At 44.3% G+C, this 60,948-nt stretch overlaps 1 long non-coding RNA gene across 1 annotated transcript; it reads left to right on the forward strand.

Moving 5' to 3' along the window:
• The first annotated feature begins 14,725 nt into the window (after nucleotides 1-14,725).
• Nucleotides 14,726-55,107, forward strand: LOC137149315 (uncharacterized). Its single transcript, XR_010918742.1, has 3 exons — nucleotides 14,726-15,018; nucleotides 50,724-50,977; nucleotides 52,150-55,107. It is a non-coding gene; the product is annotated as an uncharacterized lncRNA (long non-coding RNA).
• The last annotated feature ends 5,841 nt before the right edge of the window (nucleotides 55,108-60,948 follow it).

Below are 60,948 nucleotides of genomic sequence, written 5' to 3' on the forward strand. Positions count from 1 at the left end.
AAATCTGCTGTCTACGACGTTTGGTTAGTGACTGGATCAGCCTATTTTGACTCTGCTCTGGAGAGCTAGGATGGGGGAGGGAAGATGATTTTGTCATTAAGACACTGGCCTGGGACTTGGGAGGTCCAAACTAGAACTTGGAGGTTTAAATTAGTGTAAATGGTGGATTCTCTGTAACTTGAAGGCTTTAAATCGTTATTTGAAGACTTCAGTAACTCAGCCAGAGGTTCTGGGTCTATTCCAGGTATGGGTAGGTGAGGTTCTGTAGCCTGCAATGTGCAGGAGGTCAGACTAGATGATCATAATGGTCTCTTCTGGCCTTAAAGTCTCTGAGTCTTCATTCAGTTCCTGGCTTTGGACAAGGTACTTAGGGCCATAAGTGCAAAACTGCTTAGCAACCACAATTGGGGTCAGGGTTTCAAGAGAGGCCAGCATGCTGGTCGCTGAGCACTTTTGAAAATCTGGCCCTGCATCTCTCTGTGCCTCAGCTCCCCATCTGTGAAATGGGTGAATCATTCTTCCCCACCTTGCATGGGTGTTGGGAGGGTAAATCCATTAGAGTCCGAGGTGTTCGGATATTATGGTGATGGAACAGGTTGTTATAGCAAAAGTTATCATCAGGCTATGAAGGTAGGAAGGTGGGTCATTCAAAAAGTTGAAGAAAGAAAGAATGAAATCCTGATTGGGCTACATACTGTTCCTTTACAGCAGCAACTCTGGAGACCCGACAATTAGAATACCACTAATATAGGGCTTTTAGGAAGCTCCTGAAAATGGCAAATGGGTGAGACTTGCCTTGGCTTCCAGGAAGCTGGTGGAGAGTCTAATTAAGGATAGAATAGCTGGAAAAGTATAATGTGATAGAGTCAAGCCACCTTGGCTTCTGTTAGGGGAAAATCCTGTCTCTCTTATTTGTCATTGTATAAGTGAAGGAAACAGTAAAATGCCTGCGTGGCAAATATTTTCCTTGGGTTTCCCATAGTCTTTTATTCATCATCGTTATTACTGAGATGTTGACAAGTTTGGGGTGGGGGGTTTTGAAGAAAATTCAGAAAAATTGGAAAAATAAATATGCATAATAACTGCAGAAAAATAACAGAACCATAATATGAGTGAAATTAAGGACAGATTGGCCCTGCCCAAAGTACACTGACCTTTCCCACTTTGCCCCTTCTGCCTGCCACGGAAAGTCCCTGCTGGCTGCTGAGTTTTCTGAGCTAATAAAAGCACAGACATTTCACTCATCACTCAGTCCCTCCTCATTCTGCAGTGCTAGAAATCAACACACTTGCATTGAACAGTAGGCTGCCTACATCTGGCATGTTCAGAAAACCTCTCATCCTGGGCCTGATCCTGTTCCGTTACAATCAGTGATAAAAATCTCCTTGAAGTCAGTAGTGTGTGAATCTTCAGTCACTCATCCACATGCTAATAGTGGCAAGACCACAGGCTGCCTAGCTACCTGCTGAGACAAAGGGTGGGGGGGAAGGAATAGCTTTTATGGGACCAACTTCTGTTAGTGAGAGAGAGAAGCTTTCAAGCCACACAGAGATCTCCTTCTAAGACAAGTTAAAGTGTTTCTCTTTTCATTGTTTCTTTTGGGTTGGGTTTTATTGTTGTTTATGTTGCAATAATGCCTAGAATCAAGCCCTGTCATGCTAGACACTTTGCAAACTAGTAAAAGCCAGACAGTCCCTGCCTCAGTGAGTTTACAATCCGGGACCATGACAAAAAGCAGCAGGTGGACAGACAGAGAGTTGGGAATGTGGTGTGTCTTTGAAGAAGAGCTCTGTGTGGCTCGAAATCTTGTCTATCTCACCAACAGAAGTTGGTCCCATAAAAGCTATTCCCTCACTCACCTTGTCTCTCTAATTTCCAGGGACTGACACAGCTACAACTGCACTAGCTACTTGGTAGCAGTTAGTTTGTAAAATACATTCTTCTTCGAGTGCTTGCTTGTGTCCATTCTACTATAGGTGTGTGCACGCCTCTGTGCATGGCTACCCGTATCCCTGTGACATTTGAACTGATTTTGCACTTACAGCATGATGTCTCAGCATAGGGATCGCAAACCTCCTGGGCATCTCAGTGCAACAGGACTGGACTAGAAGGAAATGGGCGTGGTCCCAAAACTTTAATCTGCTGTACCATGAGGTTGTGCTACGAAAAGGTTGAGACTCAATGACTTAGAATATAGTACACAGCAGATGGATAAATGGAGCGAGTGTCTTGAATGATTTGCAGTCTCTCTTTTTAAAATGGTAATTACATCAGAGAAAATAAATGCTAGGTTTATTATGCATAATAAACAACATCAGAATGAAGCTGTCTCCAGCACAGAGGGTCTGCACATGACGCTTTGTACCCTCTGCACTTGGGTGAATCTCATCCCAATTAATAATACATTCAGACTGAGTGCATTAAGACATACGTGAGTCCAGACGAAGATGGATGCAACCCAGGGTTCTCAGCAGCTACTTGAATTTTGAAGACTGACTCCATTGGGGCCTTCTCTCTTAGACTTCTGTATCTAAAAGCCTGATCCAAAGTCAGCTGAGCCAATGGTAATCTTTTCATTAACTTCAGTGGGCTTTGGATGAGGTCCTGTGTATGTATGTGTCTGTTTCATTAACTTATCTAGTTATGCATCTGTCTTATGTAGCTAATCTATTTTCTATAGCACCCATTGCTGTAGTAACTAGCATGGGCATCAGGAGGAAGAGTCCCATTTCTTCTGGCTTCTTTTCTGTGCTTGTTCTACGTCTGCTTTTGTGCCTTTACTGGAAAGGTATGATGGGATCTTCAGCAGTGTTCAGGTATTAGCTGCGCTCCGCTCCCATTGAAGTCAGCGGAAGTGAATTAGGCCAATGCTGAGTGCTTTTAAGAATCTCACCTCAAAGATGCAGTGTATTCCTGCAGACTCTACAGTTCTGGGAGAAGCAGAAGACAGTGTATTGGAATGAAGAATATCCTGGAGTCTCTGGAGGCTTTAAAATGACTACTTTAACTTGTCTCCCCTGAGCTATACAGTACTGTAAATACACACTAAGGAAAAGCTTCTTGAAGGACGCTATGCAGTTCCTCTGTTCAGGATCACCCCCATGGCCCCAGATTCCCCTATATATTAGTGTGTACTGGGGACTGAATAACTCTGTATTCACGGTTTCCTCACTGAGAGGCAGTTTGGCATTTCAGCCCTCCCATGGAAGTAGCTGTGAGTTTGGCACCCTGAAACCTGAGGAACCCCCAAGACTTGCACAAATCTAGCCTTCCCGCAGCCCCTTGCCAGCAAGGTTCCCATGACTGGAATGGCTTCGACAGAGTGATAGGGGAAACCACACAAGTTGATGCTCGCTTGGGCTCTGATACAAAAAGCTTTGTTGTGAATGGGGATCTTTCCATTTATTTACTTGAACTTTGGATCAGCCTTAGGTCAATGTTAATTTGTACTGATTTGCCACTCAGGTTTGGGGAGGGGATAATCTGAGGGAGGGAGGCCTGAACCTTGACTTGCATGCTTACTCTCCCCGTCTGGTGTTGCCTGGCCTTCGAAGAGCACTGGCTGAGGTGGGGAATATGCTGTAGAGCTTCTGTTCTATCTTTGCACGCTTCCTAGATGGGATCCATTAATTTAGATGCCCCTCATACTGGGTAAAGACAGGGGAGTATTTGGCCTTTTGGATTTAAACCTGCACCTCTTTTAACCCGTACTTGTTTTTTTTTTTAAGTACCCAAGACTTGTTAATATATTGGAAGCTGAAGGAGCCAGTTATTGTTTTGCATGGACAGTTTTATGCCAGACATAAGTATTGGTTGGCACAGGTCCTTCTTTAATTGCATTATACAAACATAACAGAAAATTGACCAGCGAGAAACACAATTTTATCCTTAGAACTCTCTTCTGACTAAGTACAGAACTGTTAGTTAAATTCCCTAAATAAAGTGAAACTCTCTCTGTCTCTTTTTGAGCCTAACTGATATCAAAGCCATCCTCAAAACAGATATTTTTCTACAAAAAAAGATCAAATGCCCTGTCAACCCCAACAGAATTCAACAGATAATGTTATAGTATTTGACTTTTAACTGTAAACCTTGTCTCACTTGAGAAGAATGTAAAGTGAAACCCGTCAACGGACCCCACCGGCATTCCTGGTGACTCACAAATCGTTGGTCATAGTTGCTCTTCACCTAGAGTAGCTCCATTTATTTAGTGAAACGTTCTGAGCCAGACATGAATTCAAAGTTTTCATGTGGGAACACATTTATGCATGAGATTAAAACCCACTCAACTGATTTTATTTTATTCTTCTATTATTTATTATCCATCTATTATTAGTACAATAATTGGATGCAATTAGAAATGATTTGATTTTTATTACAATCCTCAATACGGCTGTGGAGGCCCATTCCATTAGGAGCTGTGCAAACACAGAATAGAAGATAGTCCCTGCCCCCAAAGAGCTCACAGTCTAAAATGCTGATACTGTAAACACTCACACACATGCTTTACTTCAGTGCTGGAAGTGGGATTCCGCACTCTGCCTAAAATGAAACATCTGCACAGGTCTTTGCAGGACTGGGGCCCGACCAGGTAAGATGGCCTAAGAAAGAGAGACAGCACACAAGCAAAACATTAAAGGTGCCAGTCTTGTTAGTTAGATTTTCTTTTGAAATAAACTCCTTCTTTATCTCCTTTCAGCGCACTGTCCAAAGACCTCAGTCAGTCTGTCCCACCATTGCTGGCCAACATAAAGGGGCAAAAAACAAGGCTACAAAGATGATACCTGTACCAAACACTTTTTAAAAAACTATTCAACCAGCTTTAGTTAAGACTTGAGCCAAATTCTGGCGTTGGCCCCTTGCCCAATCCATAGACACACATTAAACATAACCCAAAATAGTGTCACCATGTGTGTGTTTAAGATCAACCCCACCCATAGCCCCCTTGCACAATCTCTTCCTAATAAGAGTAGGGATAGTCTCTGCAGAGGTTGTGGGACGGCTGTGTGTAGAGACTAGCAGTTTAGGGAGCATGAATCTGTGAATCACAGCCTTGACACCCTTAGCTTATGCTCTCTGATGTCCCTCTGTTGCTCTTGTCTGTTCTTCCTGTAGACAGGATTTTCCCTTAAGTGGCTGTGGTAGTAGGTCCATTTTTATTGTCTCTATTTGGTCCTACCAGGTAAGATTCAATGGGAAATGATTCGTTATTGCAGCTTTACTTTTTAAGAAATGTAACTTTAATGTTCAGCTACTTTTCCCAGGTCTGTCAGTGCTAGTGACACTTGTTCCTGTGCCTTCTGGTCTATGAGGCTGATGAAACCTCTTCTGTGATCATATCATGGACCGCTGTTGATTAGCATACAGAGAAACATACATCTGTTTCATTGGAATGATGACGTATTCACTCTTTGGACAGATACATTAAGGTCTTCGACTTTGCAACACTCTTTCCCCCTAGCCTGACAGTCTACGACCACAGATTTCTAGGCAAACTACAAAGCCTAACTTTGTTTCCTGAGATTTCAAGAAAAGGAGAGGAGAGGCTAGGGATGGAATAGGGGAATGCAAAAAAGATGGCATTAACACAGGAACATACCACTCAACTGAACCTTATTTCAAGGAAATTCGTTCATTTTAGCCCCGATAGTTACTGTGAGAGGGTATACACCCCACACTGGCTCTGAGAGGGCTGAATTAGGCCAGGCAGGCCCAATCAGACAATTAAGTGGCAAACAGGGGACAGAGTTAGGCTAGGAGGTGGCCACTAATTGGAAGCAAGCTCACCTGTGTGGGAACAGGTGGGGCTTACGTAAAGCCAAGAGACTGGCAACAAAAAAGGGTTGCAGGCTGGGTCACTCTCCCTGAGGGAAGGAGGGATAGGAATCCCCAAGACACAGTAGATCCTAGGCGAGAGGGGTCTGACTAGAATGAGTGGAAGCAAGGTAGGAAGTATTCCAGGGGCAAGAATAGTAAGGTTAAGGAAGCTGCAGACCTTGGCTGCCTGGTAAAGGGCCCTGGACTGGACCACAGAGTAGAGGGTGGGCCTTGGTTCCCTTCCCAACCACTGCAGAATGGACTGCTTGGGACAGTGAAGGCTGCCCAGATCACCTCAGGGCTGACAGGGTCAGGCTGGTGGGTGTGGGGACTGCCTGACATCACTTGGGCAGAAAGACTTTGAAGGATTCTACCCTGGAAGGGGAAAACTGCTTAGTGACCTGGCCAGAGGGCTGAGTCATGAAGAGGAAATTGCAGCTCCTCTAATGAGAGAGGGGCCGCAGAGAGAGAAAGAGACAGCGAGTGACGGATTGCAGCCACAGGAAGGGGTGTCGGCCTGGCAAAGCCTCCCCAGAATGGCCAAGCGAAGGAGCCACCTAGCGGTGAGTAGAGCACCCCATCACAGTTACCTACATTCCAGGCCAATTTTCTGTCCACTTCACCTTCACTGTTTGAAATGATCTCCCCACAGAAATAAAGGATGATGATGTTCATAGAAAGACATTTACACTAAAGGAAACATCCCACAGCATTTTACATTTCCAGCATGAATCTTTTGTGCGTGCGTGTGTGTGTGTCCCACTCATTTTGGGTCTTCATCACGTATTATGTGTCACCTTTGTCAGGCTGAGACAGGCTGTGGAGAAGTTGTTGAGGAGGGGAGAAAGTTCATGATGGGGTTTTGGTTTCTTTATGTGATTTTTCCATGTGTTTCATGTGCATGCTCTCAGAGCACTGCATGAGCACATTTTTAGGCATCCGAGTAACACTATGAAATTAAATGCCAACAAGTACTGTGGCTCTGCTGAACAAACTAAACACTTCTCATTTCAACACAAGAAGGACTTTGTGTAAGCTATTTGTTCAAATATGCCACCATTTCTTATTTAACATGAATTTGTTTCAACTATGTGGAAAGCAAATAAAATATTTAGCACAGGATGGTCATACATCTAAATGCCAGGGAAGTGTTAGAAGGATTAGAATGAAATATTGACATGATGGTGACAAGAACCAGAGTAAGTCAGGTATACATGAAACCATTTATATGGTCTGCTACATGCTCAGAGCTAGAATCTACTCAGTTGCATCTGAGATCAGTACATCTGGGATAACTCCACTGAAATCAATAGAATTGTGACGTAATTAATGAGATTTTTCAGAGCCAGCTAACAGGTTAGGATGTCCACTTCCCATTAACTTTTATCCAAATTGTTTTGGAGTCTTTGAAAAATCTCACCCTAAGCTACTGTCACAATAAGGAGGGTTTTGAAATTAAAAGCTGCACATTTTTTTCATAAATCATTTTTATCAGGTCCAATCCTGCAAGCCCAACATGTGCAGAACTCCCATTAAGACCAGCCCACCACCACCAAAAAATAAAATAAAATAAAAATAAAAGAGAGAGAGAGAAGAAGAATATATAACAAATGGAAGATAGGGGAAGTTAATAGTAATGCATATCAATCAGAAGCTAGGAATTGTAGAAAATTGATAAGGGAACCCAAGGGACACAAGAAATCTATGACTAGTTGAGTTAAGGACAATAAGAAGTATTTTTTTAAATATATTAGGAACAAAAAGAATCCTCACAATGGTACTAGTCCATTACTAGGTGGAAATGGTAGAATTATCAATAATAATGTGAAAAGGCAGAAATGTGATATAGTCTTATCATATGGTGATAATAACACTCTTTCCATTCCACTAGTATCTCTGGAGGATGTTAAACAGAAGCCAATAAAGTCAGACATTTTTAATTCACCAGGTCCAGATAACTTGCATCCAAGAGTTTTAAAAGAGCTGTCTGAGAAGCTCACTGGATCATTAATGTTGATTTTCAACAAGTCTTGGAGCACTGGGGAAGTTCCAGAAGACTGTAAATGGCTAACATTGTGTCAATTTTTAAAAAGGGTAAATGGGATGACCCAGGTAATTATTGGCCTGTCAGTCTGATATCGATCCTGGGCTAGATAATGAAGCAGCTGATACGAGATTCAACAAATAAAAAATTAAAGGAAGATAATATAATTAATGCAAACGAATATGGGTTTATGGGAAAAAGATCCTGTCAAACAAACTTGATATTTTTTTGATGAAAGAACAGGTTTGGTTAATATTGTAAATGTAATAGGCTTTGACTTTTTTAAGGCATTTGATTTGGTACTGCATGATATTTTAATTAAAAAACTAAAACGATATAAAATTCAAATTAAAATATAAAATTAAAAGCTGTATAATTTATAGAACTCAAAATGTAACTAAATGAGGAAATATCATCAAGCAGGTATGTTTCCAATGGAGTCCCACAGGATCGCTTGTCAGCCTTATGCTATTTAACATATTTATCAATGGCCTGGAAGAAACATAAAATCATCATAATAAAGAGTGCACTTGACCCAAAAATTGGGGGTGTGGTAAATAATAAAGAGGGCAGGTTACTGATTCAGAGTGATCTGGATCGCTTTGTAAACTGAGCGTAAGTAAATAATATGCATTTTACTATGGCTAAATGGAAAATGTATACATCCAGGAACAAAGAATGTAGGCCATACTTACACAACATGTGACTTTATCCTGGGAAGCAATGACTTTGAAAAATATTTGGGGGTCTTGGTGGATAATCAGCTGAACATGAGCTCCCAGTGTGATGCTGTGGCCAAGAGAGCTAATGCGATCCTTGGATGCAAAAACAGGGGACTCTCGAGTAGAAGTAGAGAGGTTATTTACCCTTGCATTTGCATTGTGTGACTGCTGCTGGAATACTCTCAAGAAGATGTTGATAAACTAGAGAGAGTTCAGAGAAGAGCCAAAATAATTATTAGAGGATTAGAAAATATAAGATATGGTGACAGAGTCAAGAAGCTCAATCTATTTAGTTTAACAAACAGAAGGTCAAGGGGTGACTTGATTAGTCTATAAGTACCTACATGGGAAATAAATATTTAATAATTAGCTCTACCATCTAGCAGAGAAAGATATAACATGATCCAATGGCTGGAATTTGAAGCTAGAGAAATTCAGACTGGAAATAAGGCATAACATTTTTAATAGTAGGAATAATTTAACCAATGGAACAATTTACCAAGGGTTGTGGTAGATCTTCTGGCACTGACCATCTTTAAATCAAGATTGGATTTTTTCTAAAAGATATGTGGTAGTGTGTTTTGCATGCCACCAGATTGGAGGCAAGCAGTGCAGGTGTTCCAAGCACCAGATTCCACTGATGTTAGCGTTGGCTGGGTCACCAGTATAAACCTCAAACAGTCTAATAAGTAAAAGGAGATTCTTTCCTGCCAGCCCTAAGGAAGAAAGGGGGTAAATGCACCAGGATCAAGTCTGACAGGTTCCAGTAGAAGACACATACAGCAGTTCCCAATCCCTGCCCAACTGGAACAGTCTAATAGAAGGTTACCAGGGATTACAAGAGACCTATAGGGTTCCTACAGCTTAATACCAAGGGTGCACCTTCTAGTCCATTTTCCTCTTGGAAAGGTAATTCAATGTAGTCTTATAAGCCATATGTCAGTTGTGGTCTGGTGATGTAGATACTTTGTGTTGTCTTCCATTTGTCTTTCTGTAATGGTTGCCTCACATCTCCCATTTGCAGGCTGCTCTTCCTGTTTCTCCTGCTGTCGATGACTCTATGCCACAGCTTGTATAGCTGCTCAGCTTCTTAGCCAGCCTTCTTGTCCCAGCTCTCAGGCTGCCTGTTACCCACCTTCCTTCTACAGACACCCCCAAGTCAGCTACTCACACTCATGCTCTCTGCCCCTGGATGTCACTTTGGATAACACATTGCCCTCTAGTGGCTAAATGCTGACAAACAACAAAGTAAGTCGTTGCCTAGTCCTTTTCTTCCCCCTTGTTCTGGAGACAAAAGTGTGTACTCAGTCGTGAGACAGCAGATTCATTATGGTATCTTCCATATCAAAGCCTTCCCTTCCTCAACCCACCTCTTTAAACTAAAAGATGATTTTTAAGCACAAATGTTTGTCTTAATGTTGCAGCTATTTTTAAAATGAGGCACAGGGAAAGAATTTGAGTAATAATGAATCCCAGTTGCTCCATGTCCATGAATACTTTAATTGGTTTCCGAGTTAGGAAAGCATTAATAAAGCGGATTGCTGTGATTCCACGCATCTGGATTTCAATGTTTTTAACTTGCTTAATCCTGCTAAAGCCTTAAGATTTATTTGTATGTTTAGAAGATGCTGCTTTTCTTATTATATGTACATTATATTCATCATTAAAAAAATACAAACAAAAGCTAAAACAGAATGGACTTGCAAATAACTGATGATAATTAATTATGGAAAACGTTTGAAAGGGTGGCTTTAGTTGACTAAGAAATTATTTTTGCTGCCAGATACATGGGCTTTTTTTTATAAGCTACAGTCTATCTGCCATGGGGGGGGGGGGGAAATGCATAATGAACTAAGCCATTTAAGCTAATTTTCAGTTTCAAAAAACCAAAAAAACTTCAGAGTATAAAGTACTCGCTTCTTTTAATGTCAGTAAATAAGTTGATCTGTTTATATAGTTTTCAATACAAGTAAACTGCTTGCCCTTTAAACAAGTTCAATCAGCTGTGAAAATTGACATTTTTAACCATAAAATCAGACTTCATCCTACCATGATATTAAATATTAAGGAGTCAGTTAAAGGACAGTATACATTTCAGAAACCTGCCTGGGGAGATGAATGCCAATTTCTGCTGTTCACAAATACATACAAAGAACTAGCCTGTTGGCTAGGGGGTCTGCTGTTCTGCAAAAGCTACTTTACGCATTTATTCCAACATGGTAAATCACTGTTGCTCTGAGGAGACCTGTAAGCTTTGCATTCATCCTGAGTGCAGCAAAATATTTCCTTCAAAAACAAATCTGTACAAGAACAAGGCTGACAACTGGGGCAGCTAAAATGGGGGATATAACACACTTATCCTCTCTGCCACCCCAGCGGCGCTTCTGACTAAGGCACTGATCTTGTGATCAGTAGAGGTGGAAGCACACAGCACTTTGCTGGAGCTGTTCAGCTCCTTGCAGCATCAGCAGCTCAGGGCTTGTTTAATCTAGGCTGGGAAATAAGGTACTGGGGAACGACAACTCCTGGCGGACAGCTGCTCCAGTGCAACCCCGAGTGTAGCCGAGCACAGGCTGTTTCCCCATTGCAACACACCCCTGTGTTAAATCAGAGTAAGTTCAGTCAGCAGAATTAATGGCTTTCATTGTCTGCCCCGCTACACCAGGGTCTGATTGATTGCTGGAGATGGGACATATTCCCACTTCACACAGCACCTTAGCGAGGCCATGGACAAAGTCCTGCGAGACTCCAGAGCTACCCTAGGCACAGAGGCACATGTTATTGTTCTCTGTCTCCTATCCAGTTGTTGTGCAAAATCTTGCGCTTCTCTAACCCATACTTACACCTGGCACTTTTCTTCACACATCAGCACCCATGCAATTATCCCTGAGCTTGTTCATTGTAGAAGAGGTTTCCTTCTGAATAGGCGATGGCAAAACAGTGCAACAGCAGGGTTACCAGGCTGCTTAGGAGAGACAATAGGGAAACAAAACTCAGCCAGAGAGAGAGTTATTTTTGGAGGGGCTTATTTGCCCTTACACAATGTCTTTTAAAGGTCTATCAAGCTTCTCTAAGACAACCCAGCCCTGGATGCAGGCAGAATTCCAGCATTAAGAGCTTTTATTGCCATCATTAATTTTAAAACTATGGCCTGATATAATATTGTAAAATGTAGTAATATCAAGGTGTATGAAGAGCATCTACCATCAGGTTTCCATATTTAACCCCCTTGGGGTTTAGAGAGCCTCAAGGCAGAGGAAATGCTGGTTGTTCCAAGGAGGGGAGGGTAGAAAGAGGGAGAGCGACAGGAAGGACCCACAGCAAGTAGCCTTCATATAGTGAAATAGAGAGAACCGGTCTGAGGCCTGGGAGGGACAGAGTGGCTGACAAAGGACATCCCAGGACGGGAGCCAGGAGGAGCACCCTGAGAAGGACAAACCAGGGCTGGACCCAGGATCTCTGTCACTTCACTGTGCATTGAAAATAAGGGGAGGGGCTGTAGCTAGTTAAGTAGGGAGATTGTCACTTTGCGTGTTTGCAGAGAGCGGCAGACGAGGGCACTGGAGGGGGTTGCTGGGGAAAGTTTCCTCGTGCCAAAGATGATCAAGAGCACCCAAGACTCCCTGATTGACTGGAACTCTGCCCCAGATTCCTGAACGCTGAATCTAGATGCAGTACTCCACCTCTAGTCTTTATACTGTGGTACTGCTGGGCTCATGGGTCTGTTGTTTGCTCTAGCTCTTTTTCACCACTCCCCCATTTTCTCCCCATTATTTTTTTCTCCGTTCATCCCTCTATAAATAAATATTTCCCTTTTCTATGTTCATTGTATTATTTGTGTGTGTGTGTGTGTGTGTGTGTGTGTGTGTCTACTCCAAGGGTTTGGCACAGGTGTCCCTGGAGTGGAAGGAAGTTTTCCTGCTGTGTTTCTGCATGTGCCTTTATTTTGGCTGGAGCCACCTGCAGTGTGGACTCCATCTTGGCCACAAGAGCTTTATAATTACAGGTGATGGCCCATACTGGGACCAACGGTACACACACTCCTACATCGCGTACCCTGTGTGCTGCTTTGCACAGAATGATTTTCCTCTAAGTCAAAAAAAAAAGGGGGGGGGGATTACTCGAAGACCTGTTTGAGGGGTATGGATGTCAATAACCAAGGCTGGGCTGGGCTGGGGATCCTGGAAGAGATAGAACCCAGGGAAACTGAGGTGAGGCTAGATGCAGTGGGAGTACTGGCAAGAGTAGAGGCCCATGAACTTCAAGGAACTACGGTCATTTCCGGAATTCTGCAGCGATTATTGCAGGTTGATAAAGAATTTTGCACAGATCATGCATGTGCCCACAGAGCTCACCAGGGGATACCCCACACAAATAAGAAGTGGAACTCACAGCGGGATCAATATTTTAATGTGAGCACACTTTTTGGAGAGTGGACCACCGAGGGCAAAGAAGCTTTCTGGAAAATCATTCGATAACTGAATCAAACGCCTGTCTCAGTGTACGCTGATCCCACCCAGCCATACGAGCTCCATGTCGATACAAGCTACACCAGGTTAGGAGCCATCCATTGTCAAGAGCACAAGGGCAAACTTCTACCAGTAGGTTTTGCGAGTCAATGCCTCACAGCCCCTGAGAGAAACTACCCTGCTCATCAAGTGTAGCTCCTGGCATTAAAGTGGCCCTTGGCAGAAGGGTTCCTTGACTAACTCTGAGGCCAAGTTCATCATAAAGACTGATAATAACCCTCTGATGTACGTCAAGACAATAGAGAAATTATCTGTAGCAGGGCACCGGTGGGGAGAGGCACACTCTGCCTCTGATTTCACTCTGCAGTACCAGTCAAGACAAACAAACATGGATCTGGATGCCTTGTTTTGTTGGCCTCACGCTGAGGACTTATCACCCAATGCTCACATGGATGTGTGGACCCCTGAATTTGAAAGCTTTATGCCAGTGGCTATCGGTTGTCGAGGATAAATCTATAGCCAGTTGAGAAGAAGCAATTGACTGCCTGGGGAGCACCGCCAGAAGCCAGACCCACAGTCTACTCAAATTTACTAGAGTACAGGACATTCAGCTAACCAGACTGAAGGATCAAGAGGTGGAGCTCACCCAGTGAGCTGATCCACGAATGAAGGACGTCCTTTATGCATAGAAAGGGGAAAGGACCCCACCACTATTTGGCTGAGTCATCCAGAGGAGGTCCTTTTGCTACAGGAATGGGGCCACCTATTGGTTCAAGATGGGAGTCTTTGTTGGGGAAAGTTTACTGGCATCAAAGACAACTAGAAGCACCCAAGACTCACTGCTGGACTGGAACTCAGCCCAGGATTCCTGAGCTCTGAGTGTAGACACATTGCTCAACATCTGCCCTTTCATATGATGGTACTACTGGGCTTATGGGGCCTCATGTTGGATTTAAACCTGTTTTATTGCTCCTCCTATCCTCTGCTGTTTTTCTCCATTCATCTCTCTATAAATAAATATTTCCCTTCCTTATATTCATTGTACTATTCCAGGGTATGTTTACTCTGGGGGAGGGAGGGATTGGAATAGGTGCCCGTGGGGTGGAAGGGACTTTCCCTGCTGCATTCCTGCCTGTGCCCTTTTTTGGCAGGAGTCCACTGCAGTGCTGACTCCATCTTTGCTCTGAGGGCTCTATCGTTACCTGCCTGGGCACCTGATCCATTTGAAATATTCTAGTAATAAGGAAGGCAGTTTTTCAATTCCTCTCCTTCCCCTTCCCTGGGGGTAAGTCAAGCTGGGAAGTAAACGCTTGCAGGTTCTGATGATCCACATATTAAGTGGTGCTTCCTGCTGGTGGAACACGTCATTTGTGTTCCATGATCTGCACTGGCTGCCTAGACTGAAGTTATCTTTAAGTCCCTGTGATGGGTGTACTCCTCCTGCTGGCCCTGAGAGGGTTGAATTAGGCCAGGTGGGCCCAATCAACCAGTTAAGCAGTGAGCAGGGGAGAGATTTAGGTGGGGGAGGGAGCACTAATTGGAAGCAGGCTCTGCTGGATAGGAACACCAGGGGCTTGTGTAAAGCCCAGGAGGGGGGCTGTGTGAAGGCAAGTTGCAGTCACCCAGGGGAATAACAGCAAGGAATAGGAGTGCAGAGCCTGGCTGCTGATTAGAGGGCTCCTGAACTAGAACCCAGAATAGACGGCAGGCCTTGGTTCCCTTACTAGCCACAGGGGATGTGGCACAGACCAGGCACAGGACAGTGTACTGCCTGGGATGACTTAGACTTTGATACCCCTTCTCAGCCCTCCCAGAAGGGGAGCCACCTAGCAACTCAGCTGGAGGGCTCAGTCACAAAGAGGGGGGCTGCAGGGCAAGAGGCTTATGGGTGAGACCCTGCCAGAGGAGGACCCAATGCCTGACCAGAGTTAATCCCCAGGATGGCCAGGAGGAGGTGCCACTAATGGTGAGTAGACCCCATGACAATCCCTTAAATGGTTTGGGTCTTCTTAGTTGAGGAACCACTTCTCTCCTCATGACTTCCTGCTGCAGCTGCAATCAGTGGAAGAGAGTAAGTAGGTTGGAACCTGCTACCTTTAAAAGAGAGGGTGCTGGTGTTAATGTTCTCTGTTAGGGGCCCTGGCTCTGGAACCAGCTCCCATCTAAAATAGCCTTGGAATCTATTGACCTTTGGTGCATGTGTTTCCTTGAGTTGCTGCAGGGAGGTGGGCATTCGACCTGCACGGGGAGGACAGTTTTGTGGTGGCTGAGTTCTGCTGGCTGTTGGGGAGATAGGATGCTATTTATTGTCTTGCTTTGTTGTAGTAACTTGTGTCCGGGCCACCCCTCTTCATTGTGTAAATCAAAACCAATACATAATAAAAGCTCACTTATGGCTTTGCCACAAACCCGGGGTTTAGGGCTCCCTGTTGTTGTGCTGTCCCAGGAGCAGTCCAAGAAGCAGTTTTCCTCCCAGCTCCCTGAGTCACACTATGCCAGTATAGAGTAAATGTGTATGTCCCAGACACAGTGGCTGATGTGTTTGGGGGGGTGTGGTGGGGAGGGGTATGAGCACTGCCCACCCACATCACCTCACTCCCCTGTGTGGGATGTAACAACCCTGCAGCAGCTGGTGGTGCCCTGCCTAGCCACCCACAGTCCGGTTGGCTGGTGGAGGGGATTAAGGTACCCTCTTGCTCTCTTGCACAACCATGTAGGGTGGGCCACAGTCTGTTCATCATAAGCAAATACGTACTTGGAGTTAAATTATCTGGAATAGCAGCTTTTTATTTCTGACTGTATTTAGGAGTCCCTAAAGTCCTTTGTGGGGCACTATTTATTTTAATGTCAGCAGCCCCAGTAACAGATGTCAGTGTAAATAGCCTGGTGTCCTGCAGAATCACGTGAGTGTGTGTATGAAATCCCTGCTTGTGGTCTATCTGAAAATCCACATCTTTAACTTCCAACTTTAGGAAGCAAGAAATAAATGCACTTCAGATAGCACAAGATTGGGGATTCTGGGATTTAGAGCATCCTATAGTTCCTGGCAGTAGCCGTGGCCCTAAAGGGACAGAGTAAGAAGGAAACCAGAAGAAATATTTTTCATTAACTTAACAAAGAAATGTTTAAGTAGTGACTTGATCAGTCTACAAGTACCTACATTAGTATCCGAAATCTTCTCCTTGAGGGCTAGAAGCTAATGCTAGACCAATTCAGACTAAAAATATAATGCACCTTTATAATAGCAAGATTAATTAACCATGGGGACACCTTACTTTGGGACATGGTGGTTTCTCCGTTACTTGAGTCTTTTTTTAAAAAAATCAAGACTGGCTTTCCCCTCTAAAAAATGGGCTGTAGCTCAGCCAGAAGTTAGGGGCTTGATGCAGGAATCTCTGGATAAGCTTCTGTGGACTGTTATGCAGGAGATCAAACCAGATGAGCAGAATGGTCCCTTCTGGTTTTAAAATATATAAATCTATTAAATTAAGTACCAATACCATGAATGATGGCAGGTGTGTACCTGAAGAATGGGTTCAGTTAGAAAACCTGTTTTTCTTCACTGATATTTTTCATTGGTTTTAAGCCACCAATAATTTTCACTAAGGAGAATGGCTGAATCCTATGGAACAGAACCAAAACCCCGATTCAAACACAGCGGTGAAGATTGTATTGGAAACTGCAGATCCGAATTTGAAAATTGGATCTGAATTTTACCCATGGTTCATAATGCACTGAACACAAACCGTAGACCCAAACACCTTCAAACTCCAAGCTGTTCTAAATCCACATCCAAACAGACACTTTGTATCTGGTACCAGCCTCTGCATTGGAGAGGGTATACACTCCTGAAGTGTTTAGATGGGACTTAAGTGATGCCTAGTTCTTGTGCTGTACATGGATGAGTCACCCTAACTCCTTAGTACTAACAACCTTCAACATCTTTCAGGATTTCTCTTCTCCTGTCCATGTCCACAGATCATAACTGGAAGAAAACAAGTCTATTGTTTCATTTAACATTCTTAAGTGGCACCCTTGTGTTTGGCCTATATTTTTTTTTAAACTTTCTTCCTCCCAGCTCTCTACAGCATTCTGTTGACTATTCTTTTCTCTTTAATATGAGATGATGTTAAAAAAAAAAACCTTTTCAATTAGCTATGACACTTTCTTATTAAAATTACTTTTATATCTGCTAAAGGACCATAAGCAATATTAGGGAAAGTAGATGAGATAATCTCTCCTATTCTGTATAACTACATATGGCCAGAGAGTGGAACTATGGAAAGACTAGATCTACATTATGTTCAGTGTTTAGATAACATGTTATCTAAACATCTTTGAAATATCAGAGATGTTGGGAGGGCAAATTCATCTCTGGTTTAACTCCCTCGATTTTGAGTTCACACTTTGTGCTGGTGCTTGTCAGGAGACCAGGTATCACATGATTTTATCCTGAAGCCCAGTGCTTCCTGTTGGCCAGTTTGTGTCCTGTGCAGTTCTGGGATTACTTGCACTTTGTGTTACACACATATGTCCTGTCCTCCTCTAGTGGCTGATCCACTACAAAATAACTGCTTACCATTGTTAATGGAGTTTGTCCCTTAGCTGTCAGAAGTTCATGCAGCTAGTGCAGAAGGTACAAGGTTCATATCCTGCTCATCAACCACGCAGAGGTTATTACCAATGTGGTGCTCACCATGGGACTAACCCAGTGGTGCTTAAGATGTGCTTCCCTTGGGAGGAAAGCATGAGGGAGGAAAAAGTGTGTTCTGTGTAGTCCTCCCCCTGACTTGTCCACTAAAGGATAACAGCCTTCTACTGCTACCAGCTAATGGAGTTACTACTTTAGTTCAAATGGTAGAGGTATATGATGAAGATCCCAGGTTGTTCAAATCCTGCAGATAACCCATGAGGTTTACACTTGCACAGAAAATGCTTTAGATGAATTATAAATATCTATCTAGGCTAATCTCATTACTTTGATATCTGAGGACCTGAGGCACCATGAAGGTCATTAGGTGAAGGACAGGTAGTTAATTAAAGGATCAGGGTCCCAAAGGTTTTAATAAAAATCAGACCTTCAGAACTCTCTGCAGGCACATTATGTGGTGTATAGATCATTGAGAACTGTCTGATTATGGCACCTTTAAGACTTTCAACATGCAGTGTGCAAAGAGACCTGGAATCAGCTGTAGCTGGAATTGGTCAGTTATATGGAGACTGAACCTGAGGGCTGGTCTACACTAGACAGCTTTGTTGACAATAGTCACTGTTTGTTGACAAAACAGTGGAGATGCACAGACTAAAGTTCCTGTCCCACCAATATCACTCCCCTGATATGCCGACATAATAAAACCACCTGAACGAGAGGTGTAGGGTTTACGTTGGCTTAGTTAGGGCAACGCAGTGTCAGTGTAGACACTGCGTCCTTTACATCAGCTGTGGGGCTGTCATTCTTGTCAATTTCACCGCTCCAAGCCCCCAGAGAGCTGAGCAGCTGGTTTCTGCTGCCGGCCAGGAGCGGGGTGAGAAGTCTGGGCTCCTGGACCCTGCCCTCAGGGTAGGGTGGAAGCCATGAATGGCTTCCCCCTGGGAATGGGGAGTGGGAGATGGGCAGCCCACCCAGAGCCTGTGGGCTCTCAGCTCCCCGAAGTGCTCTTCTCGAGGACACACTTCACCGACGCAAGGAGGGTAGTGTGGACATCACTGTAATTACTGCAATGGCTGTAAATTGACCTATGTTCAGTCAACTTCTTTTTCTAGTATAGACAAGGTCTAAGAATGAAACAACTCTGGGCTTAAACAAGGACCTTTTTGCAGTATTATCTTGATTTGTTTTGTTTACAGTGTTCTCTTGTCATTATTCCAACCCAGTTAAACTCATTGTAGCTCAACTAAAAGACAGGGTTGGCTGACTGGATGTTGGCAAGCTAGAACAAGGTTTAGAAATAGAATAGAGAAATGTCAGCTTCTGGAATAATTTGCAGAGCCAACCTCCCCAAAACAGTGTCAGGACTTCTGCTAGATCCGCAGAACATGCAGTTGGAGTGTGTATGGCCGTCCCAGAAGTGCAATAATGACCATTAATATCCAGGACTACCTTTTTATATAGGGAGGACAAATGAGAGTTTACATATCCTGAACCAAGACCCAGGAATTCAAGAGGCAGATACATGGGGTTTACTGTGATATACAGAACTTTTTAAACAGTTGTTTGTAGGCAACAGCTACAAACAGGTTTCCACACAGCTTGACTTCCTGGCTTGTGTCTCTCGTTTGCCATGGACAATACCCTGTCTGGTACTCCTTATACACGTAAAGGGGTTTTCTGTGTCACTATATCCCTAAGGGCATCTAATCAGCAAGAGGAGCCTTTAGCTAGAATTCCTCTGGCTGGGCCGAAGTAGGTTTCAACAGCCTGGGTTTTGAGCTGCTAACTGGTGGTGTCTCCATCTGACCGGTTAAGGTAGTCAGGAACCCTACCCTGCCTCCCTATGTAGTGTCAACTATCCCCACCCTGCTACTTACACACACACACACACACACACACACACACACACACACACACACACACACACACACACACACACACACACACACACACACACACACACACACACACACACACACACACACACACACACACACACACACACACACACACACACACACACACACACACACACACACACACACACACACACACACACACACACACACACACACACACACACACACACACACACACACACACACACACACACACACACACACACGGTGTAAGGCTAGTCATAGGGGTGTGTGTGTGTGTGTACATATACTATTGACACCTCCAAAATCAATGTACACTTAATTTACAAGGGGAAATATAGAGGAAGCAGCTGAGGGGAAGATGGATTTGGAGGGGGTACATCAGTAACACCATACAACCGATGAGTAACACTCCCTCTCCCTCTCCCCCAGCGTGGATTTCCCTGGATTCACTAGTCTGGTTTACTCCATACTAGTGGGCTCTGTAAGGTAGAGGAACCCACGTGCCTTGATGAGTCATTGAAGGCCTGAAGGTGCTTGAGTGCAGTGAGGTTATTAGGAGTTGAGTCACCCGGGGGCTAACATCTCTCTTCAGCAGCAATAGTAGCTACTTCTAAATGGAAAAAATCCCCATAGTACAGGGGGCATCCATGGCATTTCTAAGCCCAGTTGCTGTCTCAGAGTAGTTCAGCAAACCCCTTTCAGGGCAAAATAGGTAGCATCCTAGTTGGCCCAAGGCAGTCAGGGAATGATCCTCGAGCATGGGGGAAGGCGCCCAGGGAACAGCCTGCATGCCCTCAGACAAAGCTGTCCTCTTATTCTCCCCCCTCACCTCTGATTGGTTTAGTCAGGCGTCCATCCTCCCAGGGTTCACCCAGTCACAAGGCTCAACACTCCTAGTGAGACGCGCCCACTGCAGTCTCCCGCATCTCTCATTTACCCGACAACAAGCTTTGCTCCCTTTTTCATCAGCCCCATTAACGTGGGTTGCATATGGGCATCTAATGGCTGAATAGTGTAACCTCCATGCCTAATATGGAGATCTCTCTCTAAGTGACATGGAGAGAAGAGGGGGAGGAATTAGTTGTGACTGGATCATTGTTGCTAGGCTGATGCACAATTAGCATTCCAAACCCTGAAGTTTCTGGAACTGTGTGGCCATTTGGGGCATGCTCAGTAGGCTCCCTGTAGCTGGCCTAATAAACTCCATGGAGGGCAAAAAGTCTGGGCAGCTGCTTTACAAAAGGATGTGTGACCTACATAAGTTGGGAGAAGCTCAGCCACAGAAGTAGAAAGTAGGCTGTTTTCCCCTAAGGGCTGGTCTCACTACATGCTTAGGTAAGCAAGGCAGCTGACATCGACCTAGTTGTGCATGTATCTACACTCAGAATGGTCTCTCACAGCTGTAGGCATCCCGTCACACCTCATAGTAACTCCACCTCCCGTAGCAGTGTAGAGCCACTGTTGATGTACTTGGGTCAATGCAATGTGAGTGTAGACATTGTGTTAGTTATATTGACCCTACCTATCCTCCAGCAGCTGTCCCACAATGCCCCACACTGACTGCTGTGGTCACATTTGTGAATTCCACTGCCCAGGAGACATGGAGACCAAAAGTTTTCCCTCCCCTTTAAAGCTCCCTGAATTTTTGAAATTCCTTTTCCAAAGTGCCCGACTTGGGAAGCACACCTAGCAGCACTAGCTAACTGAATGATTCTGCAGTCCAGCAGAAGAGGAGACGGTCTTCACGGTTCCCATTAGAGATTCCTGCAAGGAAGAGGAGGGAAGATACTGTAGTGCTTTTGACTAAGCAGACAGTAAAGAGTTTATGAACAAAGACTGAGACTCAGATGAACTAAGTCTAAGTTTTGAAACTACAAATTACTTCTCACTGTGTTTCTGTGGGGACTGGACTGTTTAGATTTAATTTGGGTTTTTTTAGTTATATTATCTTCACAGTTAGTTATAACTGTGGATTATGAAGTGGTCTGTTATGCAATAGAAGTTAAGCTATTATTATTATTTTATTATTATGTTGCTTTATCATTATAATATTTCATAAAGTTGGTAGTTAACAAAAGGAATTAACATAATTCTTCTTTTTGACTTTTGATTGTGGGAGGGCTGACCATGTGCACCCTTGCTGAAAATGCTGTGTCTGAATTCTGGATCTCCATGCACTTGTCTATAGGAGTTATGTTGAAGCAGTAGGAGAGGGGCGGTGAAGTAAATTCTAGGCTACCCAAAGCTTACAAATTGACTCCCAAACAAGATGTTGAGGATCGCTCAAGGCTCCTCTGTGATTACTTTCTGAAGAGTATTGGAGCAGTCAGTGGTAAAAGAATTTAGTGTTGTTGAACAGTGTTATCGAATTTGTGTATTGCATTAATATTGTTAAGATAATGGAAAATTATGCAGTTTGGGTTAGATCCCTAAAGGACCATTTTGGTCAACAAGCTGTCCTTGCTGATAGTACAGCAGAAGTCGAGGGCTATAAGAACCTTTGCTCGTGTGACTGATATGAGGCGGATGAAGGAAGAATAACAAGATATGATTCTTGGTGAATTCGAAGGCTCTCTTTCTGTGATACACATAGTGAGGAATAGTGTGTTGTAGAAGTTAGGGCAGAAATGCGATGTGACTCTGTCACAGAGCACCTTAGCCGCTACCCACCTCACGGTCACAACACATACCAGGCTGTTATCTTTCACCAAGGTGTGTAATTATTCCATGTAACCATGTACTACAGGCTTACAGCAAGTGGAGGCTTCCCCACAGCCTTCACTCCCTAGCCCACGCTCACTCTCTGAGCTCCCCTTCTGAGCTCTTCTCACATTCTCCTCCTCCCCCCAAGTCCTCCAGTGTGTCATGTCCTTCTGAGCTTGTTACCATATGTCTAGGGTTATCACACACTGGGTCTGGAGGACTCTTGGGAGGGTCTACAGTCATGAGCTTTTTACATGGACCCACCAGTTGGGGTCCTTTCCCACACCGACTACCCTTTTTTACATAAGGGGAATGAGGTCCATTCTGTTCCTAACACTACCGAGTAAGGCAAAGACTTTACTATCACTACTTGCTGCCATCTAAACTTTCTTTCTACTTCCAAGGGGATAACTGCCATGGGATAAGTGTTCTTTTCCCCCATGTATGCAATAAATAGTTATTGATGCCCCCTTCTGCCGCTTGTTGCATGCCCTGCCCTCCCCCCACCCCCCCTCACTCTGAGACTGAGGGTTTTGTGCCTTCATGGCTTGGCCCTTCAACCAGGTCACTGTGTCGGTTTTCAGTAGTGTACAACAAGTAAATTTATTGCATGGGGGCTAGCCAAGTTGAACTGACCTTTTTGTTGGCTATATCTTGGAAGACCCTAACTTCCCAGACTTAAATCTAGTTCATGCAATTTTGATTACATTTGCTGTGTGAGTGAAGGTTCATATGTTCTGAAGGTAAAAATAAAATTCCTGTCTCTTCAAATTTCCATATCTCCCATGTGGCTAAAGAAGGATGGTTGCTGCCACCAAGGAGTGGGAGGCTGGGAGGGCATGGGGGGGTTGCCTTCAGGGGGTGGTAGGCTTGGGTGGGAGCTCCTGTGGCTCTTGTCTTGTGGGGCTGGCTGGGATCATCTACCTGCTCCAGTTTTATGACCTGGGGCACAGGATTGCTACCCCACTCTCTCAAATTTGGTCTGGACGCCTCTCTGTCAAGGGAGCGGGGCCAAACCTGAGCATTGCTGCAACTCCATGCACCAGGGGACAGGTCTGGGAGCCAAGCCCAGCCAGCCCTATAGGACGAGAGCTGTTTCAGCCGGGATGGGGGATCTTGTGGGTCAAAGTGGGACAGTTCCCATAAAACCCAGAACTGATTACAGTGGACTTTTGGCAGTAATTATGGCTCTACTTTGGTAGTTTATCTCTCTGCCGAACCTGGCATTTCTGTTCTTTGAGCTTTCATCTTCCTCCCAACATCAGACTGTAAACAGTATGAAATGCTGCAGTTTAATTTTCCCTGGGAAGACTGATCACATAGCTAGAGCATCTCCTGTTCCTCAATGTCTCTGCTAACTTCCAGGATGACAGAAACAATTTATCTCCAGCCTTTCACTTTTCTTTTCGGCATTTCATTGACTTCATTAAATACACTGAACACCTGGATAAGCTTGTCCTTTTCTCCCAGTTCAAGCTTCTCTGTTACTGCTGAGAGGGAAATATACTGTAGTCTGATCTCCTCTTCTCTGCTGGTCAGCACTCTTGCTCATGGTGCGTAGATGCAAAGTAACCCTTCTTTTTACATCATCATGAATTAAGTTTAAAGTACACTGCTGTTTACCAAGTATCCTCCTTTTTAAAAGCAAAGAGCAAGATTTTCAAATATGGGTGTCTAAAAGTTGGGCTTCTAGGTCCATACTTAAGCAAATAAATGGCCTGATTTTGAAATGTGTTGAGCCGTTCCTATTAACTTCAGTAGGAGCTGCTGGCTACTAGCACTTCAGAAAATTAGGCCATTGAGTCTAAACTGTGATACCAGATGTAATATAGAATCATAGAGCCCTAGGGTTAGACGGGACTGCAAGGGTCATCTAGTCTAGCCCCCTGCCAACATGCAGGATTTCTTGTCTAAACCATCCAAGACAGCTGGCTATCCAGCCTCCTTTTGAGAACCCCCACTGAAGAAGCTTCCATGACCTCCCTAAGAAGTTAGTTCCATTGTCCTACTGTTCTTGCAGTTAGGAAGCTTTTCTTGAGATTTAATCTAAATCTGCTCTGCTGTAATTTTGAACCCGTTGCCTCTGGTTCTGCCCTGTGACAACAGAGAATAATTTTTCTCCATCTTTTTTTATAGCAGCCTTTCAAGTATTTGAGGACCGCTATCATGTTCCCCCGCCACCTCCCCTCCCCCCGAATCTCCTCATTTAAAAATTAAACATACCCATTTCCTTCAGCCTTTGCATTCTATCCCTTTGATCACCTTGTTGTTCACCTTTGGATCCTTTCCAGTTTCACTACATCCTTTCTACACACTGGTGACCAAAATTGACACACTACTGCAGCTGAGGCCTCACCAGCGCTGAGTAGAGTGGTACTATCACCTCCTGTGACTTGCATGCCATGCCTCTATTAATGCAACCTAAAATTGCATTTGCTCTTTTTTTGGCAACAGCGTCGCATTGGTGATCCACCACAACCACAACTCCCAGATCCTTCTCAGCAGTGCTGCTGCCAAGCCAGTTATCCCCCATTCTGTATTTTTCCATTTGGTTTTTCTTCCCTAAGTGTAGTATCTTTACATTGGTCTTTGAATGTCATTTTGTTGTCTATAGCTCAGTTTCCACTGCTAAAGATCCAGTCATGTCCAAACGTGCAAGCTCTGTTTTGATGCCAAGCTTTTTGTCACAGAGCTCTGTCTGTGACTGATGTCTCAGATTCTGCCTGCCTTCTACCAGGGTAACAGAAATGCACATTCTAACTTAAAAATATCATCCATTTTCTACCTGGTGATGAGCATTCCTCCTTGCCCCATGTGAGTTTTCTGGATACTGTTCTCATTAAACTGGGAAGCTTCCTTTTTTGTTTTTGCCTGGGTTCAGCTTTTGTTTTGGGTAATTGCATTGTGCACAGAACAGCCAAGGTTACATGTTGTTCATTACCTTCATTCTTATCATTGCCAAGATGTGTATGTTTTGGAGCGTGACTTCCTTCCTTAATAAGGAGATTACTGAAGAAAATGAGGACTAATAACTTGGGACACTTCAGGTCTCCTCTTCCTAGAAAGGTTGTTTTATTTTTAGTTTCTCATTTGTTCTCTTTGGTTCCTTGCACTTGAGAAGTGTTTGGTACCTTAAAGGGTGGATCAAAGGTATAAAAACAAATATAAGGGTGGACATCATATAGAAATGTTTCATGAGCTTATATCTGTATTTATGGTGTTACAGACACATACTAATCAGTCACTATCAGTGTGCAAACCCCATTCTGTTTTGTGAATTAATTTATGAGAGACATGAAGCAACTCGGGGGTTGGTGGTGGGGGGGGGGGCGTCACTTGACAGAGGGGACTGGAACTTTATAAAAAGGAGACTCAAAAGGAGCAGACCAAAACCAGAAAACACAACTGGGCAAGAGGAGAGAAGGGGCAGAAGCTTCTGGAACTCTTTGGACAGACTCTGAGGGCGGGTGAGGAAACTGCAGCAAGATTTTTGCATGCAAGTGTTGGTTTTCTTCCGTAGATCTGTGGACTTCTTGAGCTGTGTTTTGAGTACAGCATGCGAGTGGTTTAGAAGTGCTGTTGCAAAGACTGTATCCCTTGCTTTATCTAACATGGACTTTGACAGTTAAAACAGTCATCCAGAGTACCCATTGGGGTGGACCTGTTGCGTGGGTGTGCAAAAGCTACTGGGGAGATTTGAGGGGGCAGCACTCAGACTTTAAGGCCAGAAGGGACCCTCGTGATCATCTAGTCTGACCACCTGAACGTTGCAGGCCACAGAACCTCACCCAGTTACTCCTGTAATAGACCCAGAACCTCTAGCTGAGTTACTGAAGTCCTCAAATCATGATTTAAAGACTTCAAGTTACAGAGAAACCACCATTTACACTAGTTTAAGCCAGCCAGTGACCTATCCTCCATGCTCCAAAGGCAGGTGAAAACCCCTCAGGGTCTCTGTCAATCTAACCTGGGGGAAAATTCCTTGGTGACCGAAAATATGGTGATCAATAAGACCTTGAGCATATTGGCGAGACCCACGGGCCAGACACGAGAGAGAGAATTCACTGTAGTAACTCGGAGCCCTCCCTATTTAGTGTCCCATCACCAGTCGTTGGGGATATTTGCTACTAGCAGCTGTAGATGGGCCACATGCCATTGTAGGCAATTTCATCATACCATCCCCTCCATAAACTATTGAGCTCAGTCTTGAAACCAGTGTGGTGTTTTGCCCCCAGGGCTCTTCTTGGGAAGCTGTTCCAAAACCTCACTCCTTTGCTGGTTAGATACCATCTAATTTCAAGCCTAAACTAGTTGATGGCCAGTTTATATCCATTTGTTCTTGTGCCAACATTGGCCCTTCCCTTAAATAACTCCTCTCCCTTCCTGGTATTTATCCCCCTAATGTATTTTCTCCAAAGTAATCGTAGCTCCCCTCAGCTTTCATTTGGTTATGCTAAACCAGCTAAGCACTGTTCTTGGGCCATGGAGCCTCAGGACAGCTGGGCTGCCAGGCTCCACCTCCCAGGAAGGTGGCACCAGCATTGAAGTCTGTACCCCAAGAGGGTGCCTGAAAGGCCAGACATAGAGCCAGTGTCTGGATGCTGCCCAGACTCGGAAAGCTTAAAAGCACATGAAATCCAATGTTTGGATCCAGTACAGCAGCCTGGTCACTATCCTCTCAGCTCAGCTAGGGCCATAGGTGACAAAGCTGTTCTGAGATGACTGGAAACGTATAACAGTATGGCATTGGAAGAAGGGGCAACAATGCTGTCTCTTCTTACACCAGTGTTACCATCTACCACTTGTCAGAGGGGCATCTGGGACCTTGCAGGTTGGCTTCTCAGTGGAGGAGAAATCAGTGACACAGATTCAGGGGATATTCTAAGTATAACTTGTTTTATTTACATACACCCACCAGTCCTGGAGCAGCAATAGTCACAAACAGCATGCAGGCCATCCCCTCTTTTGGGGATTTCAGCCCAACAGCAATGTCTAGTTCTAAGAGAGAAACTCATTCTCAGGAATTGCCTCCAGTCAGGTCACAAGGCTCAGAGCACGCTCTTCTGTTGCTCACATAGCTGCCTCTGCACAGAACCCTGCAGAACCAAACCAGAAACCCTGAGCATGGTTCCTCAAGACAGAACATTTGCTTGCACCCTAAGGAAAAGAAGTTGGAAGACTATGTGTAACAGCACTAGCTGGTGACACCTGCCAATGAAATACCCTTTCATACAAACAACAAAATAGAAATGCAGGCACATGACTCGGCGCACAACTCTCAACCTGTCAAGGCCCAAATGGCAGATATAATGTGTAGCAGAGACCCAGACTGAGAGACACAAAAACATGACTGATGCAGGAATATTACAGACATTAGGCCAGTGGTGGAACTTAAAGAAGGGCCCTGCTGCTCTAAGTTTCAGTGGAGAATCAGGACCCAGAAGTTTAGGTTTTTTTGTGACACAATTTCCTTGGTTTAATTATGTGAAGAAAATGATGGGGTGTGTTTTTTTTGTTTTGTTTTGTTTTTTGTCTAAATCCTGATCTCAGTTCACCACGCCAGTAGTTAGGTTGAGTGCTGGATAGTTCTGGGAATGAAAACTCCCCCATTGCAGATGTGCAGTAGGACCCTCGGCACTGTTATTCCTGTCTCAGGGCTGGAGTAACTTTCATAGCTTTTGTGAAAGAAAAAGCTAATGGAGCTCCTGGGCAGTGCACCTGCCAGTCCCACACTCAACTCTCTTATGCCCCATCATCACTCCCACGTCTCCCCTGTGCAGTGGGGCAAAGTAACCCCCCTCCCACCATCCTAGGGAAGGTCTTCTACATATGCAGTGGTTGCATTACCCCTGCACGGATCTCCAAATCCTATTCTGTTTCCCCCTTCTTGCAGAGGCCTCTGCACATGCAGTAGAGCTTATTCCTTTTCTTTGGAATAACTCACTAGAAGGCAAAACTACTCCTCCTCCAGAGGTGCAATCTTACAATTTACAACTACAGTATCAGATTGCATGGCACACTGTAACTGTGATAAAGTAAAACAGACACACTATATTAACTCGCTTGTAGTAATCATTCTTTTCATTTTATAAGCCAGATACTACATACTGTTTACATGACTCTCCAGAATGATCTCTCCGAGAGGAAGAGAGGTGGAGCCATTGAATGATTCACCATACACACTGTTGTAAAGATTAAAGTGTCTGCCACAGACTTAATGTGCTTCACTTAAGCATATGCACCCCCTCCTTTTTATTAAAACCAAAACACAAAAACCCCAATATTTGAAAGCTCAGCCTTCAGCAACTTGCATTGAGCAGTCTTTAAGGCCTTGTTTATATGGGGAATTTGCCCCAGTTCCAGTAATCAGCAGCCAACCACTGTTAAAGTTGCTCCAGTGCAGACAAGACAAGCTACAATTTACACTGGTGGAGAGGACCCTGGCTTGAAACCAGAACAAGAACTGGAATGAATCCCAGCTTTCCTTGTCTACTCTTAGCACTTGCGCAGGGGCAGCTATTGCAGCAGCTAGTCATCAGTTGGAGTCAGAAAAAAATCCCCAATGTGAGTAAGGTCTTAGACCCTGAAATGTTCCTGGAAGTTAGATTCTCTTTTGAAGAGGGCTCGTAGCTGTGGGGAGTGTGTACTTGCATTCATATTTTGGATGGAAAACTGTGTGTAGTTGTAGTACTATGGTAGTGCATTCTTAACACCTAATGGGGGACTCCCAGTCCTGAAGATCTCGCTATCCAAGACATAACGAGTACATTCAAATGGGAAAAAGAGCTGAGAAACACTGATAAAGATCATGTGCCTAGTGCACAACTTGCTGAGTGTTGTTACTTCCCCAAAGTTGGCGTGTCTGGGATGGGGAAGGAGGAGTCCTTGAAACATTTCAAGAATTGAAGATTTTGCTGGCCTCATTCTTTTGCCATTGGGCCACACATGCCCAGCAGAACTGAATTACCATTCCTGGGCAGTTACTCTAGCTACAGCACTGTTTTGGGAGTCCTTTTAAAGTAGGAAGGGAAACTAGACAGAGGGGCCGTAGTACAGGGGAGAAGGAAGAGGCTAGCATGCAGCTGTTCCATTTGTAATGGATTTGACAACTTCACGTTACCAGTCGCACTTATGTGCGTAGCTAATGTTCTTTACCTGTGGATACATTTTTGTGACTAAAATGTTGATCGCCCTGTGGAGGTTAATTGGCCATTTACGCGTGCCATGTCAGGGTGACAGGATGTTAATAACTAGGCAATAGATTCTGGAAAAATTATTCAGCCAAATACCTACACAAAGCAAAATTTCAGTGTAACCGTACCATGGAGTCATCATGAATGCTCCTAATAATCTAGTTCTATTCTGACTGTTAGTTCATTGGAATCCTTACTCTATAGCATCTATAGACTTTGATTTTGAGCAGGGAAGTTGTTTAGCAGATGGTAATTTTAGAAGCTGGATAGGAGGAGCTGCCTATCAGATATAGGACCATACTTAGCAGCCTTATCGGTGGAGGGGTGGGGTTGAGTTTTCAGGATACTGGAGAAAGGAAAGCTTTCAGTGTGTCTGAATTTGATCATCCAGCTTACAGTCGTCCTGAGAGTGGAGGTAATGTTTAATAGTGACATTATACACATTGGGCAGGGTATAGATCTGTTACAGCAACTTGTGTCCAATAAAGACGGGGTCTCCTACAATTCTAGGAAAAGATTAAGCCAGAAACTGTGGAGACATGTAACGTTTCTTTAAATCTCAAGTCCAGGGCAAGTCTGGGGAAAGTTCAGGCAGAAGTTCTGCAATTAAGCAGAAAGAGACAGTAACTTTAGGGATAATGCTGTTCTCATAGTTCTTCTTCAGTGTTTAGAAGAAATCAACTCTTGCTGTGATTCCTTACCACCGTCCCATGACAATAACTACTTAAAATCCTAAAAATGACCCTGAAGTTGCTCCTGTATTTCCTTTTTATAGTTATTGTATTCGTTTTTTTTTTTTTTTTTTTTTTTTAATGATTGACATTAAGGGCCACATTCAGACCTGTTCTAAGCATCTTCGATTCCACTAATGTCATTAGAGTTGGATTCTCAATAGGTCTAAAACTGAGTCCTTAAACTATTTTATTCCATAGAAGAATCTAGTAATCTGATATATTAGTCAAGAAATGACTGTTGATTGCTTGTGGGACTTTAAGATTTGTATCCTCTCTTATGCTAGTAGGCTAATATTTTCATGGGGGGACATGCCGATCAATGGGAGCTGAATACTATTATGTTCATGTCCTACACAAAGAGAGAAAACCATAAAATACTCTTTCTGGAAAGTGCAAGGTAATACCACTTTACTTAGAATTCAGAACCCTAACACACAAGAACCAAAACCAGAGAGAGACAAAGCAGGCTGCTCCCTGAGACAGAGAGGCTCACCTCAACCCACCTTGCTCTAGGCTTACTCTATGAAGACTGACTGCTTAAGGCCCAGATCACACACTTTCTTACAGAGTCACTAGCTTACAAACAGGACCAGGAAAATCCTTACAATCCAGCACTTCAAGCTTGTAATTTTAACATAGTTGTCACAGGCACCTCACTCCCTTATGCCCCTTGGGAAATCCTAGCCTTATGGCACAAAGATGATTGACTATCCTCTGGACTGAACCCTCTGTCTATTAGTTTTGTTCTTGTTCCATCAACTTCTTGTAACCAAACCATTATGGTTATAGCAGTACCAAACTCCTGACACTGTAGTCCAGCTTCTGTCCTGTCTGTAAGTAAGTAAACTTGGTTGACACCATGGCCATGTTCTGCATTCCCTGGTCCCTGCTAAAGACACCTATTGACATCGACGGGCATTGGATTGGGATTTTTGTCATGCAACACGAAGGGAGGGGCATATCCAGAAGAAATCTACAGCACTGTTTCATGCACACCCTTCTCTGCTGTATCTTTCATTATGGCACATTCAAACCAAGTTAGTCACAGGCTGATTTGGTTGCTCTCTTCTTGGTGTGTAATTGCTTACTTCAAGTTGCTTAGTGACACACTTGTCAAAGATTAGACAGACCTTTCAAGTTCACTACTAGTGTAATAATCAGCACCATAATGAGCATGGAAGCTTGCTATACTAAGAATGTAATTGTGAAGAAATACAAATCAATAGAAGTCTAATCTATGTTAAACTGAATTTTAGAGATTAATCAGATCTTAATTACAGACCAGTTCACCCCCTCAGTAGCTATAGCTACATTCATTGATCGAGCATTCATGCCGGCACTATAAACTAAGTATCACATTTTAACATTACTGTCATTAAACATTGTACATTCATAATCTTTTCAGTTCCAAATTATTGCCTTTAGTATGTACCGTAATAACATCAGTTAGGGCAAACTCTTGGGGCCAGATTCTGATACCGTTACTCATGTTGTATCGCATGTTAACCACAAGCATTCTCATTGACTTCAATAGGACACTACATAAAGTAAGGTGCTATTCATAATTCGTTTATAGTAGTGCCTACAATATGCTAGACACTTCCCAAACGTGCCAGAGGGAGTGGTCCTTGCTCCAAATATCTCAGTCTAAAGAAGAAATACAATGTTAAAGAAAGGGAACAAATAATCTGGAAAAGGAACGAGGTGACAAAATTTGTAGATTATTTAGGTTAGTGAAGACAAGAGAAGACTGTGAGGAACTTCCAAGGGACCTAGCCAAATTAGGTGAATGAAGAACACAGTGGTAAATTAAATTATTAGTATTCACTGTAGTAGCACCTAGTAGCCCTAGTCCATGGATCAGGGTCCCATGGTGCTAGGTGTTGTACAAATGTGGAACAAAGAGGTCGCTGCCCCAAGGAGTTTACAATCTAATCAGTGTTGACAAATGTGATGCACATTAGAGGAAAAAAACTGAACTACTCTGTGATGGGGGTAAACCGACCCCACGCTGACTAGGAAGAGGTTGATGAGAGCCTGTGGGTGCAATTAGCACCATCCCGTTACACCTATGCAAGATGTCAAGCCTTGAGGGAGGAGATAAGAGGAAAAGTCCAGCTCAGTGGTGACTGACTGAGAAAGGAGATCGAACTCTTGAGCTAGCCCTGGGAAGAAAAGGCTGGCTGAGGCCAGAGCCTAACCAGAGACTGCCTTCAAGCTGCCTGGAAAGAAGGATCAGCTGGGGCTAATATGAAAAGAGAAGGAAAACATTGGGACTGTTGACTTTAGATGAATAAGAGGGGATGGGGATATGATAAAAGTATAGGCTATAATGGTCGGTCTAGAGAAGGTTGGTTGGGAATTTGTCATATCCCTCCCCCTCCCCTCATATCATAACACAAGAACAAAGGGACATTCAATCAAATTAAAGGCAACAAATTCTAAACTGAAAAATTAATTCCACCACTGGCCTGCTGAGTAAACTTTAGTAAGTCCTTCGACTTCTCTGTGCCACAATTTCCATTTGTAAAACAGGGATAATGGTACTGACCTCTGTAAAGCACTGTGAGATCTAGCGATGAAAAGCACCATGGAAGACACATAGGTGTCTGTATTGCTTTCATATCTAATGCATACACTGTACAGGGACATCTTCCGATCCCACAGACAGACTCAGTCTTCAGCACACAAATCTATCTGCATTCATGGTGGAAGGAAAGCTCTGCTTGGTCCCCATGGGAGTTGTGCGTAGTCCCTCCTTTTCAGTAACAGGCTAAATTAAGTTTACCAAAATGCATTTCATTTAGCCTTCCTAAGACAGTTATCCTGTATTAGATGAATGCCCACTGAGTATTAAAAGCATATTTATTTGAAGATTAACTACAAGGCTGAGTAGTTTATCCCAGTGAGGCAACTGGATTAATGATGAGAAAACTGAGCACCCATCTATTATCCCTATTATATTACAAGTGATGACCCAGTTTTCATACTTTAATAGTGAATTAGAATAAATCTAAACTACAGTCTCCTGATTCTCCTAGTTGTCTCATGGGCTGAGTAAAGCTGCCGGTTTGAGTCCTGTCTGTCTTCAGAACCATCAACATAGTCTGGGAAACTTTGGTACTCCTGCCATTAGCTGAAACTTGTGCAAAAGGTATTGGGTGAAATGGGGAAAGCATGAAAATGTATTCTGTTTCTTTCTTTACTGCATCAGAGCTGAAGCAAAGCATTGTCAAGGGGGGACACAGATCACATTTGAGAGAGAGGCAAAAGGTTTTTTGTTTAGACCAGATTTCTGCCACTTCTACACTCATTGAGTAGTCACTTGCTCTGCAGATAGCACTGCTGAATTCAATGGGGCTTCTTAGAGGAAAGTATTCTTCAACATGGGAGTCAGTGTGGTGGCTGCCATCTTGACCAACAGCAGGGTTTGAAAGGGAGATCTCCACAGCTAAAAGCATGAGTTGCTACTGTTTAAGCTAAAGAAGCAAGGTTTTCTACTTGGAGTTGTAATGGAATCATATCCTTTGTGGATCAGGCTTAGAAGGGGACCTGTAATGCATATTCACCATCACAGTACATTAGCATGAACTAAACTTCTCATTTGGGGTGCCCGACTTGAGTTTCAGAGCTGCTTGGCAACTACATATTTGCAGTTGAGGACTCTTCGAGAGTATTTCTCCAAGGCCACAGAGGGAGTCAGGCTTCTAGCCAGGATTAGAACTCAGTTCCTATCTTCCAGGTCTATGACCTCATCATTAGGCCACATCTCCCTCTAGATCTTTAACTTTTCTTTGCTAAGTTTCTTTTGTGCTGCCTAATAATATTTCAAAAGCAAATCTACATCAGTCATAAGAAGCAAATGCCATCCTACTGTATTGTGTAACTCTAAGTGATGGCCATGGCACCCAGAGCTTTGGAAGGGGCACAGTTTTGTGTATTAAAAAGAAATAAATGAATTGCAGATGCAGGCTTGGATTTTCAAAGGACCCTAATGGAATTAAGTATACAACTTCCATTGATTTTTCACCTAATGCCTTTGCACTCCTTTGACAATCCTGGCCATATTTCTGAAAGGCCCAAATTTGAAGTGGCAGTGCAACACGCAGACCTTGAGAGCATGACATCCAAAACTAACTCTAAGATTCTTAATGAAACTCGTTCTGAAGAGAGCTGCTTCATCACAAGGCTAGCAAAAATGTGTAGGCTTCTAAATTAGTGACCTGCACCAATCAACAGTAATGAAACTCTACTGTCCCTTGACTCCGTTTCCCATAGACAGCTTGACAGCAAGTTGACTGCAAAGTTCATAGTGACACTAATCTTCAGAGAAACTCTGGAAGGCATGCTAGCAAAACTTGTGCTTGTACCCAGTTGAGTGTAATTGGGTGTGCAGGCAAATCATGTGCTTACACAATAGAGATCTGCTGAAAATTAGAGACATCATGTTAAGGTTTTAAAGAGATGGTCCAAAACATTAAGCAAGTTTCATGAACACTTAAAAAAAAAAAATAATTTCACCTGGCTCTATAGCTACTGGGTTTAAAAAAAACCCAAAAACTTCAATGTTTTGGTGCAGGGAAAGGAGCTAATAAAACTCTAATTTCTTACAAAAAAGGAAGGAAATTCAGGGTGAGAGTTGTGACTCTATCCTGAACATACTCTTTTTGGTGTAATGTCTAAGCTGTATCTTACACATTGCAAATGTAAGCTGTGTTACATGTAGGCATGGGGACCAATTTCTGCCCTGTTGCACTTGAGTAAGCCCACTGACTTCAATGGAGTTGCGTGGATGTAACTAAGGAAAGAATTTAGTTATAGGTTGAAGGCAGAATTCTAGCATTCAAGACAGCTATCTAATACTCACTCTAAAAATCTACATTTCAGTGTTATCTACTTTTATAGAAGCTCTATTGTGCTAGGTATTATACAAGCACTTGGTAAGTCGCAGTTCCTGCCCCAAAGGGCTTACAGTCTAGGACAGCATTTTATTATTGAAATTTTTTGTATGGGATCTTCAGAATATTTTCCAAACAAGTAACATCTTGAGTGGAATTAAATTCAGAATATGTTTTTAGTGTTAGTCTGATACATTAAACTGGATTATAGACTTGTATCCTAGAAAATGATACTTGTGCTTTAGTTTCATTAGCCTGCTTTAAACATTGGTATTAAAACACGATACTTACTTAAATACCAAACTGTGCCTGAGCTGTAATCTGTTTCGCCAATAAATAGATCATTTGCAAACCACAAAGTCTCTTTGATCTTGTAGAATGCTCAACTAAACTTAAAAGGAAATTAAACGCAGAGCTCAATTTTTCATTAAGTTGTCGCCCACTGTTTTAGAGTTGACTCTTCAGATCTGTCTCTTCTAACAGGGGGACAAACAGAATGTTAATACCATGGTTTCTGTGGAGTTACAAAATCTGCACTGAGCAAGAATTTTCCAGTTATTACAGCTTCTTAGCAATTCTAAATCTCAATCTTACAGAAGTCTCAGGACACTCTTAAAATATTGGTGAAAGCAGTGTTTTGTAAAATCAGGGACCATTCAAGGGCCTATGCCTGGGACAGGCAGTGAGGGTGACAGGGGCTCTTGTAAAATTGGAGTTTGTAAAATAAGGGTTTACCTTTAGTTAGCTAGGCTCAAAGAAATCCCAGTGCTGGGACTTGGTCTGTACAGACCCAGGCACACTTCCTAAGATCTAGAACATACAAACTAATTCTATTAATTTTATTGTGGGCCCAATACTGCAGCATTAAAGTCAGTGAGATTCTTGCCTTTGACTTCAGTAAATGCATGATCAAGCTCTAAGAGAAGTTCCTATCTTGCTGTCACATGATTTCCACAGCTGTTGTAGACCATTGCTCCCACACTACTCAAGTATCCATCTACATTCACTCAATGCACAGTCAACCTGTGGAATTCTTTGCCAAAGGATGTTATGAAGACCAAGACTATAATGGGGTTAAAAAAGAACTAGATAAGTTCATGGAGGATAGGTCCATCAATGGCTATTAGCCAGGATGGACAGGGATGAAAACCATGCTCTAGCCTCTGTTTGCCAGGAGCTGAGATCCCCAGTGAGGACATCAGTTTGTTACAACCCCAGCTACGGAGCCTTGGCTTGTGCCAAGTTTGTGCTCTTAGGTCTTCAGGTCTCTGGTGTGTTGGCCAATATAGTGTCTGTCACAAATGCACTTACTAGGCTGACCATTAAGTTCACATTCTGGTGTCTCAGGAATCTTGGGAACTGAGAAGACTGCTTGAAACTAGGGGAGGTGAGCAAATTGTCTTATTTTATTTAATGTTTATTTTTGTAGTCTCCATGGGCTTTGACGAGGATCAAGGCCCCATTGTGCTAGGTGTCCTAGACAATTAACAGTAGATCTGGCGCTGTAAAGAACTTATAGTCCAAGATCCTGACCTTGCAAACTTTTATGTCTGTGGGGATTTTTATTCACATGGATAATCCCATTGAAGTAAATGGAAGTACTGAAATGAATAAAGTTAGTCACTTGGGTATTTACATGATTCGGCCTGAAGAAACTAAGTTCTTTCTCTGAGATTCTCATTTCTTTGTTTATAGGGCTGAGCTCTACTCACAGTTAGAATTTTTCTTACAATTATGGGGCTTGAAGAGATTTTTTTTTTCCTTTTACTGTAGGGTTGGATGAGCCTTGTTTTTGGAAATTTTGGTTTGGGAGGTGTGCCAGGGTGTATCAGGGCCTATGAGGTCCCCTGCTGCAGGCCTCGTGGTCCTACCACACCCCACCCCAGGAAAAGATAAGTGAAGGTTGGTCCTCCAGGCCTGCTTAGAGAAGCTACAGGGAAGCAGCCAATCAGAGCACAGCAAGCTCAGTTAAAAGGCGCTGCTGGGCCTGAGGAGGGCAGTTCCTGGCAGGGACCAGAGGAGCAAGGAAAGGTGTTCTTTGCTGGAGTTTAAGGGAGAACCAGAAGATGGGTTCTGGTGACATTGGCATTCTGTAAGGAAGAACTTCACACCCGGGGTAAGGGTGAAGAGGAAGGGGCTACATGGGAAGTGGCCCAGGGAATAGCATCAGGAACTATTACAGGAAGCAGCATGTGGCTGCTATTTTTAGGGTCCCTTTGTCAGGACCTGGAATGGTGGGCAGGCCTTGGGCAGGGGTGACTTAAGTCCCAAGAAGGGGATAAGGTTTGTTAAGAGGTTCAATTGAAGGGCAGGACTTAGTCTCCAAGGAGAACGGCCTCTGGGCACTGCTCTGTACCAGGGCGGACAGGGACTTAAAGCTAGCCCAGAAGGGGCTGAGGACTGAGCCCAGAGACAGCGCTAAACACATTACAAGGGCACAGAATCTTTTACCCTGGAAGGGGTTTATTTGTTCACATGTTGACTGTGTATGGCCTGGCTGGAGGGCTGAGCCACTGAAGACCCACCTGATGAGGTTAACAGCCAACATGGAGCGCCAGGGGTAGAAAGAATTTGCACCTGACCAATGAGAGGTGAGTGGCACACCGTCACAGGAAGGTTTCAGGTCTGTCTTTGATAATTACACTGATGGTCAGTTTTGTGATCCTCTTTTCATTGTCTTAACTTTATTGGGAGAAAGGAATAATCTCCCTATGTTTTGCACTAGGATTTTCTTCTGTACATGGTCTGGTTGCTTCACTGATTTGTTTGAGCATATGATGGTGTAACTGTCTTTTTAATTTTTTAAGCCCATTGAAAGGGAGAACAGAAGGGATTTGTTGGAATCATCTGTATTTTTGTACTTGTCAGGAAAGCACACCATGGGGCATAGCTACAATTTGCCAGAAGAATCCAAAGAAGTTGTTGGTAGTTACTCAGCAGAGGCCATAGTAAAATGCAATCCTACCAGTACAAATAAAAGTAAACCCAGCAGCTTCCACAAAAGTAGGAAGGAGAAAAACAAACTTGCTTATCCCAGCCACACTCGCAAGCCTTCTGTGCACAGAACACAGCCTCTCTTTATATATACTCCTGGGAGAAGAGATGTGTTTTGTAGCATGCCTGAAGGCGTAGGAGAAGTGGGAGTGAATTTCAAACTTCAAGGTCTATCATGAAGAACTTGTCAGGATGTGGTGGAATGACCTCTTTATTTTTATCTCTTATTCCACCACATCCTGACAAGTTCTTCATGATAGACCTTGAAGTTTGAAATTCAATAAGAATGGAATAAGAGATAACAATAAAGAGGTCATTCCACCTGTAATAGATGTGTCCTGAACCCAGGAGAAACTAAAAGGTTCAAGAACAATACATTGAAGGACAGTAACAATAGGCTCCTTTTCCATTTACACCTATGTCAGCCCTGAGGTTTCCTGCAGAAATAGTTCTGTTGCAACCGAATATTTTGAACAATCTATAATAATTGCTGCCTAATGGACCTGGGAATTGCTTATAATTCCCAGTGAAGTGGTCTTGCTTAGCCTTGTGAACTGTCTGCAGTCTCAAAATCTTCCCTTAATTAGGAGAAATGCCTCTGAACTCTTCTGGAGACCAGGAAAAATGGATTGTTGTCAGCCTCCCTAGTGGGGTTCCACACATTGACTTTCCTCCTTGGTAGATCTGAATGGCAAAAAATTATTATTTATATTGTGGTAATAGATTCATAGACTCTGCGGTTAGAAGGGACCATCGTGATCATCTAGTCTGACCACCTGAACGTTGCAGGCCACAGAACCTCACCCATGCACTTCTGAAATAGACCCCTAACCTCTGGCTGAGTTACTGAAGTCCTCAGATCATGGTTTAAAGACATCAAAGTACAGATAATCTATCAGAGAATCCACCAGCAAGTGACACTTGCTCCATGATGCAGAGGAAGGTGGGGGAAAAAAACCCAGGGCCTATGCCAATCTACCCTGGGAGAAAATTCCTTCCTGACCCCAAATATGGTGATCAGCTAAACCCTGAGCATGTGGGCAAGAGTCACCAGGCAGACACACAAGAAAGAATTCTCTGTAGTAACTCAGAGCCCTCCCCATCTAGTGTCCCATCACCAGTCATTGGGGATTTTTGCTACTGGCAATCACCCATGGACCATATGCCATTGTAGGCTGTTCCATCATACCATCCCTTCCATAAACTTATCCAGTCAGTCTTGAAGCCAGTTAGGAATTTTACCCTTGTTGCTCCCCTTGGAAGGCTTTTCCAGAACTTCACTCCTCCGATGGTTAGAAACCTTCATCTAATTTCAAGCATAAACTTGTTGATGGTCAGTTTGTCCGTTTGTTCTTGTGTCAACACTGGCGCTTAACTTAAATAACACCTCTCCCTCCCTAGTATTTATCTCCCCTCAGCCTTCTTTTGGTTACACTAAACAAACCAAGATCTTTGAGTCTCCTCTCATAAGGTGGATTTTCCTAGTAGCCCTTCTCTGCATCGGTTCCAGTTTGAATTAACCTTTCTTAAACATGGGAGACCAGAATTGCACACAGTATTCCAGATGAGGTCTCACCAGCGCCTTGTATAATTTTACTAACACTTCTATGTGTCTATTGGAAATACCTTGCCTGATGCATCCTGGGACTGCATTAGCCTTTTTCACAGCCATATCACATTGGCGGCTGATAGTCCTCCTGTGATCAGCCAATGCACCCAGGACTTTCTCTTCCTCTGTCGCTTTCCAACTGATATGTTCCCAGCATATAGTAAAAGTTGTTGTTCTTGTTGTTAATCTCTAAATGCATGACCTTGCACTTTGAAATGCTTAAATTTCATCCCATTTCTATTACTCCAGTTTACAAGGTCATAGAATCATAGAGTTGGAAGGGACCTCAGGAGGTCATCTAGTCCAACCCCCTGCTCAAAGCAGGACTAACCTCAACTAAATAATCCTAGCGAGGCTTTTGTCAAGCAGCACCTTAAAAACCTCTAAAGATGGAGATTCCACCACCTCCCTAGGTAACCCATTCCAGTGCTTCACCACCCTCCTAGTGAAAAACTTTTTTTCCTAATGTCCAACCTAGACTCCCCCCCCCCCCCCTCCACAACTTGAGACCGTTGCTCCTTGTTCTGTCGTCTGCCACCACTGAACAGCCTAGCTCCATCCTCCCTGGAACCCCCTTTCAGGTAGTTAAAGGCTGCTATCAAATCCCCCCTCATTTTTCTCTTCTGCAGGCTAAACAAGCCTAGTTCCCTCAGCCCCTCCTCGTAAGTCTTGTGCTCCAGCCCCCTAATCATTTTTGCTGCCTTCTGCTGGACTCTCTCCAACTTCTCCACATCTTTTTGTAGTGGGGGGCCCAAAACTGGACACAATACTCCAAATGCGGCCTCACCAATGCCGAATAGAGGGGAATAATCACTTCCCGCGATCTGTTGGCAATGCTCCTACTAATGCAGCCCAATATGCTATTAGCCTTCTTGACAACCAGGGCACACAGCTGGCTCATATCCAGCTTTTTATCCACTGTTACCCCCCAGGTCCTTTTCTGCAGAACTGCTGCCCAGCTCGTCGGTCCCCAGTCAGTAGCTGTGCATGGGATTCTTCCGTCCTAAGTGCAGGACTCTGCACTTGTCCTTGTTGAACCACATCAGATTTCTTTTGGCCCAATCCTCCAGTTTGTTTAGGTCCTTCTGTATCCTATCCCTACCTTCCAGGGTATCTACCACTCCCCCCAGCTTAGTGTCGTCTGCAAATTTGCTGAGGGTGCAATCTACCCCATCTTCCAGATCATTAATGAAGATGTTGAACAAAACCGGCTGCAGAACTGACCCATGGGGCACTCCACTTGTGACCGGCTGCCAGCTAAACATGGAGCCATTGATCACTAATCGTTGAGTCCTATGCCCTAGCCAGTTCTCTATCCATTTTATAGTCCATTCATCCAACCCATACTTCTTTAACTTGCTGATAAGAATACTGTGAGAGACGGTATCAAAAGCTTTGCTAAAGTCAAGGTATATCACGTCCACCGCTTTCCCTATATCCACAGAACCAGTCACCTCTTCATAGAAAGAAATCAGGTTGGTCAGGCATGACTTTCCCTTTGTGAATCCACGTTGACTATTCCTGATCACCTTCCTCTCTTCCAAGTGCCTTAAAATGGATTTCTTGAGGATCTGCTCCATGATTTTTCCAGGGATTGAGGTAAGGCTGACCGGTCTGTAGTTCCCCGGCTCCTCTTTCCTCCCTTTCTTAAAGATGGGCACTAGATTTGCTTTTTTCCAGTCATCAGGTACCTCCCCCAATTGCCACAAGCATTCAAGATAATAGCCAATGGCTCTGAAATCACATCAGCCAACTCCCTCAGCACCCTCGGGTGCATTGCATCCGGCGCCATGGACTTGTGTATGTCCAATCTTCCTAAATGCTCTTGGACCTGTTCCTTTAGTACTGCGGGATGTTCACCTCCTTCCCATACTGTGCTGCCCATTGCAGCAGTCTGGGAGCTGACCTTCTCTGTGAAGACAGGGGCAAAAAAGGCACTGAGTACCTCAGCTTTCTCCACATCCTCTGTCACTGGGTTGCCTCCCCCCTTCTGTAAGGGGCCCACACTTTCCCTAATCTTCCTCTTGTTGTAACATGCCTGTAGAAACCCTTCTTGTTCCCCTTCATGTCCCTTGCTAGCTGAAACTGTAATTGTGCTTTGGCCTTCCTGATTTCATTCCAGCACGTTGGAGCAGTATTTTTATAATCCTCCCTACTCATCTGACCAAGCTTCCACTTCTTGTAAGCTTCTTTTTTGTGTTTAAGTTCACCAGAGACATCTTTGTTAAGCCAAGCTGGACGCCTACCATATTTGCTATTCTTTCTACACATCGGGATGGTTTGTTCCTGTGCCCTCAATAAGGTTTCTTTAAAATACAGCCAGTTTTCTCTTGGATTCCTTTCCCCTTCATATTAGCCTCCCAGGGGATCCTGCCCATCAGTTCCCTGAGGGAGTGAAAGTCTGCTTTTTTGGGTCCGTATCCTGCTGTTCTCCTTTCTTCCTTTTGTCAGGATCCTGAACTCGACCATCTCATGGTCACTGCTGCCTAGGTTGCCACCCACTTCTACTTCCCCTATCATCCCAGCCAGGGCTTTGTCAAGCCACACCTTAAAAACCTCTCAAGATGGAGATTCCACCACCTCCCTTAAGTAACCCATTCCAGTGCTTCACCACCCCCCTATTGGAAAAACTTTCCTAATATCCAACCTAGACCTCTCCCATTGCAACTTGAGACCATTGCTCCTTGTCTTGTTATCTGCCGCCAATGAGAACAGCCTAGCTCCATCCTCCCTGGAACCCCCTTTCAGGTAGTTAAAGGCTGCTATCAAATCCCCCCTCATTCTTCTATCATCCAGGTATTGTATGTTATTTTGGTCTGTGTTGGCAAAACCTCTCAAATTTGTGTCATCCGCAAATTTTATTAGCGCACACTCGCTTTTTGTGCCAAGGTCAGAAATAAAAATATTAAATAAGATTGGTCCCAAGACTGATCCCTGAAGAACTCCACTAATAACCTCCCTCCAGCCTGACAGTTCACTTTTCAGTATGACATGTTGTAGTCTCCCCTTTAGCCAGTTCCTTATCCACCTTTCAATTCTCATATTAATCCCCATCTTCTCCAATTTAACTAATTTCCCATATGGAACTGTATCCGGATTTCAGTAAGGCATTTGATAGATTATATCTACTGCATTTCCCTTGTCTAAAAAATGAGTTGTCTTCTCCAAAAAGGAGATCAGGTTGGTCTGGCACAATCTACCTTTTGTAAAACTATGTTGTATTTTATCTCGATTACCATGCCCCTCTGTCCTTAACTACTTTCTCTTTCAAAATTTGTTCCAAGACCTTGCATGCAATTGAGGTCAAACTAACAGGCCTGTGGCTTCCCAGATCACTTTTTTCCCTTTCTTAAAAATAGGAACTACGTTGGCAATTGTCCAGTCATACGGCACAGCCCCTGAGTCTACAGATCCATTAAAAATCCTTGCTAATGGGCTTGTAATTTCATGTGCTAGTTCCTTTAATATTATTGGTTGGAGATTATCCAGGCCCCCTAATTTAGTCCCATTAAGCTGTTTGAGTTTGGCTTCTACCTCAGATGTGGTAATTTCTACTTCCATATCTCATTCCCATTAGTCACCCTGCCACTATCCCCAAGTTCTTCATTAGCCTCATTAAAAATGGAGCAGAGGAAAAGTATTTGTTTAGATATTGGGCCATGCCTAGATTATCCTTAACCTCCACCCCATCCTCAGTACTTAGCGGTCCCACTTCTTCTTTCTTTGTTTTCTTCCTATTTATATGGCTATCGAACTTTTTACTATTGATTTTAATTCCTTTTGCAAGGTCCAACTCTACATGGCTTTTGGCATTTCTCACTTTATCCCTACATGTTCTGACCTCCAAGAGGTAGCTTTTTTTGCTGATCCCTCCCATCTTCTATTCCTTGCAAACTTTCTGCTTTCTCTTAATCACCTGTTTGATGCTTGCTCATCCAGCGTAGACTGCAACCCTTCCCTGTGATTCTTTTTTTTTCCCCTTTGCTTGGGATGCTGGCTTCAGATAGCTTCTGCAACTTTGACTTAAAGTAATTCCAAGCTTCCTCCACATTCACATCTTTGAGTACTTCAGTCCAGTCCACTTCCCTAACTAATTCCCCTAATTTTTTTTAAATTAGCCCTTTTGAAATCAAGGACCCTTGTTGCAGATCTATTTTTGTTTATCCTTCCATTTAGTTTAAACTGAATTAGCTCATGATCACATGAACCAAGATTGTCTTCTACAATCAACTCTTCTATGAGGTCTTCACTATTCACCAATACCAAATCTAAAATGGTATCACCTCTTGTTGGTTCAGCAGCTATTTGGTGAAGAAATTTCTCCTCTGTCACATCCGGGAAAATCTGGACCCTATTATTATTGTTATCACTTGTCCTCAAGTCTATATCTGGGAAGTTAAAATCTCCCCTAATCACACAATTCCCAGTAGTATTTATTTAATTAAAGAGGTCTCCATCCATATTGGATCCTGGTGGTCTGTAGTACACCCCAAGCACTATATATGGGGAACCTCTAGTAGCTTTCTTCCCCAAAGTGACGTCGTCCCAAACAGACTGTCTTTTACATTCCATCACTTCTAATTTCTTTACAGTCTACTTCATCATTAATATACAATGCTTGGAAGCCATCAATCAGAGTCCTATTGTGCTAGGCACTATACATATATACAAAGAAAAGACTATCCCTCCCCCAAAGAGTTTACAATCTAAGGGTAAGAGAACAAATGGATACAGACAAGGGCAGTATAAGGTAATAGTTAAACAAGCTCTAGAATATCTCCAGCCTCTGGACCTCTACTGTAACTCTTCTGGGATGTCTTAGACACTGAATGCAAACATAGAGCTGGTAATGGAGGGTTATAAAGTAGAATTACAATCAAAGAACTTTAAAAAAAATTCTTTACACTTTAATCAAGATTAGTCTTGTAATGTTAATTAAGCCTCCTGGGAAGCAGAACTTCAGGACAGCGTTTCACTGAGTAGCAGGGAATAGATTAGGAAAAAGATGATCATTTGCTGGAACCAAAAGGCTCAAAATCCTCTCTTGATAATTTGGCTGGTCTGGTTTACTTAGGTGTTATCTAGAGGAATCTATATCTGCCTAGGTGGGAGATCCAGTATCCAGGAAATTCAATAGACGGATTAATTCTTGCATGGTGTGCTCCATTTTTATTAACATTAGCAAAACCATGGTTCCTCACAAACCGACCCCTACTCTCTGGCAGTTTATTGTCTAGGGTTCCATTGGGTACAAAGCTTTGAGTTTCATACGTGACTTATTTGAGAGGAAATGCTTAAATTAAAATAGATTAACACTTAGGTGAGTTTGGTTCCTCACACTGAGAAGATGACAGCAGTAGAGTAGTACAGGCTGACGTTGAAAGCTTCCCTATCGGTGTCTTTCTGTGTACCTCATGACCTGTAATACCAGTACTGGCTCCATCTGGAAAGCAAGCAACCAATTGCACCATGCTGCATGATAATTTCTGATCTGAAGAAGCATCTCCAGAGACTAGTTTTTATAAGAGTGCAAATGACCTAAGTCAGATTTTATCCTATGTCCCCAGATTCAGAGAGGAGTGACTGCCAGTGCATTAACTCCTGCATCCCCTATTCCCCTCCCCCCCCCACACACACACACACAGACTACATTATTAAGATGTATTAGGTTATAATCCTTTTTTGATTAAAAATTACAAATCAGTTTTTGATGTTAACCCCATAAATGCACAGCACGTGTCAAACAAGGCAATGTCTGCATGGCTCTTGGATACACGTGGCAGAGAACACACTGCCACTTCAACTGCTTGACAGAAATTAATAGGCTTGATCAAAGGAGAGTGGCCCCAAACCATGCTTTGGGGGACATGGCCTTCAAGAGGTGAAATCTCAAACGCAACATTTTAGGGAGCTGCAGCTCTGATTTATTGTTCCTCCTCTCTTCTTCTTTCTCCTAGAAATATAAGCTTGCAACCTACAGACTCTTGACATTTCTTCTGAATGCTTTTGTCATTCAAAACCTGCCATGATCATCTTCAGTAACTCTGCATTTAGCTTTCCAGGTTTGTGTATGGGGTTTTTTTAACATATAAAGGCAAATATGAACAGGCAAAAATGCTTGATCCTGCAACGTCCTGAGCACTCTAGCCCCAATCCAGCATAGCACATAAGCATACTCTTGACTTTAAGAATGGGAGTAGTCCAATGAAACTTGGTTCAAAAATATTTAATCTCTACTAGCTGAATATTAGGCTTAAGAATAAAACTATGAATATGTTCCAGACAGGAGAGGAAAGAGACATTAATTCCATTGACTTGAATTGGGACTTGTGCTTCAAAATAACACTTTTGAAAACCCAACCCCTTGGGCTTTGTAAAGGGCCCTAGAACCTAACCTTCTAGCTGGAGATGCAGGGTTATTTTTCTGAGTCATCTGGGCCACACCACAGAGGTCTTATTATCTGTAATTCATGATACTGAAAGATGCAGAGTCTCTAAATCAAGAGTGTGGTTGGGGACGCGGCAGGATGAGAGAGGAGGGCGTGCAAGGAATAACCTTGGAAACAGCCATCTTAAATGGAATTTCACACTACACCTTATTTTAGTAGTCTTAAATTAAGAATAAAGAAAACCCTGGCAGTGAGAGGTGAGTTTTGGATACCAACCTTGTGTGCATGTGCTGTGTTGAAAGAAGATCCCTAGGGACCCTGCCAGATCACAAGCCATTACAATAAAATCACACCTTTTAAATTATTATATTGGAACATGGGTGTAGATAGTCATCTTGCAGCTGTTATTACGTGCAACGTGGAAATAGGCGGAACAGCCTTGTGGGATGTTACATTTGGAGAACATGTAAATAAAGTGAGCATTGATAAGAAATATCCAATGGTTTTGACTTGCTCTGGTGACATTATGCCCGCTTAGTGGCTGGGGTTGGTTTTCTTTCTGTAATAAGGCTTGCCCTCAAACCACTGGTTGTCTAGAGAAAAAAAATGTTCCCCATAAATGAACCAGTCTTTCAGTACTTTATTTTTTTTCTCTTTGAAAACTGAGTAAGTTTCCTGATTTCCTACTTAGGGCTGAGGTTAGTGGTTCCATGAGATTACTGCTTTCATGACCGCAGATCATCGATCAGGGGCTTCTCAAACTCTCTCTTATCAGCCTTGAATGCTTGGAGCAGCCACGTCTTCTGTGGACACATGGAACCCATCTTGTTTTGCTGAATTCTGAAAGTTCACATTGTATAAAACCTCTCTTGCCTGACACGTACCATGAATTAGAGTTGAAATTTCCTTTAGTTAAAAAAGGGACATTTCTGACCTGCCTTCTGCTAGTGGCAAAGATCTTGCTGGGGAGAAAAAAAGTATTTATGATGTCAGCAGAATGCAGAGCCCTGTGTCAGAGACTGTAAACCTTTTGCCATTCTGCTGTGACACTAGTTTAGTCCTCCAGAAGACCTATAGAATCAGATTCTGATCTTATCTACATACACTGGTGTCAATCAGGAATATCTCCACTGAAGCCAAAGGTGTCATTTTTGATTGACACTGTCTAAATGAGATTGGAATCTGGCCTTCAACATTATTTTATTTAAAACTAGTTTTACAAAACCCATGGCAATGCAAATATAACGCCCACCTGTGAGCCTCAACTCTTGCACTCCTCCCACATCATTGAAGTGAATGGGAGTATTCCAATTGACATCAGTGAGATCAGAATTAGGTTAAAAATAAATGCAGGTTTTACACATCACTTTAGCATTCATAAAAAATAAGCAGACATCTGCCAGTAGACTTATGTTCAACTGTCTTTGAGCTTCATCTTTTTCTTTTTATTACAAATAAGATAGATTTCACTGGAAACTATGTATAGTGCAACAGCTAGGAAACAATGAGCCATAGGTCACACCCACTAAACCATAGACTCTGTGAAAAACTAGTGAGGTCATACACTGTTACACTGACTGATTTGTGATCATTGTGTTCTGAAAATAAATGTAGATGTTCTTGTCTGCTGAAATAACTCCAAGACTGTCATAGTAGCTGGAGACCATGGAGTAAATAAACTGCTGACAGAGCTAATGAAAGTCATCAGTTTACTGGCTTGTCTAAAAGAATCATCTTATTCAAGAGATACTATTCTGTCTACTACAGACAAATTCTCTGGACCATCTTTATCCAGAGCACCATCTTGAAGAGCCAGCTCTAGTGGGTTGGCATTTGTTACTGCTTGATTGGGAGACCTCTACTGAAATCCTAAGGCTCTTCCTGAAGCAACGTGACTGATTCACTGGGAGGCACTATAGTCTCAGAAGACTCATCTTCACTAGTATAAAAGTGTGTTCTTACCTCATGTCAACTAACATGAGATTAAATTACTAGTGAAGCTTTCACAGGTGTTAGGAGGTCCAGGTAAAGACTGGGGGAGCGTAGAGTTCACCTTTATCTGCTAACTCATGATAAAACTACAGCCTGCCTTGTCTTCAGTAGAACTTTACCTTGTATCAGCTAACATGCGGTAAGGATGTACCTTTTTTCCTACTACAGACATGGTTCAGTTCCGACCCAGTGCCCAAATGTAATGAGAAGGGGTGCTGTGTTGTTGGAGGTGTTATCTTTCTGATGCAAGTTACAACTAAGGTCTTGACCACTTGTGATGGCTAAAACCCCATGATAGTTTCCACACAGCTTTTCCTAGGTTCAGGGAATCTGTAGTCTAAATCTACATAGATTTCACCTCATAAAAAGTGGAAGTGTCAGCCAGCAACTGAGGCAGGCTACTTTTGTGGCATTAGGGAAACTTGTCTTTCCATTGCCCATGCTATACCTGTCCATGATGCTTCAGTTTCCAGGGTTGTCAGTCTGCCACCTTACACAAACACTACATTCACTTAAAAGAGAGTCACAACATGGCCAACCTTTCACTGAATAATTCCAGCTTTTCTTACTGTGACCTGCCCTTGTAGATTTGAAAAGAGCTTTGAATACACACCCATGAGAGCAGGAAATCTCTTCTATGGATCACTTGCAGAATGGCCTTTGGCTTAAAAAAAACACACTGCAGAAAGAATGAAGCCTGACTGCAAAGAAGAGGGTTTTTTTCCCCATGAATAGGATCTCAAATTGGCAGCCAAAGTGAATCATTATACACCCTTGCCATATGTCACTTTCAATCAGTAAGGCCTTATGCTCTGCTAACAATCATTTTAAACTGTACCTATTAACAAGAATGCACATTTTCATAGTAATAATTCTATGCATGCCAACACACACAGATTACAAATAGACGAGAATGATCCTACCAGACGGGAAGATGGAATTTTTGAAACAATGGGCAAAGCGTGTATGTGTACACACAACTGTAAAAGCTGCCACTCACATCCCTCTACTGTCTTTTTTTAATGTCAAAAACTTCTGCAGATGAATCAATTTTTTTAGCATATATTTTCCTTAAGTTGATGACACATCCAGTATCTCATTTGGTGACCCGAGACTGTTTGCTTCAAAAGAAGCTGCTGCTCTACGACCATGATGACAACCAAAATTGACATGAGCTATAACAGACCCCTTAGGGCACAGCCCTCCACAGTGGACAGTGCAGAAGTGTACTGCTCCTTAACTAGATGCTGCTCTCGATGTCTGCCAGAACTCCAGGGACACAATGGGTTCCTCTACACTGACAGCTGCACTCATGAGTGTCCGGTGCGTAAGGCCAAGGAAGACACTGGGGCATGGCGCGGGCTTGTGGCGCTCTGGAGGCACTCAGGCCGGCGGTGCTCCGGGGCTGGGGTGGACCGGCCGGGGCCAGCCTGAGGGTGGGTTGGGCCGGTGCTGTCACTGTGCTGAAACACTCTGGGGGTGCTCAGGCCAGGAGCACTCCAGGCAACTGACCAGCCTCGGGGGGGGTGAAGGGGACAGGCTGGCAGTGCGCTGGGGGGCATTTGAGCCAGTGGGTCTGTTTTGGAGGCTGGGATGGACCAGCCAGTCTGGGGCCAGGGCGGGTTGGGGTGGGGCAATGCTGGGGCATGGGCTCCAGGGGTGCTCAGGCCGCCCACCACTGGTGCTGAAGCACTGCAGCACTGGGGCCACCCGGCCAATCTGGCTGGTGCTCTCCGGCCACCCGAGGCAAGGCTGTGATGGGAGAGGGGATGGAAGGGGCAGGGTTTTGTGGGGAAGGGGCGGGGCTGGGGGCTAGACTCCCTGAACAGGTGGTTCACAAAGCCGCCCATGGCTGCACTAATCTTTATGCAGGTGAATGCAAGCTCTATAATTGTGCTGGCCTGTTTTGTGGAGAGGTAAAAAGAGAGGCAGGATGGTTCAGGGGACAGAGCTTTGGACTGGGACTCAGGAGACCTATGGTCTATTTTTTGCCTTGTCATCCTGCTGCGTGACTGTGGGCAAGTCACTTAATCTCTCTCAGTACTTCTCTTTCCCCTCTCATCTTTTGTCTCTCTTGTCTAGTTAGATAGTAAACTAATAACTAAGTTATTGACCTTGAGGCAAGAATTACTGGATGATGTTCAATAGTCTGCGTCATGCAGGAGCTCAGACTAGATGATCACAATGGTCCCATCTGGTCTTGAAAGTCTATGAATCACTTTTTATACAGTATGTAACACAGTTTGGGGCGGGCCCACTCTTGTGTATGGTGTCTCTAGGAGCTACCACACAAATAATAAAACTTGCGCTTGGTCCAACCCTGAGAAGGCAGACATAATCTTTCCCTGGATGTCTTAAAGATTTTTTGTTAGATGTTGCCTTGGCAACCCCTGTGCCGAGGTCTAACACACTGGCTGTGCAAGACCCTTTGTGAGACAATCTGTGTGTTCTGCAAGGAATGTCATAAACTGGTCCACTAATGACAGAGTGCTCTCGCTTGAGTGTTTTGGGTTTTTTTGTACTGAAAAAAAGAATGCAGTTAGCAACTTTCAGTTAGATTTACTGCGCTATTGATTAGTTTCTTTAGAGTATCTCACTGTAACAAAGAGCTGTGGCCTCCCTCAGAGACCGAGACAGAGGGGCCAGCCCACGCCACGTGGTGGGTAGTCCCGGGTACATCACAACCCGCATGCCGGAAGCACAGGGGTGGGACAGGAAGGGGAGAGCCAGGAGAGAGCCACTGGAGGAGGAGGACATCCCTCTCCCGCTGTGGGAGTGAAGAACCGGAACGGACACCAACGGCCCCGCAGACTGGCCAGAGCTACCCGACAAGACCAGTGCTGAGGAGCTGCTCGGACTGCTGCTCGCAAAGTACCCAGGTGAGATGGAGGACAACCCCCCGCCACAAATACACTGTGAAAGGGAAGTATGAAGTAGCCCAGGGGTGGCTGACTGCAGTCTAGCTGTGTTTTCCCCCTGGAAAGTTGGCATGTTTCAGCTGGAGCCCCGCTGACATGGTGGCGGAACACTTCCCCACTGTGAGGGCCCTGGACTGGGACCTGGTGGAATGGGATGGGGCCAGTTCTCCCTACCCCTTCTGCTAACACCAACCCCTGGGTGGAGCTGCCTCATCGTAACCTATGCTGGTGCTTGCCCCTGCCTGAGTTCCTAGACTGTGGTGGTGTTCGCCTTTGCCTGAATTCCTAGACTGTGTTTGCTGCCCTGCCCTGCCAGAGGTCCTGGGGCTTAGACTCCTGTGGGATTGCCTGGTTGCAGGCCAGCCCCCTGTGTGGGCTGCTCCACTCTGCCTGAAGGGCCAGACACCTAGACTGGCATGAACCCCTCACCATTGTCTCTGGGGACTCTGTAGTCTGCAGACTACATAGAGGCATGGCCTCCCTCAGAGGCTAACGCTGAGGGACAACCCCAACCCATTACACTCATGCACTAACAGTTTGGGAGATAACTGCAGTGAAACATTAGTGTTTGGAATAACAGATTATTATATTCATGGAATCATGGTCCTGTTTGCAGGGGGATATATTTACCTTCCAACAATGCATGCTATGTGCAATTCAACTCGCAGGCAGAGGACAACGCACAAGGCTGATGCACCACGAGTCCCAGTAAAGCCATCAAAGTAGAACTGACATGATGCTTTGGTCCTCTCCTGCCTTTCTGCAGGGGGTAAATTATTCAAAGTATAATGTTGAGATTAAACCTAAAGATTTCAATTATTTCCTTTCTAGTCAAAATATGAGAAACTGTCCATCCCGGTCCTGCCGTCCTTATGGGAAGACTTCCAATGACTTGGATGGGAGATTTTGTACATTTGATAAGTTTGTTGGATCCAGGAATTATTAATACTGTCCTCTGCTCTTACGTGTAGATATGTTGAGCTCATGATGGGATTAATTAGGTGAAATTCTATAGCTTGTGTTTACAGGAGGTTAGATTAGATAATGTAATGTGACATTCTGGCCTCAAAAATCCATGAATGATGATGATAAACTAAAACACGTCAACTGTACTTATATGTTTGTCTCTGCAGACAGTGTGCCTGTCGACCCCCTTTCAGAATCCATATAAACATATTGGAGCAGCAGAGGTATCTGAAGGAATGAAAAGACCACATTATCTAAAACGCCAACCAACTTTTAATGGAGGCCAACCCCTAATGCAGCAATGCCTGCCTCCTCTAGAGCAGATGACAGGCAGCACGACACTCCAATAGAATGCTTTGTTTCAGTCCTGTTTTGCCAGCCTCTGTCTCAAATCACATCCACCTGCCACCCAACTGGTGGGAGATGGATAGTCCATACAGTATTAAGCCACACAAAATACATCACTTCCTAAAATAACAAAGTGAGACAGAACAGATTTCCCCCAAATCATCAGACAGATTGAGGTTTGCCCAATTGGCACCTCCTGGCAAAGACATGAGGAAATACACAAATCTCACGATGTGTCCAGACATTTGGTTGGTTTGTTTGGTTTCGTTTGGCCTACCCTGCCACTGCCTTCCAGTGAAGGAACCACACCAGAACCCCGAAGACATACAAAATAAAGAACGGTCAGCGAGAGCATCCTAGGGGTTCCTAGAGGGTGGGCTGGAGCAACAGGAGAGGGGCAGTCTCTAAGATAGCCAGGACCCAAACCATATACGTCTTCTATAGATTAATACCAACAATTTGAACTGCGCCCGGCATTCTTCACTTCAAGTATTGTACAGTCCCAAGAATCCAATCTAGAGATGGAAAAAGCCATGGATGATCATGTCACGTTTTATACCAACAAGGATAGGTCACAAAATCCTCGCACTCCCCGCTTCAGTTAGATCTCCAAGAGCAACCGTGGATCCAGGCTATAACGCACATCTCTTCTATTTCTTCCCTGCCAAGCTTCAGCCAGCTAGCGGTGGTCTTATATTGGCAAGGTGATGGGGAAAATCAAGAGACTGCACTGTCCAAGTCTGACAAAACAAAGACATGGTCAAATTTATACCTTGGTGTAAGCAGATGCAATTCCATTAATTTCAATGGAGGCCTACACTGGCCCATAGTGCTGCATCCCAAACTATCTCATGACTTTCCTGAGCAGCCTTAGCTATGTCCTGAGCACACTGTGATGTACAAAAGTAACTGTGACGCAGATGAGCAGTTATGGAACGTTTGCCCTCTGGGACCCCTCAGGGAGCAAAGAATGGAGCCAGTCCAGAAATGCATCAATGTCTCATGTCCAACTGCTTCAAAAGCTGCCAGTGGGCCTCAGCATAGACACCTTGGACCCAATTCAAATCAGATGCAATTCCTTGGACCGTAGCCAATTAGCACCTGCTTCCATCACATGTGCATTTGTTGCCTTCTCTTTATCACCTGAAGATCACTGACCCCTGAGACCAGTGTGGAGTCTGCCTCATAACCAGGTTTAAATCCAGACTCCAGAGGATCAAACAGAGCTGTAGTTTCTGGAGAATGCAGATCAAAATTACTGTACTAATAATTGTTTTTAAATTTTGCATCCTTCATTTCCCTTACATGGCTTTATTTGTTTCCTAGTCAATAAGACTGATTTTATTCTTCCTTTATAATTAGATGGGTTTTTTAGATTTCCCATGGTAATTAATGCACTTTTCTTCAGCACTATAACCTATTACAGCAGTTAAAATATTAAACCATGATTGCTGCCAGATCTAAGGGAGTGAAAGACGTATATTTTTCAATATCCACTTTATCTTCTTCTCTTAAATTACTGTTTGCAGTTTGCTTTGCATTTTTGGGTAAGTAATAAGATTTGTTGGTTTGTATGAAGAATGAGGTATAAAAATAAATTGTATTGTACTCTTAATTACATATTCTAAATTGTCCTGGTGACGCTCAGAGCTCTCATATAATAATGTTTAATGATCGCTTCTCTTTATTGTTTTGCCTTGTAAACTAAATGCTAAAGTGCTGTCTTATTCCATAAATTCTGCATTAGGGTCAGGAGTTCTACTTTATTAAGGAATCCTAAGAAATGACCCATTGCCTCATCCTCCTTTTAACACTAACCTCCTCCTAGGCCCTGACTTACAGCTACTGACCCACACCCCTTCTCCATTGCCATGAGCAAAAAAGACATGGATCTGAAATGACTGGAGACAGCATCTTGCCTCAATGGCATAGTCTCCTCCCTGCCTGTGGAAGCCCCTTCCTAGGTTCTCCAGGGGAATCAGGTTGAGGGAGGGAGGAGAGAGGTGGTGATATTAGATAGAATGACTGCTCTCAACAACATCACCTGTGAACCTATACCCGTGACCCCACTCAGCATAATTGTACTCCATGGTCTTCTTCCATTTTGTGACTTCCTTCCCTCTCTAAGGGGAGCTTTGGGGACAATAGCCAGTGGGGGAGTTCATGTCCACGTGTGGGGAGACAAACTCCATGCCTGAAGTAGGAGGGGCTGAACTTCCATCCCTGACTGATGATGTGGTAGTAACTCTGCAAGTGCACACTTGCAAATTTCCCAGAGTTCTCATAGGGGATGGTCTGAGCCTTTTTGTGCAAGAGGATGGGATGAGGCTGCTTTCAAGTCCTGTAAGCACCACTCCTCAAATGGCTGGTGGGACTGCTGATAAACTACAGGAGGCAACTCCTTCCTTTCCCCTGGCACCTTGCATTCATCTGGCCTCTGACCTACTTTCTTCATAGCCCTTAACTCTCCCTCATCCTACCCCCAAGCTAGTGTTAACTGCCCTGCCCTGTTTTTGCATGGTGTACCTTGCTTTGGGTGTTAGTCTCAGCTGTGGGACCATGGGCAGCATGAACTTTTGTCAGTTAGAAATACGTGGAAGAAATAAAGTAAAATTAAAATGTCCTTTTAATTCCATTGCCATAAAAATGGTGGTTCCCTCATGCCCTCGTTAATGAACTACATTTCTGTAATAACAGCAGCAACTGCAGGCAGAATCATTATTAAAATCTCTGTTAACACCACAATGTTACTTTGCTTCTTTCATTTCCTCCACTGTTATAGAATTCAGATGCATTTCATCTATTAATATTAGCAGTCTCTTTATTTTTAATATTTTAATCAGACAAAATAAAAGAGAGGGGGAAGAGCTGAATTCTTGTTATGGAAGATGCACTGGTATTTATTCTTTCTAATAAATCTATTTTTCCTGTCCCATCAGTTCTCGACTTGTATCTCCCCCAAGAGCCGTCCTCTCAAAGACTCCCCCACTAGTTATTGATTTCTTTTGCATTACTGTTCCCAGTGACTTCCTCTGGAAGCTGATCTTGCTCCCACTGAAGCCAATAGAAGTTGAATGATAAGGTCAGTGTTGGTGTGGGTCTTGGTAGTTAGGGCACTGCATTGGAAGCAAAAAGACCTGGGTTTTATTTGCAGATCTGCCACTGAATTGGTCTGGAACTCTGGGTAAGTTACTTCACTTCTCTGTTTCCACATATGCAAAACAAGGAGGAGTGTATTCCTTTTGAAAAGTGGATTGAGATTTATGAATGAGAAGTGCTCATGAGAATTAAGGCCCTATGAACGAGGGAGTGAGGCTGGAGGAGGGGCCTTTAGACATGGATGGCTTGTGCCTACCCATTTCCCCCAGAACCTCAGTAGGTGCCATGACTCACCCCTCCAACAGAGCCTGCAGTGATTCAGCCCTCAGGCATACTGCAGCAGCCTATCCCTGAGCAGGGCCCAGGTCCCGTGACCCCAGAGGGACAGGTAGTTCACTGATTCTGCCACAGCTGTAAGTTAGTCTGTGCAACAGCACTACCTGGACCAGCAACCCTCTTGCTGCCTTGCAGACTCCCTAGGCCTCCAGCCTGCCTTTGATCTAGTTCCTTTTCCTGCTCCAGCCCACTCCAGTATTATCCATGCCCTACTCAGACCTTGCTCCAGCCCTGATCCTGACCAGCTCCTACCCTACATCTCTCTCCTTATCCCAACTCTCAGCTATCTCCAACTTGGCTTCAACCAGTGGCCTGCGTCTGAACTCTGACTACAGTACTGATTTGGCTTGTCTATGGATTGTAAGCTCAGTTTTGACCTAAGGTCTGTCCCCAGCTTCAGCACTGCCCTGGGCCCGGTACCGAACCTACATCTGGTTTTGACCACTGCTCAAACCACTAGGCTTGACTGCTTAGAATCAGAGCTTGACAACAGCCATGGGCTCCTGTTATACCTTTCTTTGCTAGTACACTAGTCTTTGGGAAATTAGTCAAGTAGAGTCAACTGCTGCAGGCCAAACACACAGATTACCTGCATCCATGGGGCTGTTAGCTATTATCCCACCGTTCCAGTAGAATCGGGTTCAGGGAAATGTCACCAAGGTTACTTCAGGGGTAGTCCCTAAGCTCCCATACCTTGTCCTTATAGGAAGGGATTTCCTGGGGTTTGGAAGTATACACCCACTGGAGGGGTTGGAAGGAAAGCGGGATCCTGAAATACATGAATCCTCTTCAGCAGAAAGTGCTCCCCCCACCCCCTCCACTGTTCTTCGAGATAGCTCAGGCCCTGTTCCTGGGAAGGCTAAAAAGACCAAGCGGGAAAGGAGGGCTGCTAAGACTTTAGGTACCCGGATTCTGACTCAGGGCCAGAAGGCTACCCTCGTAGGCAGGCAGATGTGGGCAGTACATAGGAGGACTGCCCAGGGAGAAGAGGGACTTGAGGCTGGTCCCAGGCCCGACCCCACCAAATGAGAAGGGGGAGAAACTGAGACAGGCACACACGAGCTCGAACAGCTCAGTCCTGTGAGGGAGAGTTTTGGGCGAGACAAGACAGAGGATCTGAGGTATGATAATGCCAGGAGAGAGGTTGTGGAAAGAGATGGGGTGCCTGTGGAAGGGAAAGCCCAGGGATGAGGGCCCTACTTCTTAATCAAGAGGGATCTATTGTACCGGGTCTCACAGACACAGGAACAGGAGCTGCAGCAGCTTCTGGTGCCACAAAAATATCAGAAGACACTGTTGAGCCTAGCCCACAGTCACCTGTTTGGGGGACACCTAGGAGTGGAGAAAGAGAACACGAGGAGGTCCAGCGCTATTGTGCTTCTTGCCCTGAGTGCCAGATACGCAGCCCCCGTCCACACTTAGAGGCCCCTCTGGTTCCGCTGCCAAATACTGAGGTCCCATTTGAGCGGATAGCTATGGACCTGGGGGGGACCTCTGGAAAAGATGGCCTGAGGCCACCAACACACACGTTGTCCTGGACTATGCCACCAGATACCCGGAGCCCGTTCCCCTATGGAACACTGCCTCTAAGATGATAACAGAGCTAGTAAAGATCTTTGCCAGAGTAGGGGTACCTAAGGAGATCCTGATGGATCAAGGGACCCCCTTCATTTCAAAAGATAATGAAGTACCTATGTGCCCTGCTTTACATAGGGGCCTGCAGACTTCTGTTTACCACCCAGTGGTGGAGAGATTCAACAGGACCCTCAAGGCTATGATAAGAAAAGTAGCATGTTGGGATGGGAAAGACTGGGATACCCTGTTGCCTTACCTCATGTTCACCATCTGGGAGGTTCCTCAGACCTCCACCGGATTTTCCCCCTTCTAGTTATTATATGGATGAAACCCCTGGAGCATATTAGACATCGCCAGGGAGATTTGGGAGGAAGAACCGAACCCGGGGAGAAACATAATTGACCATATACTACAGCTGAGGCCCCGAATAGCTTGAGTCACTCCCATCGTACGAGAACACTTGGAGAAGGCACAAGAGGCCCAGCAGATCTACTATAACTGCAAAGTGAAGGTTTGACAGTTCCAGCCTGGAGACCGAGTAATGCTGGTGGTACCCACGACTGAGAGCAAGCTCTTGGCCCAATGGCAGGGGCCTTACAAAGTAGTCGAACCTGGGGGAGAGGTAAATTACAAGGTGTGACAGCCAGGCAGCTGGAAACAAGAGCAGGTCTATCATGTCAACCTCCTGAAGCCTTGGCAGGCCTGAGAGGCGTGTGTAGTCATCGTGGGAAGCGGCATAGTGAAGACCCAAGTGAATAAGCTGGAGGCCATCCAAAATTGGCCCCGACCAAACTGGAAGAAAGAGGCCTGAGCATTCCTTGGCATAATGGTGTATTACAGGAGATTCATCCCCCACTTTGCCACCAGAGCCAGCCCCCTGATGGACCTGGTAAAGAATTGGGGCCCGGAAATGGTGAAATGGACCAATGAGGTGGAGGATGCCTTCACGGATGTACGGACAGCCCTCTGCAGCAACTCTGTGCTTGAGGTCCCAGACTTTACGAAGGAATTTATATTATAGACTGATGCATCCGAGGTAGGGTTGAGGGCTATCCTATCACAGATGGTGGGAGAAGAGGAACACCCTATCTTCTACCTCAGAAGAAAGCTCCTTCAGAGGGAACAAAAATATGCAGTGGTGGAGGAAAGCCTTGCTTTCAAATGGGACATGGAAACTCTCAGGTATTATCAGCTAGGTCGAAAATTTACTCTCATGACTGACCATGCCCCCTTCCAGTGGATGCAACAGAACAAAGAGAAAAATGTGAGGGTGACCTGTCCCTGCAACCATTCCAATTTACCATCCAACACAGGGCCAGAGTTGCCATGGCCTGTCATGGGTGCACTTTGTAGCCACCCAAGTTGCCCAATCCCATGGTGTTGAGCAGGGGAGAGGGATATGTGACAGGGTCAGACTAGATGGCTACTGGAGAGTATTAGAAGGCCAATATATCAGCCCCAGGCTCAGCAAGTCCCTTTTCCCCTGATCACTGAGCAGGGGTTACGCCAGGTTAATTAGCACACTTGGAGCCAATCAAGACCCCGCCTAGGACTTGTTAAACCCTCCCCTCCAGAGAAAGGGTGTGGCTGGAGTTGAGAGTGAGGTGAGCTACCAGGGGGGTGTGAGCAGGCAAGATGCTGTCAAGAGCCAGGAGGGTTTAGGAAAAGAAGCAGAACCCTGGCAGAAGAGAACCCTGCAGGTACAAAGACTGGGGGGAGAGAAAAATCTTGTCCAAAGAGGGCAAAGGACCTTTCGCATTAAGGGAAGAGAAGGGAAAGATTGAACTGGACATTTGGTTTGGACATTACCATGACCCCTGACAGACCCACTGGGCAAGAGCCTTCCTTGGCAAAAAGGCCAGGAAGGACCCCTGTCCGAGCAGGGTACGGACATTAAGTCGAGGGGCACGGGGAAGTAACCCAGGGAAGCTAGCAGCTTTCCTGAAGCCACAGTGCAAGGCTGCTACTTGTAGGGTCCCTGGGTTGGGACTCAGAGTCAAGGGTGGGACCTGCTCCCCCACACCTCCTACCAGCCATTCACTGGAGGGGCGAGGGCCTGTGAGAACCAGAGACAGGACCAGTAGCCATCAGGGAGCGGCCATCTTAGAAAGTCTGTATTACCCATCCCCACCACTAGAGGGTGGAAGAACACTAAAGGGTGAAACAGTTCCCTGATCTACCGCTGGAAGAAAGCACTGGACCCACCTAGGTAGAGGAAGAGCTTTACCACGCTCTATGTAAACAACAAGGTTTGGACCCGCCCCACAACAACTCTCTTTGCTCAAGGCTAGTAGCAGAGATGAGCAGAAGGATCTGATAGCGCAGTTCTATAATTTTCATAGAGCTGACAAATTGCCTCTCTTCCCCTTTGTGATGGGTTATTGTTAGTGAGTTATGATGGGATTCTCTTTGTACTTCTACATTGCTAAGTATAACCGAAATCATTAAAAATATTGCCTCAAAATAATTTGCACAGGAAAACTAGGTTCACATGCAGCATATTGTCTTCAAAGAGATGCTTGCTTTTTAATGCTTATAATAGTATATTTCTAGTGATTATGGAATACTTGTTTATTAGCTGGTTTCTGTAATCCCCATCACTGTGCTATCTGAGCACCTGCTAAGTACATGTGAATTTATCCTTTCAATACCCTGCAAGGTAGAGAAGTATTATTGTTCCTGTTTTATAGATGAGGGAAAATTAAGGTGCAATGACATTAAGTGGCTAGTCTGAGGTCATGTAGAACATCTATGGCAGAGCCAGTATGCAAGGGCACTGGAACCTTTGTAGAAGTGAGGGGGCCAAGGGCAAAGTGCCCCCTCCCTCTCCGTAGCTGGCTTCTCAGGCAGTCAGCCAGCTGCCCTCTCTTCTGACACCACAACAGCAGCAGGTAGGCAAAAGGTGTAACTGCAGCATCTCCCTATCAGAATCTATTATTTTGTGGCGGGAAAAAATCTGTGGGGGACATGAATTCTGCACTTATGTTTCTTTTGGTAAAAAGTGGGGGGGGGGGGGCATGGCCCTCTAGTCCTCAGTTCCTGCGCCAGTGCCAGCATGAGAACCCAGATCTCCTGAGTCCCAGGCCAGTGCCTTTGCCATAAAACCATCATTCCTATGTTGTGAATCAGTTCCACTTTTTTGATGTGGTTTAGGTTTTTTATCTCTTTGTTTGTTACTACTTAGCAGTATTTTCATTGGAGTATAAAACTAATGGCTGCCACACCCACTGCAGTGGCTTTGTTTATTTAAACCACGATGGGTGATATTTTGGATTGCTGCGTACTGTTCCGTAGTGTGCTTAGAATTCAACAAACATATCACAGGAATTGCTAGTTCATTGGACTATGGAGCCTCTTTCCACTGATTTCCCAGCTCCCCTTCCTCAGAAGTAAATGGTGAGCACTAGCAGATGAAGAACAGGATCAGTGCCATGGGTGCAGGAGAAAAGTGCAGTGGGTGTGGGGATGGGGAATTAAGGTAAAAGGTGTGGGGGAAGCCAAATGACTAGGCAGATTGAGGAGCTGAAGTGCTGGAAGGAGCTGGAGAGGTGAGCAGGGGGCCACATGAGCCTCACCCAGCTAGCATTCTGTTTGCAGCTGCATGGCTG

The sequence above is a fragment of the Emydura macquarii genome, unplaced genomic scaffold, assembly GCF_026122565.2.
Source record: "Emydura macquarii macquarii isolate MOO-44397 ecotype Brisbane River unplaced genomic scaffold, CSIRO-AGI_Emac_v2 contig_719, whole genome shotgun sequence".
NCBI classification, from domain to species: Eukaryota; Metazoa; Chordata; order Testudines; family Chelidae; genus Emydura; species Emydura macquarii.